The sequence below is a fragment of the Capricornis sumatraensis genome, chromosome 13 (genome assembly GCF_032405125.1).
Source record: "Capricornis sumatraensis isolate serow.1 chromosome 13, serow.2, whole genome shotgun sequence".
NCBI lineage: Eukaryota > Metazoa > Chordata > Mammalia > Artiodactyla > Bovidae > Capricornis > Capricornis sumatraensis.
In genome coordinates this window covers 37827619-37888566 of record NC_091081.1, presented here as the reverse complement: position 1 = coordinate 37888566, position 60948 = coordinate 37827619, and the positions used below count along the sequence as shown (strand labels likewise).

The 60948-nt window shown below is 41.9% G+C and overlaps 1 protein-coding gene across 1 annotated transcript; it reads left to right on the top strand.

Annotated features, from left to right (window-relative positions):
• Nucleotides 1-16119: 16119 nt before the first annotated feature.
• On the top strand, nt 16120-23526 carry PRDM13 (PR/SET domain 13). The gene is made up of 4 exons (XM_068984944.1): nt 16120-16263; nt 17770-17901; nt 18167-18287; nt 21800-23526. The coding sequence occupies exons 1-4, from the start codon at nt 16120-16122 to the stop codon at nt 23524-23526; spliced, it is 2124 nt and encodes a 707-aa protein (XP_068841045.1).
• Nucleotides 23527-60948: the final 37422 nt, after the last annotated feature.

Below are 60948 nucleotides of genomic sequence, written 5' to 3'. Positions count from 1 at the left end.
AGTATCTCTTTTGGACCATAAAATATTGAGACCAAAGAAGATTAGGTGTACCTAGAGTAGAGGGCCATCATGAGAAATGCTGGGCTGGAAGAAGCACAAGCTGGAATCAAGATTAGCAGGAGAAATATCAATAGCCTCAGATATGCAGATGACACCACTCTTAGTGCAGAAAGTGAAGAAGAATTAAAGAGCCTCTTGATGAAAATGAAAGAGGAGAGTGAAAAAGTTGGCTTAAAGATGTTGGCTCAACATTCAGAAAACGAAGATCATGGCATCTGGTCCCATCACTTCATGGCAAATAGATGGGGAAACAGTAGAAACAGTGGCTGACTATTTTTCTGGGCTCCAAAATCACTGCAGATGGTGACTGCAGCCATGAAATTAAAAGACGCTTGCCCCTTGGAAGGAAAGTTATGACCAACCTAGACAGCATATTAAAAAGTAGAGACATTACTTTGCCAACAAAGGTCCATCTAGTCAAGGCTATGGTTTTTCCAGTGGTCAGGTGTGGATGTGAGAGTTGGACTATAAAGAAAGCTGAGTGCTGAAGAACTGATGCTTTTGAACTGTGGTGTTGGAGAAGACTCTTTAGAGTCCCTTGGACTGCAGGGAGAGCCAACCAGTCCATCCTAAAGGAGATCAGTCCTGGGTGTTCATTGGAAGGACTGATGTTAAACCTGAAATTCCAATACTTTGGCCACCTGATGTGAAGAGCTGACTCATTTGAAAAGACCCTGATGCTGGGAAAGATTGAGGGCAGGAGGAGAAGGGGATGACAGAGGATGAGATGGTTGGATGGCATCACCAGCTCAGTGGACATGGGTTTGGGTGGACTCCAGCAGTTGGTGATGGACAGGGAGGCCTGGTGTGCTGCGGTTCATGGGGTCACAGAGTCGGACACAACTGAGTGACTGAACTGAGCTGAACTGAACTGAGAGTAGAGAAATGAAGAAGGGAACATAAGAACCTGTATCTCTCAGATGGCCACCTGTTGCAGTAAGTATAAATTCAAGATATTTTGTAGGATTTTATTTAATTCAGTAAGCTAGAACTTAGAAGAGACCTATTTGGTTCATTACACACACACACACGCATGTACAGATTTTACTTTATAAAGGTATATGAAGGTTGGGACCTGGAACCCCTAGATGTCCCTTTGGTTCTGAGATCCTTGACTTCATGAACCACAATACAAATGTTTTTTAGACTTGCCTAGTAAACAAGGAATGACAATGTTTTTGTAAAGCTGTGTTAAAGGTTGGGAATTCATTAAGATTTGGGAGAAAACAGCTTCCCTGGTGGCTCAGAGGGTAAAGTGCCTGCCTGCAACATGGGAGACCCAGGTTTGACCCCTGGGTCGGGAAGTTCCCCTGGAGAAGGAGATGGCAACCCACTCCAGTGTTCTTGCCTGGAGAATCCCATGGATGGAGGAGCTTGGTGGGCTACAGTCCATGGGGTCGCAAAGAGTCGGACACAACTGAGTGAGCTCACTTCACTTTTTCTACTTCAGAGGAAATGATGAATTTAAACTAGCCCATAAACTCTCTTGGTTTCAGACCCAGAATCAAAACTTTATATTGGGACTTCCCTGATGGTCCACTGGCTAAGATTCTGAGCTCCCCAGGCAGGGGGCCTGAGTTTGATCCCTGGTTAGGAAACTAGATCCCACATACCACAGCTAAGAGCTGTCCAACCACAAAGAAGATTGAAGATCCCGAGTGCTCTGACTATGACTCAGTGCAGCCAAATAAATAAATATTTTTAAAAACCCTCTATATGAATGCATCTAAAACCCCATTTAGATCCTGGTTACCCAAATTGTCTGGGCCCCCAAGGCTGCTTGCAGGAGAGCTGGTGGGCCAAGCAGGTCCTGCAGGCCTCCCTGCCTGCAGCAGAGGGACTACAGGTGACAGGGTCAACCCTTCTGACTTCCAAGAAGAGGCCTGAGAGGACCAAGATGAAAGGGGGACATTGCTTCTGTCACCTTCTCTCTTTAATCTACACTAGAAATGCAACCCACTCCAGTATTCTTGCCTGGAAAATCCCATGGACAGTGGAGCCTGATGAGCTATAGTCCATAGGGACACAAAGAATCAGACAAGACTGAGCAACTGAGCAGAAGCATAAAAGAAGACTGGTGAGGTGGAATAGCATTAGGGACAGAATTGTTGAGCCTATCTTCCAATATGCTACAAGTTTTCAGGGATATATTATCAACCATTCTGATTTAACTCAATTAACTCAGCAGTTGTCTCCTCCTTTTTCTTGCACCATTAATATTTCCTCATTTGTGCATTATTAGCATCATTGTACAAGCCTACTCTAGTATCTGCCAACCAAGAAAGTCTTTGATCCCATATTCTCTTCCAGTTACCACCATATTTCTCTGATTCCCTTTATAGCAAGAATCATTCTAAAAGTAGCTTATAGTTGCTGTCCCTGCTTCCTCTTCTCTCATCCTTTTTTGAACCCCATCCCATCAGACTTTCACCCTCATCAGTCCAATGGAAACTTTTTCTGCCAAAGTCAGCATTGACCACCATGTTGCCACATCTAGTGGTCAACTTCTAAATCCTTAGCTTACCTGATCTCTCCCCAGCATTTGACAGAGATCATAATTCTATTTTATGAAACTTGACTTCCGGGACACTCCTCTTTCAGTTCTCCTATTTCATGGGTTGCTCCTTCAGTCTTCTCTGCTGTTTCCTCCTCACCTCTTTGACTTCTGAAGTTGAAGTGCTCAGTCTTTGGATTTTCATCGGTATATACACTCATTCCTTTAAGAAGCTCATCCATTATCGTGACTATATATATAGTCATGACAGAGTATACATACATGTATACATACATATATTGATGACTTCCCAATTTACATCTCCAGCTTGACTGCTTCTCTAAATTGTAAATTTATATATTTAAACTTTCTTCTGCATTTCTCCATTTGGATGCTAATAGACATCTCACGTCTAATACAAACTTTTGTTTCCCCTAGTTGCTGCTTCTTTGGTCTTTTTCATCTTAGTAAATAACAAATCCATCCTAACCATTTGCTTATGCCCCAAACCTAGGAGATACCCTTGATTTCTTTTTCTTTCACATTTCAATCCAGTTTTGGTGGCTCTGTCTTGGAAACATCTCCCAAAGTTTGCTTTTTCTTATCACCACTACCATCCTGGTCCAAACCACCATCATCTCTCCCCAGATACTGTTAATCTCGTAACTGGTCTCTACTTTACCTTTTCCCCTTTACCTTGTTGTTCATATTGCAGCCAGTGTCATTCTTCTAAAGTGAAATTCCAATTGTGTCACACCCCTGTTCAAAATTCTATAATGATAACCCATATCATCAGAGGAAAAAAAAAAAGCACAGTCCTTAACATGATTCAAAAGGCCCTAGATGAATAGGCCCCATTACTTTCTCTCTAACCTCATCTCCTACCACTCTCCTCACACACTGTGTTCCAGTCAAACTGCCCTCCTCACTGTACCTGCAGGTTACTAGGCACACCTCTACCTCAGGGCCCTTGCACATCCCCCAGGTATCTCACATGGCCTTCCCTCTCACTTCCTTTGAGTCTCAAAGATCACCTTATCCGACAGATCTTTCCTAGCCGTTTCATATAAACTAGAATCTTCCTCCATCAATCTTTTTACCATTTGCTTTGCTTTATTTTCTTTCATAGCACTTATCATTTCAGATAGGATTTATTTATCTGAAGATAGAACTGCTGTGAAAGTGAAAGTGTTAGTTGTTCAGTTGTATCCAACTCTTTGTGACACCACAGACTGTAGCCTGCCAGGCTCTTCCGTCCATGACATTCTCCAGGCAAGAATACTGGAGTGGGTTACCATTCCCTTTTCCATGGAATCTTCTTGACCCAGGGGTTGAACCTGGGTCTTCTGCACTGCCGGCAGATTTTTTACCATCTGAGCCACTGTAAGATTGGTTAATTCAATGTCTCAGAATGGCTCAATGACAAGTGTCTAGTCTCATTAGCATATTGGTTTCTGTCCTCTGGTTTGTTCCTCGTGATTGATTGTTACTATTCTAGGAATCTCATCCTCACATATTCAAAGACAGAATTAATGGGGGGCTTCTCTAGTGGCTCAGATGGTGAAGAGTCTGCCTGCAGTGCAGACCTGGGTTCAGTCCCTGGGTCAGGAAGATCCCCTGGAGAAGGGAATGGCAACCCACTCCAGTATTCTTGCCTGGGAAATCCCATAGACAGAGGAGCCTGGCAGGCTACCGTCCATGGGGTGACAAAAGTCAGACACGACTGAGCAACTAACATTCTCACTCTTACTTTCCTTTTGTACACCCTTTCCAAGATCAATATAAACCTTTCCTGTATATCTCTAAAAAACTTACCCTCATGTAATTTTGGCCAGAATTGTTTCACATGCACATTTCTAAACCAATCTCAGTAAGAGAAAACAAACTGTCGTATTTGTTGTAAGCTCATCTTGACTCACATAAAGATTTGACATAAACAAATTCCAGTTCCTGGGATTTGGAGGGATTAGCATTCTCCAAAGAACTTGACCACTCACTCTCACAAGGCAATAGAAATAAAAGCAAAAAGAAACAAATTGGGCCTAATCAAACTGACAAGTGTTTGCATAGAAAGGAAACTAAACAAAAAGAAAGGACAACATAGGGACTGGGAGGAAATATTTGCAAACAATGTAACTGACAAGGGCTAAATCGCCAAAATCTTCAAACAGCTCGTACAACTCAGTAACCAAAAAACAAACAACCCAATGAAAAAGGTCAGAAGACCTAAATAGATATGTCTCCAGAGAAGACATACAGATGGTCAATAGGCACATGAAAAAATGCTCAACATCACTAATTATTAGAGAAATGCAGTTCAAAACTACATTGAGGTACCACCTCACACCAGTCAGAGTGGCCATGATTAAAAAGTCTACTAACAATAAATGCTGGAGAGGATGCAGATAAAAGGGAACCCTGCTCCACTGTTGGTGGGAATCAACATTAGTTCAGCCACTATGAAAAACAGTACAGACGTTTCTTAAAAAACTAAAAGTTGCCATTGTTGTCCAATTGCTAAGTTGTGTCCGACTCTTTGCATCCCTATGAACTTCAGCACACCAGGCTTCCCTGTCCTTCATTATCTCCCAGAGTTTACTCAAATTCATGTCCAGTGATGCTTTCTAACCATCTCATCCTCTGCCACCCCCTTCTCCTCTTGCCTTCAGTCTTTCCCAGCATCAGGGTCTTTTCCAGTGAGGCAGCTCTTGGCATCAGGTGGCCCAAGTATTGGAGCCTCAACTTCAGCATCAGTCCTTCCGATGAATATTCAGCATTGATTTCCTTTAGGATTGACTGGTTTGATCTTCTTGCTGTCCAAGAGATTCTTAAGAGTCTTCTCCAGCACCACGATTGGAAAGCATCAATTCTTTGGCAATCAGCCCTCTTATGGTCTAATTCACGTCCCTGCATGACTACTGCAAAACCATAGCTTTGACTAAATGAACTGTTGTCAGCAAAGTGATGTCTTTGCTTTTTAATATGGCTTCTATACCCAGGGTCACTTCATAGACCAAAAAGCCTGTTGTGCCAGCCATTGTGTCTGCACTCAGGAATGGAGAAAGGCAAAGGGAACTGAGTTGTCTTCTTAGTCTCAGACAGCACTCTGCTTATATCACATTAACCAGGTCTAGCTACAAAAAAGCTGGGACACATAGCCTTGCTGCCACAGCAATGTAACCAACTGAAATGGGATGTAATTAGAGTTCTGTTAGAAGATGGAGAAAATCGATACTTGGGAGGCAAATAGGAAACTTTACTACAATGAATAAGGTAATGTAGTGAAATTGCATATTATTATTATAATTTTTTGCTACCAGAATCTATTAAGACCTTTATAACTTTGATGAGAATATCTTACTTTGTGGCTCCATTTTTTTTTTTTTCAGGTCTTCACTCTTCGGCTTGTGTTAATAGACAGTTGTCTTTATGTTCATATGATGTTTTCCCTATATTCTTGTCTGTGACCAAATTTCATTTTCTTATAAGGACACTAGTTATATTGGGTTAGAGCCCACCCTAATGGCTTCATTTTAACTTGATTATTTCTGTGAATTCCCTATCTCCAGATAAGATACTAGGGGTTAGAACTTCAATGTATGAACTTTGTTGGGCACAATTCAACACATAACAATACATAAGAACCCTCCCTGATGAAGAGATGTCTTAAGTCAGGGGCATCAAGTCAGGGGCACAGTACCCCAAACTCAGCAGTAATACAGAAGACTCTGCTCCTCCCTGCTGCCTCCTCTTCTACTGGTCTCCAAAACAGAACTGCAGGATTTGAAATGTCAAGGATGGATGTAGACTAACTTTACTGATTTCTTTTAAAGGAAGGTATTTGTACAAATGCAATAAATGTAGGCCATTTATAACTGACTTAAGTGCAGAGCATGTTTGGTGGTTTCTGTTTACAACTGAGAAAAGGAGAACAAGTTTTATTTAATGCCACCGGATTAGAATTTCTGATTGTGAGAGCTCTGGACACTGTGCCTGTGGGCTCCTTAGGCCTGGTGGGGTACCACTGTAGCTGTGAAGATTCCAGATGGCCATTTAGATCACAGACTCTGAAACTCAACACATTCCTCTGACATGTCCCTTTGCAATCCCATGGACTGTAGCTAGCCCACCAGGCTCCTCTGTCCATGGGAATTCTCCAGGCAAGAATACTGGAGTGTGTTGTTATGCCCTCCTCCATGGGATCTTGCCAACCCAGGGACTGAACCCAGGTCTCCCAGATTGCAGGTGGATTCTTTACTGTCTGAGCCACCAGGGAAGCCCCATCCTTTGTTATATCCCACTGAAATCTATGAAAAAAAAAATAGGGTTCTTTGTTCTGTGACCTTTTAAGAAGAAGCATCTCTCGTATAGCTTCTTGAAAGAACACAGAACAAAGAATCTATTTTTTTTTCATGCATCTCAGTGGGATATAAGCAACATATACATACTTATTGCTTGCTTCAGATCTCCTCTGCCCTACTATTTTTAAAAAGTTAAATCTTATTTTATTACTCATTTATTTGCTTATTTTTTGGCTGAGCCAGGCGACATGTGGGATCTTAGTTCTCTGACCAGGGATCAAACCTGCAGTGGAAGTGTGGAGTCTTCACCACTGGACCACCAGGGAAGTCCTAGTCTTATTTTAAAATAACATTTTATTTGGTAAATTTTCAGCACATAGAAAAGTAGAGAGAATAGCGTAATCAACTCAATGCTTCTATCACTCAACTTCAACAATTATCAATTTATGGCCAATTTTGTTTCACCATACTCAGTGGTTCTCCACTGGAGGTAATTTTTACCCTTAGACATTGTCAGACATTTTGGCAATGTCTGGTGTCATAATTAGGGGAGGGGGTTCTATTGGTCATCTAGTGGGTAGAGGTCAGGGATGATGCTAAATATCCTCCAATGCACAGGACGGCTTCCACAGCAAAGAATTACCATGTAGAAGGTCAATAGCTCTGAGGCTGAAAAACCCTGATCTATACCTGTACCCACTGCCTCCCACCTTAGAATTACTTGAAGCAAACCCTAGATATCATATTCAACCTTTAAATATTTCAGCGTGTATTTCTGAAAAATAAGGATTAAAAATTATACTACAGTTGCAATTATACTATTAATAATTACAATTATTCCACTTGTAGTTAACATTATTTAATTATCATTAAATATCTAATCAGTTCTAGAATTATCAGGGTGGACTCTTCAATGCCTTTTATGGCCTAGTCTCAAAAATCACACATTTGCAACTTTGTGACAAACCAATCACTAAGTCTGACTCACACTCAAGGCTCCACCTTTAGAGGGGAGGATTGTCAAAGAATCTGTGGACATATTTTAAAACCATGACATCCTTTAAGCCTCTTTAAATCTTTTGCTTCCCCCTTTCTTTCCTACTCCCCCCTGCAACCTACTTGTGACACAGGTCGTTTGTCCAGTAGAGGATTCCACAGTCTGTTTCTCTGACTGTATCCTCATGGGTTTGTTTATCATTGGTCCTCTCTGTTTCCTATTATCAGAGGAATCAGATTCAGGTTCAGTTTTGCTTGCTTGCTTGTTTTGACAAGCCTATTTCATAGGCAGTGTTGTATACTTCCATTTGGAGGCTTGCTCTTTGTGATGCTAGTCATCCCTGAACATCATTGACTTTATCTATTATTCTATGAAGGGTTGCCATAATATTGGAATTCTTGAACTCTTCCTTCATTTGTTAGCTAGCATGTGTCTATAAAATGAGGCTTCCCCTCATGAATTATTTGTTGCCCTGAGACACACATGACTATATATCTTATGTGACTGCCTTAGCAAGTGGTCCTTGGTGTCAGAAATCTGGCTTGATTTAACTTATCATGTACAATTTCCAGCCTAGTAGTACAATACCTTATCATAGGACTCAGTGAATGGTAAGCATAGGTATCATAAAAGTTTTAATAACTCACATTCTTGAGTATATCCTCTGTCCTGAGTTCTAATGCTAAGCACTTTTCATCAACATCTCATAATCCTCTCAACAATCCTATGAAGAAGGTCTGCTTATTATGCATATTTTACAGATGAAGAAACCGAAGAATAGAAAGGTTACCTTTGCTAAAGGTCACATGCGTAGTAACTATCAGAGGTAGGATTTGAATCCAGGCAGTCTGCCTCTAGAGCCCACTCTCTCAACCAGTAGGACATCCCATGATAACCTAATGATCCTCACAGAAAGCAGCATGTGAAGATATGTGAAGTCAATTAAAAGTTCTGAATATAATGTGGTCAGGTGAAAATAGCCTGGGCTTGGTTCTCAGAAGGTGTGAGAGGAATTCTATTATTTGCTGTGTGACTGTAAGCAAGCTTATTAACCCCTCTGAACTTTTCTCATTGGCAAAAGATAAATAATAAAATCTACCTCATAGTGGTGTTATGATGGTTAAACTTAATAGCCTGTTTTTTTGTTGAGTATTTTTAAAGTTATAAAAATGTATCTGTGCTCAATAATAAAAAGACAAGACAGTTAACAATGTGGAAAAGATTTGAATAGACATTTCTCCAAAGAAGGTAAACAAATTGCAAGAAGGGCATGAAAAGATGCTTGGGCATTAGCCATTTAGTCATTAGGTAAATGTAGACAAGATTACAGTGAGATTCTACTTCACCCCTGCTAAGATGGGTATAGTAAAAAAAAAGAGGAAAAAAAGGCAGATAATAAGAAATCTTGGAGGATATGAAGAAACTTAACACTTGTAAACTGCTGGTAGGATGTAAAATGGTGCAGCACTTTGGAAAGCAGTTTGACTGTTGTTCAAACAGTTTAATACAGACCCAGCAATTTAACTCATGGGTATGCATCCAAAACAAGTGAAAAAATATATGCACACAGAAAGTTGCGTGCAAATGTTCACAGTGGCATTATACATAATAGCAAGGTAGAAACAAACTAAAGGTCTATTAGTTGATAAATGGATAAACAAAATATGATATATCTATGCAATAAAAGGTCAACCACAATAATAAATGAGATACTGACATATGCTACAGCATGGATGAACCTTGATAAATTATGCTAAGTGAAAGAATTCAGTTGCAAAAGACCATGTATTGCATGGTTCAATCTATATAAAATGTGCAGTGTAAGCAAACTTTTAGAGACAGAAAATGCACTGATGCTTGCCTATAACTAGGGAGTTTGCGAACATATGGGGAGTGATAGCAAATGGGTATAGGCTTTCTTTTGGGGAAAGGAGATAAAAATATTCTAAAATCAGACTGCTGGTGATGGCTGCAAAATCCTGTGAATATACTAAAAATAAGTAAATAAATAAAACCCACCAACATTGAATTGTACAGTTTAAATGGGTGAATTGTATGGTGAGTAAATTATACCTCAATAAAACTGTTTAACGAAGAAAATGTTTTTGTATATATGTATAAAAATGTACTTTTGTAACTGCACCTAATTTTTTATGTCGTGATCATATATCTGTTTGAAAAGCTTTTCTGAATGTGAAGTCCCTACTATAAAATTCAAACATGCTTTCAGGAAGCTAAAACATATCATCATTTGGTCATGGACATAATAGCACAAGCATGAATAACATGAGTGATGAAATTGACTTTTCAACTGGACAAACACATACCTAGTGGTGAGTTAGGAGAGTACACAGGATGCTACTCCTACTAGTGAATCTACTAATTGTTATTCAGAGATGCTGGTTATGAATCTGAACTTGATTCTTAGTTGTGACATTCAGCTTGGTGTTTTTTTTTAAATTGTTTTATTTCTATTGCTATCATAATGACTATTTAATGAACTTCCATTGCTCACAGGTTGTCCTAGGAATTACACAGTGCCTGCTAGGCAGCTTCCTGCCCCCCTATCCCCCTGCCCCATATGTACCACTGGATCATGGGTTAAAGGAAAATTCTGTGCTTCCTGAATATAAATTTACATGTTTTTTTCTTCATGAGGTGGGCTTGATTGGGAAGAAAGGAAGGCTTTAGGTCCGTGGAGGAACTGAAGAGAGAAAAAAATGTTTGACTCATGGCTCACCAATGGGGATTGTCCATCTTTCACATGGTCATCTTCTCTGACCTGAAATCCTCCTTGTAATTGGAGAGCTCACCTTCCCATCAGGCAAGGAGGGGGACGTGTCTCTAGATATACTGAGTCTGGTAACCAATTTTGAGTAGAAATTTACTACAAAAACCACTGGTTATATTATTCCTTCTCCAGGTGCACACATCAACTGCCTTTTCTCTTCCTCTTTTTTCTCTTGCCGCATGTAGATTTTCAAACAGAATTAAATCTCAAAATAACTTTAATTGGAAATACATTCCAATCAAAGGGAGGAGGAAATACATTCTTATGGTACCAAAATGACACCAAAACTGTGATGTCTCCATCTGGCCCCAAGCTGAGAAACAAACAAGGAAATCCAGATAATCTGTGTTCCCCTTAGTATTCTTTAGTTTTCATGTCATTTCTGGCTTCCCTGCTCCTCAGGGGCTAAAAGAGGCTGTCACTGCTCTTTGCTTAAACAACTGTCCCAGCCTCAAAGCAGACTGATTTCCAGCTTTTTAAAACGCCTTGTCTCCTTCAGCTCAGAAACCCAGCGGCCTCTTTGGAGATTTACAAGAAAACATACGTCTGACTCTATGTTCATACACATATGACTGTATAGAGACACATCATTATGCTTGTGATTTAACTATTGTGTGTGTATTTTACACACAAACATCAGAAAATACTTTTATTGACTTATTTGGATGTGAAGTTCTCTTTAACATACACAAGAAGATACTTTTGTTTCTTTTGACTTTTTCTCCCCAATTCAAATACCAAATTGTTCTTATTATTGCCCCAAGACAGGGTATGTTCTTTGGCGGTGGGGATGGGAGGCAGAGATTAAGAGAAAGAAAGCCGAGCTCTTCAAGGGGAGGCGGGGAAAGGGGGAGAAAAACCGTCTGGGAATCTCAAGAACATCTTTATTTCGCCTTTTAACTCTCCGCCTTTCTGATTAAAGAGTTCAGACCCGCTCCCCCGCCCGCCTTCAATTATCCCCAACATCTTTTCTCATTAGCTGTCACCACCACTTGCTGAACCACAGCCCCATCCTGAGCCATTAGCCCGTCTCTTTTCCGTTTCGCTTTTCTTTCCTCAGTTTCTCCCTGCAAGCTTTATAAATCTCCCTTGGAGGAGGAGTGTCCAAGCGGGTGGAAGTCTGAACACAATGCAACCTGAGAATTTCTGTCACTCTCTGCATATGCTCCTAAGTGCTTTAATCCCAATTAGGGGCGGCTGACACACGGTCCTATTCATTTCCATCAGCTCTTGAATACATTTGCCTAGAAATGAACTTCACAAATAGAGGCGCTCCTAAATGTGCCCAACAGCAAGGAAAATCGAATTGAGTGCGGGCTCATTCGGCAGCGGCCGGCAGAGGAGCGTTGAATGTGGAGGTGCCCCGAGACATTGCAATTCAGCAACACGCTCGCTGACTTTTCTTTGCACCATGTCAACCGAAAGAACCAAGAAATAAGTTGGGGGAACTCCGGTTAAAAGGCAACTTGAGAGGGACTCTGAATACTTTTATTGAGCCGCTTCCAATGAAGGACTTAAAACACAACAAAAAAGGCACCACAAAACCCACCAGCGGCGTCCGGGCTGCGTCCTCGGCGCGCGTTTGGAGTCCCGGCCGCTGCGCATCCACCGGCCTCGCAATTAGGGGAAAATGGCCCCGTCGCTGGCGTGTCATCTGGTGGCGTTCCCAGAGCCCGTCTCCGCCGCCCTATTCAGACCCGGCCTTAATGTCCCACCCGCGCCTCGGGGGCAGCGCAGCTGGTCCGCACTGACCCGCCCTCCCGGCCGGCGCGGACACCCTCGGGGGCGCGCCCCCGTCACCTCTGCCCCAGCTCGGCGGAGTCCCCGGGCCTCTGCCTCCCCCGCCGTCTCGCCAGCAGTCCTGGACCCCGCGCCCCTCCCTCCTTCCCGGGGTTTCGGGACTCTGCGCGTCGGCTGGGGAGGGTGGTGGCGTTGGTGACTCCCTAACACCCGGGGCCTCAAGGTCAAGGGCCGCGGGGGAGCGGGGAGTAGCCAACTGGGCCCCACTAGAATCTGAGGCACCAGGGCTTTGAGCCGCGGAGACTCCAGCTCAGCGCGAAGTCTTGCTGGGGCTCTTTCCCTCCAAGCGCAGCGCAGCCTGCTTACACGTGCGCGGCGCGGGCAGCGTATCCAGCTCGGCGCTCCGACGCCACCAGGCGCGGGCGGGGCCTCCCCCTAGCGCTGCCCGGCAGAGCCCCGCGGCGCGGTGGGGCTCGGCTAGGGGTGGGCTGGTCCCGTGGCGGGAGGGCCGCCGCTCTCCCGCGCCCACGCCTCATTAGAGGCAACCTGTTACCGGGACGCCGGTGTTGGCCGCGCAGTTCCGCGATGGGCAGCGAGCGGGGCCGCCCACAAACGTGCCTGGTCCCGCACCTCGGCGTAGAAGGGATTTCGCTTTAACGGGGCCTCTGGACGCCCATTTTCAGTCCATAAAAAAGCCGAGTGGAATGTTTTGATTGAGTCTCAACATTGTCTTTGAATAAGGCTGAGACCATGTAATTAATGTGTCTTTTTAATAAGGGACAATACGGCCGTTCAAGCTATTTAATTTCATTTAATTTTCCATCCCATTTGCTGCACAGCCCGCTTTTACTTTTAACACCCAGCCTTTCATGGCCCATCTTGCTCCACTGGGCACATTAGATTGGTTTCACCCTTGCTTTTTAGGGGAGGAAAAATAAAAGAAAATGTGTTCCTTTCCTCCTTTGTGGACAATTTATTTCACTTGGGGAACTTCAACTCTGAGCCACAGGACAGAATAAAACTGGGCGAGCTGGTGTGAATGCCTCTGGCGCAGTCCCTTTCTTCTCGCAGGGCTGGGAACCAGCCACAATTGGCTATATTAATAAATAACTTTCCTCACAGTCGGCCTTTACATGGTTCTATTGATAAAATTGTTCGCGTGTCGTTCACGCTTTTTCACTCATTAAGGAGGGCCGGGGAGGAGCCCCGAACCCAGGCCCCGCGCTCGCCCCTTCCCGCTCACAGTGCTGGTAATTTAAACTGGGTGTCATCCCGGAGTCGCCAGGCCAGAGGTTAGAGGGACATGTTCATGGCTTAAATTTATTGCCCTCCACTCTTCGGAGCCGCTTCCTCTCCTCCTCGCCTCCCCTGACTTTTGCCATTCATGGGCCGCTGGATCAAAGGCTCCCTGCTCTCTGTCGCGGCCAGCCCTCGCGGCCCGAAGAGGGGGCAATTGGAGGGTTAAGAATTAAAAATCAGCGGCAGTTCCCTCGGAAAGGAGCCCTGGACACCGTGTGGATGCAGGGATAGAGGAACCGCAGCGTATGGTCGCTCGGATTCGCCAACTGGCTCTTTTCCGTCCCAGCTGCAGCGTCTACACTGGCCTTGGGGTTGCCACCTAGCGGCCATCCGTGTGTCACCACCTCTCCCTTGACTTGGCTTGGATTCCCCTGTTAGGCAAGCCGCGAATTTTGGAACGCCCTAAATTCATTCACTCTACAGATCACTGCTGTTGACCTTCACATAAACCCTAGTGAATTGCAGAATGGAAACTAAGAGGCTGCATCATTATTCCCATTTTACGGATTACGAGACTGAGGCTCTGAAGCAACTTCCCGAAGTTTCCTCGAACCTTGAGTGACGGAGCACAGACTGCAGGAGCCCGAGTCTCTTGACCTTGTCCAGTACTGCGGACGCATATCTCCATCGACGGGTCCCGCAGGCAGGGCCTGGTGGGACGAACTGCTAAGTTACAGGTGTCGCCACCTTGCGTCCTGCCGCTGCTGTTAATCAGAATTATCCCCACCAGTGGCCTAAGAAACACAGGTTCGGCCGGCAGAGCCGGGTGGAGATTTCCACGTGGCCACAGCAGGGAGTCCTCCTGCATCTGCGCAGTGGTTGGGCCTCCAACAGCAGGCTGGAGCACAGAGTCACTCAGGTTTCTCCCGGAATACCGACTCCTGGGCATTGCGTTTGGGAAGCAGCGCTCAGGATGATTAGCACCCTGCAGGTGCCAGCAGAACTGTCACAAATATCTAATGAGCTCGATCACTCGTCTATCATTCGACAATAATACAGCAACTGTCCCCACACAAATCGGAGGCTTCTCTAAAAGAAAAGGAGGAGCATTCTGGTTGAAATACGAAGTAATGCAGGAGAGGCGGGTTCGATCCCTGGGTGAGGAAGATCCCCTGGATAAGTGAATGGCTATCCACTCCAGTATTCTTGCCTGGAGAATTCCATGGACAGAGGAGCCTGGGGTGGGGGTGGGGCTGGGGGCTACGGTCCATGGGGTTGCAAAGAGTCAGACACCACCGAGCGACTGAGCCCTCATGGACTGTTATCAACGCCCACCTCGCGCCTCTTTCCTGTGACCTTTGCTAGAGTGCTTTTAAAAGAAATGTCTGGCTTGTTGGTTCTGGGGAAGTTCGCCCCAAGAAATTCGTCCTCGTTTTAAACTTAAAAGCATTCAGGGTTTGGTCTTCGTTTGGCCTGCAGGGGAGAAATGATTAAAAACCCAGCCAGCAGAACCCCTCTTCAATCCTCTGGTGTAGTCAGGGCACGCGATCCCCACGTCTAGTCCCACGGCCTCTTCCCATTCTCCAGAGAAAGTGCAAGCCTGGGGGGCACCGGGGAGCAAAGGTGCAACTGACGTCGTCTCCCAAAACTAGTCCGGACTCTTCAAACTGGACAGAGGGGACGATAAAGTGGTTCTAAATAGTCGACTGGCCTGAACCCAATCCCCTGAAATGGTAATATGGCCGTTATTTAAAAAGTGTAGGTATTTTCTGGTGTTTTCCCATCAAGTACCTGCCTAATTTCTGTATGGCACACGCCAGAAATCAATAGAAGTTAACAAGTCCTCCAAACAGTCCCCATCTCTTTGTTTAATCTCCTTTACAATAAAGCCAAAGGGGAGAGAATTAAAAATCTTTGAAGTAGACCAAGGCTCAAAGGAATCAGCCAAGTAGACTTAAAGTAGTCACTTATTTCCCAAAACTGGTTTGTCGGCGAACAATAAAAGGAAGTAAAATTTATGGAGAAATTATACAGTGGATTTGTCACTTAAAATATCGTAACTGTCTCGAGGACAATACCCCATGCTGAGGATTAATGGTCCCGCCGGACCTTTGATTCACCAGCGCCTTTTCTTCGCCCTTGACAAATTGGATTTTTAGGAATGGGAAGGTCGCCTGGACCATTGTGCGCCAGCCATTCAGAGGCCTCGATTATGCAGGGGGCTGAGGGAACCACTCCATGTGACCCTCTCGGGTGGGACTCTGCAGCTGCTCCGCAGCGCAACTCTCTCACCAAACTCCGCGCCCTTCCGCTCGCGGTGCCAAAAGGCGCCCGCCCAGATTGAAAAGGCGCAGTGCATGCCCGGCCCCGTCACTCTGCGGGTGCAGGGCGCACGTCGAGGCGCGGCTCGCCGGCTCGCGCGCGGCTCCTGCTCTGTCACTCGCGCCCTGCCGAGGACCCCGCGCACCCGAGCGCCTGCCTGGCGGCGGCGGCAGCAATGCACGGAGCCGCTCGCGCTCCGGCCACCAGTGTGAGTGCCGACTGCTGCATCCCAGCCGGCCTGCGCCTCGGGCCGGTGCCTGGAACCTTCAAGCTGGGCAAGTACCTGTCAGACCGCAGGGAACCCGGGCCCAAGAAAAAGGTATTAGCCAGTCCGACCTCCGCTCTCTGCCGCTCGTTCGTCACCCCTTCTTCCCAGCCTAGGAAAGGGGTGGACAGGGTTAGGGGAGGAAACGGGTGACTGAGCCGTTACCTGCCAATTCTGCCAGGTGGAAGGGGACTGCGATCATTTCCCACAAGTCGCGTTAACCAAGAGCTGGACGTGGGCCAGGCTAGGGGAGAAGATATGGCTGAGGGGGGACAGCCCCTGGGTGGAGTGCACTAGGCTCTTTACGTGCTGGGACCACTAGGAACTCCCGATTTCCCCGGAGCGCTGGGGTCTCTGTCGCAGAGGCGCAACCCTCCAACCCTCCTCCCCGCCCTATCCAGCCTCTCTTGGCAAATGTGCCTTTTCTCTTTTATACAACACACAGGCGTTGAGGACTTTTTCTTTTTAATCTTCTGCCTTTCAATAAGCTAATTTGAGGCTTAAATTTACCTTCAGATAATTTAATCTCATCGTCTCCAAAAAACTTATCCTTGGAGACTCTTAGTTCCTAGAACCTCCCCAGGTGTTTCCTTCTGCGGATGTCTGCTTGTGGATTTGGGGCGAGTGGAGAGAGGATGCGCCAGGCGGTGGCTCTGATGCGGGTTCCGAGGACCAGGAACGTCCACCCGCGTGGGTCACCTGGGCCCGGCGATTGTAGCAGGGCTCGGAGGGGCTAGCATCGCAGATGGGAGGCTTCAGGGTCAACCTGCCAGCTCCGACTTCCCAAACAGCGTCGCGACCCCTGACCTGAGAGGGTTTCTAACAGGCTCCGGCCCGCCCGCCCTGAGGCGGCGCCCCAGCGGGTGAAGGTCGGCCAACTGCTACCGGGAATGAAGGCAGGAGTCCGGTGACTTGGGGAGGGGGAACTGGGAAGAGGACCCTGGACTACAGCTTTCTTGTAAGGCGCTGCTCGGGGGCTCGCCGGCCGGACCAGTACCTGGTTCTTCTCGAAATCATCCTCTTCCCGGCGGAGTAAAGCCTAGCTCGTCGCGAACCACGCCTTCTGCTTTAAACGCGCTTTAATTGCTTTTAAATGACCAGTCAGCCCGCGGCCGCTTTGTTCAGACACTTTCGCCGCGGGGCTTGCAGGCATCTCCGCACTTTGGTGCAGTGCCGCGGGAATGAGGAGGCACGAGAGGAGGCCCGGGATGCCCTGTGTCCCGGGACTGATTGTGAAACGTCTCTTGCCTGGCATCACGACTGCTCTCAGTACCGCGAAAAGGAGAGCTAGGGTCGGGGTGAGAAACATCTTTGGCGGGATGCTTTCACTCGCGCTGCCAAGGTGGAACAAAACGGGGAACTGTTATACTAGCCAGCCTCCCCTCTTCCTCCCTCCCCCAAGCAAGGGTCCTAAGGACTTACCCTCCTCCCAGCAGCGCACAGCGGTCTGGCCAAAGCGAACGCAACCATTCCTACGTCGGGTGGTGGGGGGATACCCTTTCCCTCCAGCTGCGGGTCCGGCCGTGGCACCGGGGAGAACGACCACTGCTTGTGTTACAGGTGCGCATGGTGAGAGGGGAGCTGGTGGACGAGTCGGGGGGCTCCCCCCTGGAGTGGATAGGGTTAATCCGGGCAGCCAGGAACCCCCAGGAACAGACTCTGGAAGCTATTGCAGACTTACCCGGAGGACAGGTACTGTGGGCTTCCCCCGCCACCGCCAATTCTATCTACCAAACTGTCACTGATGTTAAGAGCAAAGCACTTTAGCTAGAGATCTCATTTAAACATCCCAACAACCCTATAAGGTAGATACTATTATTTTCCCCATTTGAAGAGGGGTCTAATAGCTTTTCCCAGCGTCACACAGCGTCGGGGCTGGGAATCGAATTTTTCTCAGTTGTTTTTTGACCAGTTACCCAGGAAATGACTGCAAGCTGTCCTGTTCCTTGCGTCCCAGATCTTCTATCGAGCATTGCGAGACGTCCAGCCAGGGGAGGAGCTGACCGTGTGGTATTCCAACTCCTTGGCGCAGTGGTTCGACATACCCATCATTGCAACTCCAACGCACGACGAGAAAGGTACCGCCGCTAAGTGAGCCTCCAGGGCAAGCGCGGGTGGGTGAGACTCCGGTCCTCCTCCTCTGGTCTTTGGGGGGCATCCCTAGACCTGAAAGGCCTTTTTCTTGCTCTGTGTAAAACTGAATTCATACTCCCAGTCGGAGTGGGCAGAGGCGACGTCACCACTACTGCCTTTAAATCAACACTAAATGCTAACAGATCATAGTAATCTCGCTCTTGATGTCAGGGGAAAAATACTCCATGAATTTCATGCGGGTCGTCCTTTCCGATAGCATACCCAAAGAGACAATTATTTACTTACTTAAGAATCCATAAAGATGCTTTAACATATTATACGGATAACTACATCATGAGCTCCAAAAAATGTAACTCAAACCTGGAATGCTTTTATAAGGTGAGGGGGAATCTCTTCATCGGTTTGGAGGAGAGTAATGTATTTCTACAGCGTTTTAGAAGCATTACGGTACTTACAGCTTGTCAGTTGCCAGGTATTGAGACCCTTCCTTTTAAATGGTATTTATTCATTTCCCTCTCCCTACTTAAATCGAAACTCGGCCCAGTTTCTTCTCAGATTTATTTGATCCTTTCCAAAGCCCAGAGCAGATTCATGCAAATTAAGGTGCAGCAAGTAACTAAAGAAAGAAACATTTTCAAACCTCCTCTAGGACACTGAGAAACACTTCCTGTGGAAAAAAACTGGAAGGTGCTAAAATAGTTAAGATCTCCAGAGTCCCTTTTATTGCACAATACTTCTGTGACTTTCTTTTCTCTTCACCAGTTGTTTTAGTTTGTAATTTCTCCTAAAGACATAGTTATATTTAAAGTCAACATCACAGATGCTGTGAAATATTTTGACACATTCTCCTGAATCGCCTGCTTAATCTCATTCCTTTAGAAATAAAGAACTTAATATAAGTGTAGGATTTAAGAAACACTTCATGGATAAGACAGAATGAAATTAATTCAAAATGATGAATCACTTCACTTCAGAGTATCCTTGTCCTCTGTAAATTAATTCTATTGATTTTGTGGGTAGACCTGTATGTACAGTATTCATAAAAGTTTTCCTAGATTTTTCCTTCTATCACATTATATTACATTCTCTTGTCAACTTCTTCCAGTAAAAGACAAACATGACAAAAGCCCCATAGTGGAGAACTCTCAAATCTGTCACTATAGAACAATTCCAAGGACTACTGGCCTTTGGGGGCCAGGAATTTTTGCAAAGAACACCCTTTCTTAGACACTCTCAAATAGTACAAAAGCAATTTGTTTGAGTGGTGGCCCTCATGTTTTCATTTCAGTCAATAGAGCCAATAAACATCATATGGTCACAGATGTCAGAACAGACAGCATTTCCCTTTTGGGGAATGTGTAGGTTATTTTGAACCCTGATTTCTCCAGCTTTCAGATGCTTGAAATCTGGATAACCTTGGAGATGCATCTGAGAGAGGAGGCAAAATCACTTACAAGGTGTGTTGATATGTTTGGCACAGGTTGGATTTCAGAATCAAGAGAACATGTCAACTCATTAGCATAAACTAAAAAACATAATGAAACAGAAAACATACATTGGCTTAAACCTTGAAAAGAGGAAGAAATAAGTAGAGATGGCTGCAATTCTTCCAATATTGACTAACTCTAGTGGGTTTCAATTCCATAGTAAGATTAAGGAAAATACTGACTTTGTTTTAGAAACAGAGCTGAGTCACTTTGGGGTAGCCTTGGAAAATGCCCTCTTTAAAAATGTGTGATGAGAGGGAGGTTCTGAACTTAGCAGAAAGGAAGTTACTTAAGATATTAAATCAACACAACCACCAAGAGAACTCAGAAAATCTTCCCTCTTATGAAGATTTATTTTACATGGCTGTTCAGTACAACAGACATGATTTTTATCATTGAAATCACTAGAATCACTTTTATCTGTCTTCCATAAACAATGAGGATAGGTCACATAGGCAAATCATCTTCCTTTCTCCGTTTTCTTTCTGCTCTACCATAACTTCAGCTAGAATAATCTGCTCCTTACTTGAACTTCCACCTTAGTTATCTGGGAGGAAGGACTACTTGCTTTATCCAGATTCAAGAGTGAAATACATGAAGAGAGGAATATTTGAAAATTTCTCCCATTGTTGTTTCTGTAGTAATGTTTTAGAAGTTTAAGCTGCTGGTATGCAAGGAGGAAAAATTTAACTTTCCCATTACGTTTAATGAAACTGATGTTTACTTTGTATACTTTCTGGTGGCTCAACTAACTTCTTTCTTATGGACATCCTTACCTTCAATCAACCAATTATCAATAATAATTGGTTATTAAAAAACAAATAATAAACCAAGTATTATCAATCAACCACAATATTTAAGAAGAAACCCCACTGCAAAGCTTGCTTTCTCTGAAGCGATATAACATGGGCTTTTAAAGTGAAAATTAACTTCTACCATGTGATCAAAATCTGTCTCATACACATGTCTTTTGACTGTGTTCCCAGACTCTAGCAAAATTAAACAACTTATGTTAATAATATTAAACACACAAGGATGTTTGATACCAAAAGCATGTGTGTAGTTCCTGACAGAGAACTGTGTACTTATTGAAAGCTGAGTATCTATATTATTCTCTCTCTCTCACACACACACATGCACATACATTGATATTTTCCAAGAACTTTACTAAGCTTGGATTTGTGCAGCTGTCTAGGAGTTAATTAATAACCAGGTGGAATAACTGACAAGACAATGCATATAATCCTTCTGTTTTTAGAATATGAGGACCTAAGACTTTTTCTTTTCTCCCATCAAATTAAATGGGGTTAAAGAGGAAATACAGATGCAAATAATTTTGAAGAATAGCAAATCATAGTCCCGATGTGGTCCTTCAGTTGGTCACGCTCCAGGAAAATCTCAAGCAAAATGTTTAAGACTGGGAGGGGTTGGGGAGGGTGGGTAGTGGACATAAAAGACATTGTTCTGTGAAAAGGAATGATTACATATGGCCCATACATACAGGATATTGTCTCGCCTGGTAATGAGGCGCTCACGACCATTAGATTGGCCTTTGTTCAGTTTATCCAAACTCCTTGACATACGCCACCTATTCTGCAAACACCAACAGATGGGCCCAGGCACAGCACAGCCCCGACACTTGATTTAAAGCAACAGCTGCTCTCGGCTCTTCCCTGGCTCTTTCAAGCCAGCCTCCCTGAGCACTGCCCTTCCAATGAAGATATGCTCGGATGGCCCGGAAAAAGTCTTCGTTGGAAAAGCCCAGGTCACACCTCTCGGTCTCTGAGTAATCCCAGAGAATGGAGATGGTGACAAAGTTGGCTATTTGGGGCTTCTCGGAGTCCTTGCTACAATGGGGCTACAGAACTCACTTATTCGTCGGTACCCAAGAATACTTATAGTTCACCCCATACCGCTGGTCAAAACCTGGGCTCTGCCTTGGGTGCCCTGGCGGTTTCTCTCGCTTGTTTGCTTCTCACCGGGTCTCCTTTTAACTGTTTCTCGCCCAGGGGAGGAGCGCTACATTTGCTGGTACTGCTGGAGGACGTTTAGATATCCCAACAGCCTTAAAGCACATCTACGTTTCCACTGCGTGCTCAGCAGCGGCGGGGGCCGCGCCTACCTGCACCACGAGCAAGCGGCTCGCCAAGGCGCTGCCCCGGCCGCGGATGGCCTTCGCCTTTCCCCGAAACCCCCGGCGTCAGATTTCGCTGCGGCCGCCCCGGCGACCACTCTTCGACCGCACCCGCAGGTCCCAGCGGCCCCTCAGGCTTGCGGAGCGCGGGAGAGCATCAAGCGCGAGGCCTCCTCCGCGCCCTCCGCCACGTCACCTACCCCGGCCAAGTGGGGGCCGTCCAAGAAGGGAAAAGAGCAGCCGGACCGCGCTCTGGACATGAGTGGTCCCGCCCGAGGACATGGCCACTTCCTTGGCATCGTGGGCGGTTCCCCAGCGGGGGGCGGCCTCGCTTTCTACCCAGGCGTGCGCTCGGCTTTCAAGCCTGCTGGCTTGGCCAGGGCAGCCGCCGCCGCGCACGGCGACCCCTACCGGGACGAGGGCGGCGGCAAACCCGGGACCGGCCTGGCTTTAAGCAGGCTGCTGGGCGGGGGACGGGCAGGCGGACACCCGAGAAGCGGGGAAAACCCGGCGGCTGGCGGCGCTGGCCACCACCATCACCACCATGCGCACCACCATCACCATCCCAAGTGCCTACTCGCGGGGGACCCGCCGCCGCCTCCTGGCCTGCCCTGCTCCGCGGCTCTGCGCGGCTTCCCTCTGCTCCCCGGGCCCCCGGAAGAGGCGTCCGCCTTCAAGCACGTGGAGCGCGCCCCGCCCGCCGCCGCCGAGCTACCAGGAGCGCGTTACGCGCAGCTGCCTCCCGCAGCCGGGCTGCCCCTCGAACGCTGCTCGCTGCCACCCCTCGACGCGGGCGGCCTCAAAGGCTACCCGGGTGGCGAGTGCAGCCACCTGCCGGCCGTCATGCCGGCCTTTACCGTCTACAACGGGGAGCTCCTGTACGGCTCACCAGCCGCCGCCGCTTATTACCCACTCAAACTGCACTTCGGCGGGCTGCTCAAGTATCCGGAGTCCATCTCTTACTTCAGCGGGCCCGCAGCGGCGGCCGCTCTGAGCCCGGCCGAGCTGGGCTCCCTGGCTAGCATTGACCGAGAGATCGCCATGCACACGCAGCAGTTGTCGGAGATGGCAGCGGGGAAAGGCCGCGGCCGCCTGGACGCGGGGACGCTGCCCCCGGCCGTCGTGGCGGCGGGCGGCGCCGGCGGAGGCGGCAGCGGGGGCGGCAGCGGCGCGGGCAAGCCCAAGACGGGTCACCTGTGCCTCTACTGCGGCAAGCTGTACTCGCGCAAGTACGGGCTCAAGATCCACATGCGGACGCACACGGGCTACAAGCCGCTCAAGTGCAAGGTGTGCCTGCGGCCTTTCGGCGACCCCAGCAATCTCAACAAGCACATCCGGCTGCACGCCGAGGGCAACACGCCCTACCGCTGCGAGTTCTGCGGCAAGGTGCTGGTACGCCGCCGGGACCTGGAGCGCCACGTCAAGTCTCGCCACCCCGGCCAGAACCTGCTCCCCAAGGCGGCCGACGGCCCGGGCGCCGAGCCTCACTACCCCCCGGAGCCGGGAGAGCCCAAGAGCGACAACGACAGTGACGTGGACGTCTGCTTCACCGACGACCAGAGCGACCCCGAGGCCGGGGGCGGTGGCGAACGCGACGAGTAAAGAGTCTTTCAGGGAAGGCGGGGAGTGTGGGGGCGTGGACAGAGAGAAGAGGGGGTTCTGCTGTGGGAGAAGAGGAGCTGCTGGTGGTGAGAAAGACCCGGCGGACAAAACCGGTTTGGTTTTGGTCGCGCGCCAGATTTGGAACAGTGAGCGGTCCCAGGTCGGAAGCTGAAAGTCTGAGCAAAGGTTTAGAGGCGTCTTACAGAAATCTTGCCTTCCGAGCACCCCCAGGGCGGCGAGTCCCAGCGCACTCTAGGCCCCTGAGCACCGCGAATAGGCTTCCCTTTCGCCAACCCAGGCGGTTGGCTCTCCAGGTTTAAGATCACATGAATGGGAAGCCACAGCGCCCTCGAGGGCGTCGATTTTAACTGCCGCGTATTTTTAAATTGTTCTTTTTTGTGAAGAAAATTGTGCCTTTTGAAACGACGTTTTGTGTGTGTATTTTACATTAGCATTTCGCTGCATAGGCAAAATAGTAGCCGCAATTCGGTAGATGTGACATCCATACACTTGTTTCCATTTCATCTGTTTTCGTGTCAAAGACTACGCCTTGACGCAATGAATATATAGTGGTAGCAGGTGTACAAATTGGTCAAGTTGCAATTATTTATAAGAGAATGATGACAAATGTAAAATATATAAAGCATGAGTCTTGAGAGCACGCAATATATAATTTTAAAGAAAATGCCCTATTTGGTAGAGAACACATGTGATGTATGTTGTTTTATAATGAATGATGTAAAGTGGATTCAGTATTTTGGTCTTGGTTCCAGTTTGTGCAATCTTTAATAAAAATAAAGATTAAAAACAAGAGTTTGCTCACTTGGCAGGTTCAGCAGATCTTTTAATGAAATAATTTAATTTGAAAGTGGTTTTTGAGGAGACTCTATAATACAATAAATCAGGGGACATGAATACTTTGATTATTCATGAAATAAATTTTAAGTACGGTTATAATAGGGAAACATCATTTTCATTACGTGCATTGCACAGGCTCCCAGATAGCAGGCAAAACAATTGTTTGCTGAAACCATTGTTAATCACGCTGTGTTTTCATCTTGATGGAAAGAAGCTAATGACCTTCAAGAAAAAACACACCCACACACAATATTCCTCATCAAAAAGAACTGTGCAACCCTAGAATCACTATTTTTTATGTACCATTTTGACAGAACCTCCCTTGGAAAGCAAAAAAAGGAAACTTGAATAGTGCTTTTATGATTCGTACATTTTCATATTCATTCAACAAATATTAAAGAAGGATCTATTTTATTGGAAGGGATGATCTATTCGTTTTACGTAGGTTCCCCCTACCCGAAGTACATCTTTCAACAATCTCCTGCTGTCTGAATGGGTCCCCTTTTACAGAAGAGGAAATAATACTCTTCAAGGTCACTACTGGGAGGCCTATAATTAGGCAAACTTAGGAGCAGTGACTTTATTTATGGGTATACAAAATTAATGCTAACTAATGGAAGGATATCATAAAGAATATAATTTTGTGGGCTAAAACTGGAAAACACCTTCTCCCCTACCTCCCATTCCTTTCTCCACATGCTCTCTGGGGTTTCACTGCAGTTATGGAGGAAGAGGAGGATTAGTCACACCCCTTGGCTAAGGGTAGGTCCTCTAAAAGCCCTGGTCTGCAGCGCTTCTCCCTGAGATTGGCAGGAAAATTCTAGTGGGTCACCAAAGGGTCTTGGATATGACCTTGATGATTTAACTCAGTTAAAAATGTGCTTTGTTTTCTGCATCCTAGTACTTTGGCATTCTTCAACCTGCAGTCTTCCATTTGGGAACACAGCCTCAATCACTGGGTAGCTGGCAGGGACTTTTTCTAACCCATCCCAGCAGGAGGCATGGCTGGGCGATGAAGGGCATATAAATTCTGTGGGTTGTGATCAGCAAAAAAAATTTCTTCTATGGGAAAATTTATGCTTGGATTATAGGCTTTTTTTTAGTGTCAGCTGGGCTTCCCTGATAGCTCAGTTGGTAAAGAATCTGCCTGCAATGCAGGAGACCCTGGTTTGATCCTTGGGTCAAAAAGATCTGCTGAAGAAGGGATAGGCTACCCACTCCAATATTCTTGGACTTCCCTTATGGCTCAGATGGTATATAATCTGCCACAATGTGGGAGACCTGGGTTCAATCCCTGGGTTGGGAAGATCTCCTGAAGAAGGGAAAGGCTACCCACTCCACTATTCTGGCCTAGAGAATGCCATGGTCTGTATAGTCCATGGGGTCACAAAGAGTCAGACACACTGAACTTTCACTTAAGTGTCAGCATAAGTGACTTTCACTTAAGTGATTTTCACTTAAGTTTCACACTGACTTTCACTTAAGTGTCAGCTGACCTGAAAATGTTTTGCTTTGTAAAAGAAAGCCCAAAGAGGAACAAAAAATATGCGTGGATTAACATTTACATATGGTGGTAATGATACTACTGTTTATTGAGGATTCTTATGCTATTTGCAAATTTGTTCTTCTCTGCAGAACTACCAGGTTTAGTGATGGCCCTGCCACACAGAACTGGAAGTGAACCCAAGCATCTGCTAGTTCATCTGCTTATCACTGCCTACTTAGTGGTCCTGCCCTGTGAAGCAAAGCTTAAAACCAAATCCACACTTATAGAGAAATACTGGAAAATTTTCTGAAATCAGGTTGTGTAAGTCCTCAAAAAAGTTGAGAAAGGTTGCCCAGATTTGAGACATAGGAAGTTTTATCTGCTATAAAAGCCATGTTTCCTTCACCAATTACCTAGCTCATTACTAAGTTCTACAAATTGTTCTGTGTGAAATAGCCTCAAAAAAAATAATACAGTTTGGAGAGGAAACACATTTTAGAATTGATAAATATTTAATAAAACAATTTCCAGACTTCCACTTTTCTCTTTATTAATTGATATGTTATTAAACTCCAATATAAAAATGAAAATTGAACATAGATTAAAAAAACTCTTAATCATAGATCATTCATAATTCTCCATAGGTTACCTCAGATAACCTATATATCTGTCCATATGTGTGCACCCTATCATACATAACTAATGCAGTTATTTTTTTCAATGATGAAATCAAATTGGTGACATCCAATCAGTAAAGACACTACTTATTTTAAGCGACTTAGTCGTCTTAGTGTTTCTCAGGTTACTTCTTTCAGTCTTGTATCTCTCTCCACTCTCACCACTCCAACCCTCAATCCTCATCCTGATGACCGCAGCTAACTGTGAAAATTACACTAAGGACACCCGAAGTTTCTGAGATTTTAACTGAATATTTTGTACCAAAAGATTTTTTAAAGTAGGAGAATTTATACCTCTTAGAAGTGAGAGACTCTGGGTTGTTTAGGCCTAGTTAATTTGGACATTAAAATGTTTTGCTAACTGAATAAATCATCCATACATAGGTTGTAGGCTTGCCGGTGCTTCTCACTTGCTTGACATCTTGGGCCAATCTTTTCCAATGTCCTCATCTGTAAAACAGGTTGAAATAAGCAATAAAGTCGCTGTGAAGACTGAATGAGAGTTAATTCAGGTAAACTGCTTTTAGAATCAAGCCTGACACGCAGTGAGCTCTCAAACAGTATTTACAAACTTCTAGCAACTCTTTGTGGTTTCATTTCGAAGACATCAACGAACGAGATAAGGGGAGACGCCCTTTCATCAGCATTTTTCTGCAGGGCACTCGCTCTCTTGGGTTCACGTCTAGCCCCAGACAAACTCTTGCCAACTTCAGTAAATAAAGGCCTTTCACACATTTGCTGAAGAGAAATTTCTTCAAGCTCCTTATTAATTCATCTTTCTATTTTGAATTCAGACACCGGTTTAAATGGTTCATAGCGGTTACGTGAACGGGAAGAACAATGCTCGTTAGTTTTCACTAATTTTTTGAAAGCTTGGCTGTGCTTGAGGTGAGCCATGAATTTTAGCAGAAGAATGCACAAGAGATGAGGTCCTGCCTATACGGAGCATACAGCAAGAGCTGCAACTTCTTCAGGCTCTACTCTGCTGCCGCTGCTAAGTCACTTCAGTCGTGTCCGACTCTCTGTGACCCCATAGACGGCAGCCCAGCAGGCTTCCCCGTCCCTGGGATTCTCCAGGAAGAACTGGAATGAGTTGCCATTTCCTTCTCCACTCTAGGGAAAGTTTATTTGCTGACTAGACTCTGAGGGAAGAAGGTGGGCGGCGGTGGACTTCCAGTTTAGAACTGCAGCTCTGGGGAGCTGGAGGAACAGTAGAAGAACTGGCTGCGGGGGTTCCAGAGCCGAGAGGGCGGTGATTGGCTACTCCCGTTGAGTTCGAACGCTCCCATTGGCTCATTCTTTGGAGCCGGGGTCGCTATTGGTGGCGGGCTGGTACCGCACGAAGCTTGGGGTAGGGGCTGCCTCGCGAGAACCCCCGGCCCAGTGCCCGTATCCCTTGGGTGAGTGTCGCGGTGTCACTCTGCGTGTGTGTTGCTTGCAGCTTAGTTTTCCCTGGAAACGAGGGTTTCGGTGGCTGGGTTTCGGGCAGAAATGTGGGAGTCTCGCCTCGTTTAGGTGTACATTCCGAGAGCCCGGAAGCCAGAGAGATGAGGGAAAACCCCCGCGGCATCCAGCAGGCGACCGAGAGAGTCCCAGGCCCCGGACTAGTCCTTGTTTCGGTGGTCCTGGCCCGCAGTGGCTGAGAGCTGCGGCACCAGCGCTGCGCGCCCTTGCCATCTGCTGCTTCCTCAAAGGGAAGAGTGCAGAGGCGTTGGCGCCATTGGGAGGTCAGACGTGACCCTTGGCCACCCAGGTGTGGGTTGTGAAGGGAGGACTCAACAGACGGCGGGGCCAACGTGTTTAGTTCCAGAAGGAGCGTGGCGCTCGTTCTGGGCTGGGCGACCTTCCTACAAAAGATGAAAGGAGCGCTTCTGTCATCTGCGACTGTAGTTTAATTCAAATTAGGTGTAACCGTTGTACGCAACAGACAACTTGTCAATGCCTTTGGCTTGCAAACGATACGAGGGCCCTTCAACAAGGGATCAAGAGGGGGTAGATTCTGTGTATGCGTGTAAACCATTTAAAGACACCGATTTGATTTTAATATGTTTTAATGATTTCCGTTTTAAGCCTTTCATGTAAATAAAAATTAAAGCACAGATTGGCTAAAGAATATGTGATAGCATAAAAAAGGGTCTTTTTTTGATGATTCGAATCAAATAGATTGAAAGGAACGTTTTCACGTAGAGGAAACTTTATTAAAAATGAAATATAGTCAATATCTAAATATCATGAACATTATCTCTCTTTTTGGTATCCACATACACATTTGCATAATTCAGTATTGTAGGAGATGGTTTCCTATATGTATTTCCTATTTTTGATGTTGGCAGTACAGTAATGTTCCTGGAGGTTAGTTTAAGTAGAGAAGGATATAAGATCCAATGTTCCATGGCAAGTTGTATTTGAATGGGAGACACTCAATTCCAGTGATTTGAGTAGAAAGCCTTAGGTGGAAATGTCTTATGTGACAGGAGATACAGTGAAGAGAGATGCAATAGGAAATGGCTTTACATAAAAACATGGTGAAGGTCAAAGATAGTTTTTAATCTTTTTTTTTAATATCCCTGACAACAGGCAGAAAGATAAGATTCTGTACTTGACACTGAGCAGTTGATTCCTGAATTATCACCTTAAGGTAAAATGAGACATGACCAGGTCAGGTTTAAGCTTACTTGAGTGTGTTGAACCATAGCAGAACACATCTGTGAGCAACAAAATGCTTTCAGGTATGCTAAAAGTCAGTCCGATGAGAAATGAGTCAATACAGGATGTTGTATTTTATAAGTTTATTTGTGATTTTCAGAAACCTGGAGAAAGAAAGGCCTTAACAACCAAGAAGACACAGAGAAAAGAAAATCCATGAGGGGATTTATAGGGTAGGCTTTCTCAATTATTTAAAGCTAACATGCTGAAATGTGAATTCAGCATGAATTCAGGGTACTAACTTTGCATCTATAGGTGCTTGTATATATATTGCACCTTAGGTTTGTTTCCAAAATCAATGTATGTATTACTGATGTTGATGTAACTTGATAGTTTGGAACATCCTGTTACACATACTGGCCAATATTCTTATAAAGTGAGAAAAAAATTAGCTTTGCCTTGAGTGTATTTTTGGGACGTAACTCAGTTTATTAAATCTTCACTATCTCATCTAATCTTTCTAAGAACCTACTTTACAGATAAGGGAAATGAAGTTTATGTTGCTCAGCCAACTAGCCAGCTAGAAATAGTTCCAGAATTCATTCCTGGGCTTGTCAAATCCAAGCCTGACTCTTAACATACTATATATCCTTTTTAAAACACTCACCTGACATAGGAGGTATCCAGAAATTCAGTTTGAATACTTTATAACTGGATCAAGTGAATGTTTTACAGGACAATGATGAGGTGGACTGAAAGAACAATGGTTCCTAGACTTTTTCAGCTGGAACCAGAGTTAAGTTAGTGAACATCTTTGCCTCATTATATACTTGAAATTATTTGAATTTTGGTAAATATAAATCTGGGCTCAGTTTAGTCTAGCCTGACTTTGTCTTATTTAACACAAAGATGTGTGTCTAAGGATGAGTGTAGAGTGGCCCACCTGTTATCCTGAGGACACTAAAAAGGAAAATATGATCGTTTTATTCTGTTGAGTATTTCAGGACAAACTGTGTACTGCCAGAGAAGCACCCAATTCCTGAGTAAGTACATAAAATTTTTCTCCAGTATCATAGCATCCCTTGGGACTGATCACCTGCGGTGTAGTTCAGTCAATTTTCAAACTCTTTTCATGAGTAGCAGGCTGGATTCCTGGGAGTCTGGGCCATGCAGGGTGCAGGGGTGGAACTGGGCTGCCTTGAAGCTGCTCTACTGATGGTAGAACCAAGGGTGATCAGAAAGAGAGAAACAAGGGCACAAGCAAAATAGAATGCCAGGTACATTACCATCTGGAAAGGGCCAGGCTGAGGCAGAATCTCAATAGATGCAAGGCAGCACAATGAAACCAAACCAGAACGAGAAGATTGGGAAATAATGAGGAAGGTGAAGAAGGAGTGAGACTTTGAATGACTGAAGCCTGGATATAGGTATTTTTAAAAATGTTAATTTTGCTTTTTAAATGGATAATATGTTCACATGTTCAAAGATAAATAGGTATAAATAGGTGTATATTTAGACCTCTTAGTCCTCCCTCATTTCTGTACACTCCAGTTCTAGAAGTCATTTCAAGGATAGATTTATTATGAATCTCCCTGGAGCAAGCTTGCTCTAAGACTTGTATCTAATTTTGTCTTTTCTTAAAGCGGTCCCCTGACCAAAAAAAAGCCTGTGAGTTTCAGAAGGTACAAAATCTGGATCTTTACTACATAAACATTTAGTTTCTTGTATACTTCCAGTATTTATTTTATAAATATAAACGCCCTAAAATGGATATATTTTTATTTTCCTCCCTTTCCTAAGCTGGAGTTTTTTCCCCTGTACTTTTAGGACTTTTTTTTTTTCCTTCAAGAATATGCTCTGGATATAGTTCCATAACAGTCCAAAGAGAGCTTCCTCATTTTTTTTCCTTTTCTACTGTATAGTATTCTAGAGTATAATACATAGATTATTTAACCGTTGTTCTGTTGAGGAACAAGTGGGTTGTTTTCTATAAAGAATGCTTCAATGGATAACTTGTGCTAAGTGATTCTGTAGGTGGGACCAGATTATTTTTCAGAAGATGTCACTATGATTATAGTGGGAATACTGTTAGTGAAGACTGAGCTGGCCAGGGTAGTATCTGAACCAGACTAATGACTAGGATATGGATGACTGGCTGACTGTTCAGCTTGTTCCCTTTCTCTGTGGTTAGAAAACTCGGAGCACTTTTACCTCTTGACCATATTGTGCAAAGGGAGATAAAAATGGGGCCTCCATCCCATTCTTGTGTTCTCTTGGGAACTTGGCAAAGAATCCTAAGGGAGACTCAGGTATAGGACTGTACTTCTTTAGGCCAGGCAACAGGGAAATCGTAATGCTAGTCTAACATGGAAGCATATGTTTGTGGGTGCATGTATTTGAATCTTTAAAGTTCTTTTCTATCTACACTACATCAAGTTTTGATTTCCCTATGATATGTATTACTTAGAAATACCTTATGCAGAACCAGCTTTGGGATTATGACTCAGATTTGTAACTGGGTGATTGGAGTTTGGGCCTATGGTAAGTAGCAGGTATAGAGCACAACCCGTACCAGCTGTGGAACAGTGGCAGGCACTCCAGCAAGGAAACAAACGAATGCAAATGAGATGCACTTGGCCATGGAACAAAGATAAAAATGACATTCACTTGTAAATGAGTTTTCTGTGTTTGATGTAAACAGAATGACATGTATTTTGTAGGAAGACCTCTATGACCTTAGGATAGTCATTGAATTCATTACCTGGGGTTGCACATGTTTCTGACATTTTGTCATTATTATGCATCTCATGATCTAACAGCCTCTAGGTTTTTAATTTATATAGAAACATTTCCATGATTTTCTGTCCTAGGATATAATCTGAGAGTTCTGAGATGCTCATCATTGGAAGGCTAAGAGCTTGGGAATAAAACTTAAATCTGGCATCTTGCACTTAGATAAGGGAATAGCTGAACTTACAAAGATGAATTTACAAGATCAAGAGGAAGAAGTGCATCTTCTCAGCTTTGACTCTCATCGCTTGCCATGGTCCTCAGCCTAGACATTTCCTCAAACATTTGACTTAGATGATTGCTCTGTGCCTTTGCTTTCTGAGCGTCATTCATCTTTCAGCCCTCACTTAAAATCTCTCCTGTTCTCTGTAGTTTTCTCTGACTGTCCCAGCCCAAGAAAGTCTTTTCCTCCTTGAATTTCCATTGCAGATAGTCTGTGGGACTTTTTGGTCACTTAGTTATTTTGTCAACTGCACATATTGCACATGAAATATGTTTTTTTGCTTTTTATAATATCCCTGGTACAATACTTAGATATTCAGCAAGAATTCAAGAACTAATTGATTAAATGCTCTTTGAGTTTCTCAGTCTTCTGGACACCGTGTTGAAGCACTGAGGGGCTGCTACATGCTGGGCATTGTACTGGCTGGGGTCGCAGGATGGTTCAGATGGTCTCCAGCTGCTTGTGGTCTAGTGGAGGAAGCAAACATGGGAACAGATATTGACAACACAATGTGCTAGGCATAATGATGGAGATAAGCACAGAAGAAGGATACCTCTTTGGTCAGATAAAGAAGAGGGGAAGGGTGGGGAAGAAGTTAAAATAGGGAAAAGCTTGTCAGAGGAGGTGACACCTGAACTGAGTCTTAAAAGATGGGCAGGAGTCATACAGGGCAAGTGTCAAGAGAGAAGGAAGGACGTTTCCAACAGACAGAATACCTTGAGGGAAGAGACTGAGTGGAGAAGCAGCACAGACGTATGAGAGAAATTCGAGACAGTTCTGTGCTGCTGGTGGGCAGAGTGGCAAGCACACAGTCTGCTGAAAGGTGAGGATCTATCTCTGAGGAAGTGTGGTACAGTGGTTAAGACGATATTTCTGGGCTTGGGAGTTAGGCAGAGCTATGTTTATAATCCTGGCTCTGCATCTTCCCAGTTGTGCAAACTTGGCCAAATGATGTAACTTCTATATGCCTCAGCATATGAGTCAGCTAAGAGCCGACTCTTTAGAAAAGACCCTGATTATGGGAAAGATTGAAGGCAGGAGGAGAAGGGGACGACAGAGGGCAAGATGGTTGGATGGCACCACCGACTCAATGGACATGAGTTTGAGTGAATTCTGGGAGTTGGTGATGGACAGGGAATCCTTGTGTGCTGCTGTCCATGGGGTTGCAAAGAGTCGGACACGACTGAGCGACTGACCTCCACCATCAACAACATTTATAATACTGGCTCTGCATCTTCCCAGTTGTGGGAACCTAGTCAAATGATGTTACTTCTATATGCCTTGGCATACTTGTCTGTAAAATGGGTACAAAGGTATTGTATTTAAGGCATTCTTGTGAATGTTAATTGAAGTACTGTTTGCAAAGTGCTTCAGTTCAGTTCAGTCGCTCAGTCGTGTCCGACTGTTTGGTAAATATTCGAAGAATGTTGGCTAATTGTTTTTGAGTGATCCAGCAGTTGTGCAGGGGCCATAAAGGGAGAGTCTCTGGAAGATGTAAGCCATGTGGACAGATAGCTTGCATTGCAAGACATTTGTGTTGGAGGCAGGGAGACCAGTTAGGAGGCAGTTGTATTCAACATTTCAGGTGGCATATGATGTGGTACTTTGGTAACGGGTGGAGAGGAGAGGATCGAGTTGAATAGCTAGGAGGTACCATTGGGAGGATTTTGTGAGCAAGAGTGAGAGTCAAGTGTGCTCCTGGCAGGTCAGTTACAAAATGTTCGGTAGTATCACACTGTCAGTGGGCTTTTGGCAAATGCAGTTTAGGTCAAGATGGTCTTAGAGATACTCTGTTTTGTTGAGAAATAAAACCTGATGCATTTGAATATCAAAATTAAATAAAGAACACAGCTGTCATCCAAGGAAGATATTAGTTTTCCCAATAACAGAGGGTAATAGCAATATATAAATAGCTCATTGAAATTTATGAGAAAGCTTCATGTTTCCAATAACTAAATGGCAAATATTAACCAAGTTTCTAGTAAACAGAGATGTACAAACATATTCTTTTTCATAGAAATTAAAGACATGCACATGAAAAGATCCTTAAATTTAAGAAAACAATAGTAATCTTCTGAAATTGTGCATTTTGCCAAATGCACTAAAGTCATCTGTCCAGCAACATGGATAATTTGCCAGGGATATATATATAGGCTCAGAACTCACATTTCTGAGGATTTATTCTAGGGAAACATTTTAACAAAAGCATAAAGCTATATGCACATGGTTTTTCACTGCAGCAATAAATCCTATAGAAAAAAGCAGTGAAGTATTCAAAATTAAGATATGGCTATTTAGATGAGACCTGGCAGGTTCAGGCTGATATGGCCGTAAACAAGGTATAGTTTTATTTAGGGGAATATCAGTATTATGGCACATTATGAAGTAATGTTAAAAATAATTATTAAGATAACACAGTGGAAAACTCTCTATGAACATATTAACTGGAAAAAGCTGAATACAATTATGATTGCAGTTATTCCAGAATATACATTTTTTTTAGATTAAAGACTGGAAGTAATATGTAAAATGTGAAAGTAGTTGCGGTAGGCTTACACATATTCTCACATGCACCATGCTGCCTTTCCTAATTTTATTTTAAGTCTAGTTCTATGATGTTATTAATATTTAGTAATTGTTAACATGTTGGTATTTTTCATTGCTGAAGTATTTTAAAGTCCATTAGAGTTATCATGACATATTACCCCTTCATAGTTTAGTGGGCACCAAGACTATTTTCCTCCATAGTTGTACTATCATATCAAGCAAAGTTAACTATTCCTTAATATCTAGTACTTAGACACATTCATTTTCCAAATTTACATTTTCTCTTTTGGAAATAAATAACTTGATAAGTCTGCTTCATCCCGTAGAATTGTTCACTGTGGGCGGAGAGTGGCTGGGTCCCAGGCCCCTGGTACCATGGCAGTGAGTGTCTGCAGGCTGGCGGCCTTGGGGCGAGGAGCGTCAGTCCCTAGGGCCTCTCTGTGTGGAGCTCTAGGAGGAGGCCAGCTGGCTTAGAGATGGTCGACTCCATCTGCAAGTAGAGCTGCCTCTTTTTTTCCTGCCCTCTGCTCCTGGGAGCCGGGGGCACAGGCTCTGAGACCCTTGCAGCCAGCTGGCAATGAGGAGTGGGAAACTGGCCAGCAGGTCTGTGCTCAGGGTGGGGAACTTGCGAACGTCGTCTTTGTCAAGCCAGTTGTGGAAGATCCCAAAGTTTCACACAACCCTCCCTATTCTGCTTGCTGCTGCTGGCTTCTAAACACCTGGCTGGGCTGCCAATTTACCTTCTTTATGGTTTGTGCAAAGAACTCTCTCTTCCTTTGATTATCTGGATCTTCTGAATTAAATCAGGCCTTAAAAAAATGAGGAGGAGGGATACGACTACCTATTATGACTACTGTACATGAATGTTCAATAACTTAACAAACACCAAACAACCAAAAACCATTTTACTATGGAAGTTTTCTAAATATTCCCAAAGTTGAGAGAATAGAAAGTTGAGCACCCCCCACCAATGTTTTACCAACCTTGTTTCCTTTGCTTTTGCTTTTAATATTTTAAATTCCAGCATTGTATCATCTCATCTGTTAATACTCTGTCGTCCTTGTTTAGTCGCTCAGTCATGTCCGACACTTTTTTGACCTCATGGGCTATAGCCTGCTAGGCTCCTCTCTCTATGGGATTTTCCAGGCAAGAATACTGGAGTGGGTTGCCATTTCCTTCTCCAAGGGATCTTCCCAACCTAGGAATTGAATGTGTGTCTCCTGGGTCTCCTGGATTGGCAGGTGGATTCTTTACCACTTAGCACCATCTAGAAAGCCCATTAATACTCAGCACCCACCAGAATTTACAGTTTTCCCATAATATCATCTAATACCCAGTCCGTGTTCAACTTTATCAAGTTTTCTGAAAGATGTCTTTTTAAGGTTGAATATATTTGAGTATGTTTGAATTGGGCTTCCCAGTGGTAAAGAATCCACCTGCCAATGCAGAAGATGTGGGTTTGATTCCTGGGACAGGAGTATCCCCTAGTCCAAGGGTCACAAAAGAGTCGGACACTACTTGGTGACTAAATAATCAACAATGAAAACCAGTATTTGAACTAGGATCTGAACAGGTCTACTCATTGCCCTGATATATGTTTTTAAAGTCCTATTATATTTATAACAGCTCTCCCTCTCTCTTTCTCACTCCCACCCTACCACTTTCATTTGCTGAAGAAATCAGGTCATTTGTCCTTTGCCCACATTCTCAATTTGCCTTCTTCAGATTGTTTCCCCATGATGTTATTTAACATTCCTTTGCCCTTCATATTTTCTGGAGGTTACAGCTACAGGAATGATTAGATAAGGGCTCAGGGCTTTTATTTGGGGAAGGGAGCAAGAATAATTCATAGGTGATGTTACATCTTATTTTATTAAGGGAATGTGGAGTATGTGTGTCCCATTTCTAGTGATGTGAAAATTGATGATTGGATTTAGGTGTGGTCATCTCAGCTAATGGTTTTAGCAGCCATTGATGAAACTTGCTTAGGTCTGTTCCTTCATTGGGGGTGCAGAATTGTGGTTTTCTAGTTCTATCGTTACTTCTGCATTTGGTATTTCTTCTGTTACCTTTTCAATCTCTGGTCTCTGTAGCATTAGCCAATTCACTCACACTTCTCCTAGGAGCTAGGGCTAAATTCTTGGCACAGCTGTAAGCTGGCTGTTGTAATCCTGATTCTGCTTTGAGAAATAGCCTGGATCCAGAGGGAGATTTCCCCCCTTCTTCCTTTCTCCTGGAAAGCTGCAAACTTTAGAGGTAATGACAAGTATAAACAGTGTCAGCTTTATGCCTTGGCATAGTTTTTATGTTTGTGTGTTGTGATTTGAGAAGAGCTGAAAGGTCGACTCAATGAAAATATTCTACCCTTCTCTGGCCTTAGTGTCTGATACCACCAACAAAGGTATTCTCACACAAGGTTAAGGTATGGTGTTACCTGAGAGCAAGGATGGGACCAGCATGGGATGAACCTATTAGCAGAAATGTGTTTATCTTGTTGTTAGTTGCTTACCACCTGTTGTCTCTGTAGTTGGATCTGGAACTGGGAGCTCTTAACTTGGATGAGGGAAGGAGGTTTTCATTGGCACAGATCCTGTGCATACCTGGGACTTGATTCAGGTTTTTCTATGGCGGTCTCCAAGAATGAAGACTGTTGAGTGAGTAGAAGGCAGGGGAGGAAAAATGTGGAAAGATGTGAGAAAACAGGACACTGCTTTGTACTTTTGTTGAGGATGACTCTGCTTAAGCCCTCAAAGTAGCCTAGAAAAATAAAAGCAAGGAGCTGTGTCCTATTTTCTTTTTAAAATTCTATTTATTTTTTGACTGTGCTGGATCTTTGTTGCTCTACGGGCTTTTGTCTAGTTGCAGCAAGTAGGGGCTGTTCTCTAGTTGCCGTGCGTGGGCTTCTGGTTTCTGTGGCTTTTCTTGTTGTGGAGCACAGGCTCTAGGGTGCAGGGGCTTCAGTGGGTGTGGCACATGCATTCAGTTGTGGTTCCTGGGCTCTAGAGCACAGACTTGGTAGTTGTGGCACATGGGCTCACTTGCTCTGTGGTGTGTGGCATCTTCCTGGACCAGGGATCAAACCCGTGTCTGCCGCATTGATAGGTGGATTCTTTACCACTGAGCCACTAGGGAAGCCCTGTTTCCTATTTTCTTGACTACCATGTAGTCCAGAAAGCATGAAACAGAGGGATGCTAAGGCCTAGGGAAGTTTTTCTAACAGATCAGCAGTAAAAGAGAATAGGAAGCTTGTGGGTGGAATTAGGCAAGATGGAGAGCTTGGGAGAATATGTGAGAAATAGGAGGGATCGCTTTTTTAAAGGTGAAAAATGGCAGATTGATCCCTTTTGGCATAGAAGAAAGTTCAGTTTTCTGTTTTAGAGAACTGGACCATTTTCTCCTTTCCACCTACTCAACAACCAGTTCTCATAAGGAAGTTTCAGTATTTTTATCTTTATGATAATTTCAGGATCAGTAGCCCATTTATTCCTAATAATGTTACTGAAAAATACCAGTAATTATATAATGACTGCAGAAATCACATTTTTAAGTAAATGAAGAGGGAAATGATTTTTTCTTGTTATATGTCCCCAATTCATATGTAATTACCAGCTATAAAAGAAGCTTCCTGGTATGCCTAATAACCACCTTTTGTCCTTGCATGAAAAGTCGAGGTTTTTTTATTCCTGGGTTTGTTGTGCTCAGCTTACTCCTGGCTGGTTGGGGAGACTAGAGGCAGCTGTTCTGTGACATGTCGTTGCCCAGGCCTGCCTCAGACGGGGAGCACAGTGCTCTGGAAACCAGGTGCTTGTGTTCTCTGCCCTTCAGACCTAGAGCAGGAAAACAGAATTTGGGCAAACCAGTGGAAATCTGTACATGGGGGATGTGGCTCTTGATCAAAAAACATGGTGTCTTTAGACAAATAAAAACTGGAAAAAAAAAAAAAAACCCTGTGCAAAAACATACCAAACCAACCAACAAAAAATAAATGGTATCTTTAAGCCAACAACTAATTACCTGCAACTTCTCTGACTGGCAGGTAATAATACATCCTGTATGAACATGTACATTTTTTCTCATTAACTTTGGCTTTGTCCTATGAAAGCAAGGTAGAAGACACAAAATAAAGCAGTTTTTTTTTTCTGTTTAATGATGGGATCAGGTGGTTTTATGTCTGCTGTCTATACATCGCAAGAGCAATAATAGAATAATCATTTTCCTTCTAATTAAAAGTAAACTTACAGCTTTTCTCCTCTCATAGATTTATTATCTACAGCTAGATAGCTAACATAATTTATTTTTATTGAGTATGTTCAGATATCATATAATATTTATTGAAAATGCTTTTTAGTATTTTCTAGCTTTTCATGTAAAATAATATTGATATGTGGGGTATTATATAGATTAAAAATCTTTGCATATATATTATTTATAAAAACAAAAACATGTGTACCTGTATTATAAAGTCCAACATTCATTCATTCGTGGATTCTTTTGTTCACTCTTCGATTCACTTGTTCCTGAAATATTTACTGAATGCCTGGTTAATGCCAGATGCTTTGTAATCACAAAGGCTACAAACACATGGATGGTCAAAAGACCACTTTGGCTGATAAATGGAGAAAGTATTGTGGAGTGAGGCAAGAGTGGAGTCAGAAAGGCTATGTGGGAGGCTGTTAAGGGGTACACAGTTTGGGAAAGGATTCAGGCAGGTAAGCAAGGAATTCAGAAATACGAAATACCATGGGAATCCAAGAGACTGCGTGATTAACCAGTTTTTAACTCGATGTTGATGATGATTTACTTTCAGAGTGAGAAGAGGGAAGCTTTAACTTGTTCCACGTGTATCAGATCGCAGGATGGATCCCAGAGGTCCAGCAGGCTTGTGGCGACAGTGCTTGGGAGTTAGAGCAGCACATACCTACCTTGGGAGTTAGAAACCAGCACAACACTGCAAAGCAACTATACCTTAATGACTTTTTTTTAAGAAAACAGTATGTAATGGTGGAGCAAATGAAGAGATATTAGGGAGTCCAGGGTGGATTCAAATGTCTGGATTGTTGTTGTTAGTTACTAAGTCATGTCCAACTGTTTTGTGACCAAGTGGACTGCAGCCCCCCCAGGCTCCTCTGTCCATGGGATTTCTCAGGGAAGAATACTGCAGTGGGTTGCAATTTTCTTCTTCAGGTGATCTTCCCATCTCAGGGATCGAACCTGGGGTCTTCTGCATTGGCAGGTGGATTCTTTTTTTTGTAAATTAATTTATTTATTTTAATTGGAGGCTAATTACACATGTATGGTTTTTGCCATATATTCACTTGAATCAGCCATGGGTGTCCATGTGTCCCCCATCCTGAACCCCCCTCCCACCTCCCTTGCCATCCCATCCCTCAGGGTCATCCCAGTGCACTGGCCCTGAGTGCCCAGTCTCATGCATCAAACCTGGACTGGCGATCTATTTCAATATGATAATATACATGTTTCAATGCTGTTCTCTCAAATCATCCCACCCTTGCCTTCTCTCACAGAATCCAAAAGTCTGTTCTTTACATCTGTGTCTCTTTTGCTGCCTTGCATATAGGGTCATTGTTACCATCTTTATAAATTCCATATATATGCATTAATATACTGTATTGGTGTTTTTCTTTCTGACTTGCTTCACTCTGTATAATAGGCTCCAGTTTCATCTACCTCATTAGAACTGATTCAAATGTATTCTTTTTAATAGCTGAGTAATACTCCATTGTGTATATGTACCACAGCTTTCTTACCCATTCGTCTGCTGATGGACATCTAGGTTGCTTCCATGTTCTAGCTATTGTAAACAGTGCTGTGATGAACATTGGGATATGCGTCAATTCTGGTTTCCTTGGTGTGTATGCCCAGCAGTTGGATTGCTGGGTCATATGGCAGTTCTATTTCCAGTTTTTTAAGGAATCTCCACACTGTTCTCCATAGTGGCTGTATTAGTTTGCATTCCCACCAATAGTGTAAGAGGGTTCCCTTTTCTCTGCACCCTCTCCAGCATTTATTATTTGTAAACTTTTTGATAGCAGCCATTCTGACCGGCGTGAGATGTTACCTCATTGTGGTTTTGATTCGTGTTTCTCTGATAATGAGTGATGTTGAGCATATTTTCATGTGTTTTTTAGCCATCTGTATGTTTTCATTGGAGAAATGTCTGTTTAGTTCTTTGGCCCACTTTTTGATTGGGTCATTTATTTTTCTGGAATTGAGCTACATGAGCTACTTGTATATTTTTGAGACTAATTCTTTGTCAGTTGCTTCATTTGATATTATTTTCTCCCATTCTGTAGGCTGTCTTTTCACCTTGTTTATAGTTTCCTTCATTGTGAAAAGCTTTTAAGTTTAATTATGTCCCATTTGTTTATTTTTACTTTTATTTCCATTACTCTGGGAGGTGGGTCATAGAGGATCCTGCTGATTTACATCAGAGAGTGTTTTGCCTATGTTTTCCTCTAGGAGTTTTATAGTTTCTGGTCTTACGTTTAGATCTTTAGTTCATTTTGAGTTTATTTTTGTGTATGGTGTTAGAAAGTGTTCTAGTTTCATTCTTTTACAAGTGGTTTACCAGTTTTCCCAGCACCACTTGTTAAAGAGATTGTCTTTTCTCCATTGTATATTCTTGCCTCTTTTGTCAAAGATAAGGTGTCCATAGGTGCATGGATTTATCTCTGGGCTTTCTATTTTGTTCTATTGATCTATATTTCTGTCTTTGTGCCAGTACCATACTGTTTTGATAACTGTAGCTTTGTAGTATAGTCTGAAGTCAGGCAGGTTGATTCCTCCAGTTCCATTCTTCTTTCTCAAGATTGCTTTGGCTATTTGAGGTTTTTTTTTTGTATTTCCATACAAATTGTGAAATTATTTGTTCTAGTTCTCTTAAAAATAGGCAGGTGGATTCTTTACCACTGAGCCACCAAGGAAGCCCTCAGATGTCTGGCATAGCAAGTTATATATATATATAAAAATTAGTTATAAAACAATGTCAGTTGCTTATGACATCAGAAAAAAGGAAAATACATGAGATATGGATATTTTCATATCCTTAAAAACTTTATAATACAGTTTCTTATGATTATCAAATATCTTTAAAGCTACTTATTAAATATTATGCATATCTTCTAAAATATTCCTTGATTTATTTTACTGATTCAGTTAATGATGTAGAAAACTTTTTTCCTACTATTTACTGCTTGTATTCCATATAAAACAATCTAAAACATCTTTAAAAATATTTTTGAAAAATTCATTCTTTTAAGTCAGAAATGAAGTACATATTCATTGCAGAAAAACCAGAAAGTTCAAACAAGCAAAAAGAAAAAAATTAAAAATGCCCATAGTGTCACTTTACCTGGTGAAAAACAATGTTAATGCTTTGGTCTATTACTTTCCTTACTCTTCTCTGTTCATGTATATGGGCAAATGTGGTTTTTTCCATAAAAATAGACATCATGTAATTTTGTAATCTACTTTGTAAAAACTTGACAATAGAGTTGAGCCTTCTGTTTCTGAGAGTTTCACATCTGTGGATTTAAACAACCTAAGATGAAAAGTATTTGAAAAAAAATTCTAGAAAGTTTCAAAAAGCAAAACCTGAATTTTCTGCACGCTGTCAGTTATTTACATTGTATTAGGTATTATAAGTAATCTAGAGGTTAACGTATATGGGGGGAATGGTCACAATTTATGTACAAATATTTTATCATTTTCTATAAGGGATCTGGAACCAATCCCTCATAGACACCAAGGGGCAATTGTATATTGTTGATTGAGTCCTGGCAGTTCTTTAGCAGAAACTATGAACTTTCTTTGCTAAGTAAAGGTAGAGGGGTATTGAAATTGTGATACTCCGGCATCTTAAATTGACCTGTGACCAGAACCCTTTCCCTGAGGACTTGTCTTTAGTGGTGCTTAATCTTAACCAATTTCAAATGCTTCTGGCAAGAATGAATAAAGTCTTAGTGGTCCTATAGGATTCTCTGTGTTTCATTTCTTTTTTTTTTTCTTTCCAAGAGGTACTGTTTATTCTGAAACTCTCCTTTATTTTAATTGCCTTCCCCTGGGCAGTCTTTTTTTTTTTTTTTTTTTTTTACTTTACAATACTGTATTGGTTTTTCCATACATTGACATGAATCAGCCACGGCTGTACATGAGTTCCCAATCCGGAACCCCCCTCCCACCTCCTATCCCATATCATCTCTCTGGATCATCCCCGTGCACCAGCCCCAAGCATCCTGATTTTCTCCCCTCAAAGGTGCTCCTTCTCTTGCGTTTTTCCTTAGTAAATGACATTTCTTTCAGTTACTCAAGTCTATATTTGGGGGTCATCCTTAACACCTTTCTTTCTCTCAAGCCCAGGTCCACTCTGTAAAGAAATTATGCCAGCTTTCTCATTACTTTTCTATGCTATTAAAAGTAGTTTATTAATTTGGGCTTCGCTGTGAAAATTTCTAGGAAGTTGTAGTAGTTTTATTGCTCCACGCAATGGAGCGGTAGATCTGCTCCACCATATATTTCATCTCATCAGATCACACTTCACAATTTTGTTGGGAAGAGGATGATGGGAAAGACCAAAAGGGGCAGATTGAAAGATAAAACCACCAAATAGCTTTACAGAGATGTCAGCTGAGCGCACACATAGGAGCATCAGGCAATGGAAGTGACATTCCAAATGACATGTCTTTTTCCCCCTCTATACACTGAAAATGCTTGTATTAATTGACAGCAGATAAAAGGTGAAAGAATACAATTCATAGTAACTCATGTTAAAGCTTACAGGTAAAAGACTGAATTCTTGTGTGAAATAAATGGCTTCCCACTTAATAAACTGGAGTTGTTCCAAGGACGTCTTTTCATTTATGGAGCAGGTGCAGATGAAGTTTTGAGAAACTTGTGCAGTTTTTTTTAATAAAACATTTAATTAACAAGCTTGAAAACAGTGGAGCACTTGAAGTGGGAATAAAACAATCGTTGTATATCAAACAGTGCAAATCCAATTTGTGAATACAACTGTGTTGAAAAGCTTTAAAATATTAATAAATTGATGTAGGCTTTAAAAATGAAGTTTTAATTTTCTTTCAAGGTTTTCCCTTGAGGCAAGTTCTAAACCAGAAAAGATGTTCAAATGAATGCAAAAAAAGTATATTCTCTTTGAAGGTCCAAAAGCTAATTTAAAGGAAACAAGATGAAAAGGAGTTAGAATATAATCAAATGCAAACGTATCTCTAAATGTGCATTTATTTTGTTAAGGTTGTTTGGAATTACATTTGCTGTCATGAGTCTTTAATAACTTGTTCTTTGGGTTGAAAAAATAATACAATATTAAAGATACATGTTATTTCCCAGGGGACTAAACCATAAGGAGATCTGTGACAGTTATTTAATAAAGAGAACCTTCAGAAATATACCATTTTGAGATAAGAAAATTTCAGTTAAAGACTTAAAGGTCCTTTACAGTAAATTTCCTATAAAGTAATTATTTCTGATTCCTGCCTTTTATGTCAAGAGCATGAGTTGTTGTTCACACTAGATTTTGCTCTGGGTCATGGTGTTTGCTGGACTCTCAGGTGTGTCTTTTTGTGACTCTTGTTAGCTTTCTTGCCCTGCAGAGCAAGCCGGATAAACTCCCGTGATGAACTCATGGCAGGATAAACTCCCACCAGGCCTTCTTGTGGAGTGTCCAGAATTGATAGGCTACCAGTGCACCTTTCCTTTAAAGCATCTCCTGTTGGAAAAACACAGCAAGTAAAAATCACTAAACAGCTTCTGGGAAAGTCTGCCTGCACTGTCGGGACCTAATGAGATTAAAGGGAAATTTGATTCCTTTCTCCCTCCTGACAAAGGCTCATTCCCCAGAAGTGATCCTGAAGTTATCAGAAGAAAATTAAAGATATGTAGTATAATGTTTCCCAAGGCACTCAATAGAAAAAGGCAGAATCCTAGTTATTCAGTAGTCCACAAACATTTTGAATAACTCTTCCCACTCTTCATATTACCAAATAGGTTAAAAATAGCCATTGAATAAAAGATGATGCTCTAATGTGCCTTTTATGAAAACTAAGGATCTTGATTCCAAATGCTTAACTTTCATGTCTTAAAATTTTATTGCTGAACTCTGAATATATTGATTTGTTTTTGTTTAGAAAAAGAAGGGCTTCCCTGGTGGCTCAAACGGTAAAGAATCTGCCTGCAGTGCAGGAAATCTGCGTTCAATCTTTGGTTTGGGAAGATCCCCTAAAGAAGGAAATGACAACCTATTCCAGTATTCCTGCCTAGAGAATTCCATGGACAGAGAATTCCCTGGACAGAGGAACCTGGCGGGTTACAGTCCATAGGGTCATGGAGAGTTGTATATGACTCAAGCAACTTGGCATACACGCGACACATCTTAATTCTTCTCACTAACCTTTTATTGAGTGGAACCTTTAGCTGAAGCCACAGAGGTTAAGAATAGTTTCTACTTAACTGAAAAAAAAATTGGTATATCATCACCAGGTAATGCAATATGAATACTATTACGTTCACAAATTTCATGGGTCATTGTTAAGTCTTTGCTAGGATATTATTCTCAGTGTGGAAGAAGCACAGATAATTTTAGAAAATTTTGCAACTCTTAGCCAGAAATTAAGAGAGAGGCTTTATAAGGCAGTCTCTTTATGGACCCTCCATCAATAGGATTTAATTTACTAATGTTTAAGGATGTGTTGGAGGTCTACATGAGACATCTGGCAGAAATTTCATTCCTGGGGTTGATTTGGCTAAACCTCCCTAGGCCATAAAGGATGACAGTAGTCGAAGATAGAGGGTAACAGCGCTTTGGTCAATCACATATATATGTAAATACTGGAAAATAATTTTAGTAGAGATAATAGAATATTGTAGTAAACATATATAACCTTGACAAGTGACTTAACCTAAGTCCCAGTTTTGTTACCCACAAAATGAGAAAGTTGATAATACCTATCTCATAAGGTTTTTGTGGGGAATGAAATGAGTTATTAAATATTTGTGATGAAATAGATAAATGAAGCTTATTGTTAAATATTAAAATATTTACAAGATTAATCATCATGTCTTCTTAAACACAGTAGGCAGAAAGAGTCGCCCCCACCTTTTGTGACTGAGTTAAATAACTGTGATACCCTTAGGAACCTCTGAAATAGGTTGAAATATACACTCAGGCTTTAAATGGCCGCAGGTAACTGTGCTTTGTTGGTTTCTTGGTCTCCCTCTAGCTGTAGATGTCATTTTTGGCTGCCGTCAGTACTCTCTCACTGCTTCTGCTGTGCTGCTGTATGTTGTATATCATTCATTCACTCTATAGACTAGTCCTATCCAGTAGCCGAATATGTAATTTAAAATTTTCTAATAGTCATGTTAAAGAAAGTAAAAAGAAACAGGTGAAATTATCTCTAGTGATTTATTTAACCCAATATAAAAAATATGATCATTTCAACCTGTAATCAATATACAAATATTATGATGTTTTTTATATTAGTTTTTTAATACCAGATCTTTGAAATCTGGTGTATATTTTACTCTTATCAGTTCAGTTCAGTTGCTCAGTCATGTCGGACTCTTTGTGACCCCATGGACTGCAGGACGCCAGGCTTCCTTGTCCATCACCAACTCCTGGAGCTTGCTCAAACTCATGTCCATTGAGTTGGTGATGCCATCTAACCATCATAGTACATCTCAATTCCAATGCTACATTTTTATTAGATACTTGTTCTTTACTTAGATTTCATAAAATTTATAGTAATTCAAACAAACACATTTAAAAGTTTCCCAATGGGCAAATTAATTTTCAGTTTTTAAATCAAAATTGATTTAAAAAAGTAAAAATTCAGTTCTTCAGTCTCACCAGCCACATTTCAGGGACTCAGTAACCGCATGTGGTTGTGCTGTCAGATTGGTCAGCATGGCTTAATATGCTTGCGGAGACCCTATGGCATTTAAAAGGCTAGAGACAGGCTATACGACATGGTGCTCTTGCCTGCCTCAAGAGTGGGGGAGTTGAGAGGAGTACAAATTACAGTAATGGTCTGAGAGTACCTTCTTTGTCTCTTCCTATACAGTAGTGTGACTTTATGGCTGAAAGTACTTTTTGGATTCTTTTTGACTTAGTATCCATGACCAAGATGACTGAGGTTCCTGACAGTCTGGCTTCTTAAGAGTGAGGTATTCTTTTATATTTGTACATGTCACATATACAGGACCGTGCATGATTATTATAATTAATACTTTTCATGTTCAAATAAAGCACTATTTAAACTGTGGATTTAACCTAATAGTCCATTATTTCCTAATGTGCAATCAGATTTTCTAATGTCAAAATGTATACATTTGTCCATTATTCAAGCTCCCTATCCATATTGTTGTTAACTTCAGATTTCTGTGTCATTTCATCCCTTCAAATAACTAGCTTTTTCTCGTTATTTTCTGCTATTGAACCCACTGTTGCACAGAAAAGTTGATTTGTTAATTAGTTTAATCGCCTCTTCTTATAATGGCAGGGTAAGATTGGCGGAGGAAGCTTGTTATCAGCCCATGCTACTGGTAAGCAGTAATTATAGATAATCATGCTTTTGTCTTGTTGAATTCTGAAGCTTGTCTTGGACTCCTCCTCACTGAATTAGCAAATGGACGGTCATGTTGAATTTTCCTCGGGTTTCTTCCTGTAACTCATCCCTGACTCTCCCCCCAGTGAAATAAAATTGCAGCTTGTTAGGTAGTAGCTCATTTGAAGTCTCAATTTTCTTGAGTATTCAGCTCTCATAGGGAAGTGCCAGGTGCTCACTCGTGGCCATCGCACTTGCCTTTGGCTCAAGGTTCTGACTCAACTGGCATTCTACAAGTCTTTGATTTTGCTTTTGCTTGAAGAGGCAGCGGTTGTCTTGACAGCGGAGCTGAAGCTCTGTCCTTGTACTTCGATGCACATTGTGGCACAATCTAATAATCAAAGTCATTTGTCAAGAAACAGAGTGTTCACACTCTTCTATGAAGGGGTTGAAATAAACAGCAGATTTTATGTGGATGGTGGATGTGGGCCAGAAATGGCAGCCACCATCACTTTTGAAATGTGTCTGGAATGTGGAGCCCAGAATAGGTTTTAACCAAGACCATATCTTTATCTTAGTGCTTCTCAACCAGGGACAGTTTTGACTCCCAGAGGATATTTGGCAAAGCTTGGTGATACCCGTGATTTTCATGACTGGAGAGGAAAGGTGCTGCAAGCATTTAGTAGGCAGAGGTAAGGGGTGTTGCAGGATGTTTATCCTGCAATGTGTGGGGCAGTCCTTCACAATGAAGAATTATTTGGCCCCAAATGTCGATAGTGCCATAGCTGAGAAACTGTACTCTGTATGATTATGAAGGGACTACTGTGGCATATTTAATCCTTTCCTTCCTTAATAGTCAACTATGGTTTGGAAAATAGTTGATTCAGTGGGAAAATTGGAATTGCAAAGAGAATGGATTTTTTTCCTGCCCTAATATGGGAATTCTTCATAGATAAGAAATAAGGAATAAAAATGGAAAAAAAAAACCATATTCTGTAGACTAGGAACTCGTTTACTAGTTACTCCTGTTGTAGAAGTGTAATGGAAGCAACATGCTAACCTCTGACATGCTTCAGAATCACCAAAAAGTTCCTTAATAGGTCTCCATTCTTCCATCAGCAGGGAGAAATCACATGGTCCATGAGTGTTGTAACTAAATATGTTTTGACCAAAGACCGCTTGCATCTTTTACTTCTTGAGATTAGAGTCTGTTTGGGGAAAATGCTAATATTTTGTGTGATACCAAACTCAGTCTAATTCTAAGCAAGGAGGTTCAGATATCAATTTATTTCATGATAATAATGATGAGTTTGAATAGACCCAATTTCTAGAGGTCTTTTGAACGGAGGTGGAGCTGGAGGTAAGTGCTAGGATCGCTTTGGAACTGACAGTCACTATCCAATATATTCTGCTGACCAGTGCCATAAACATCAATCAATTCTTGGCACTTTCCAGGCCTGAGAAAATGGACAATGGATGACATATTTAAAAATATTTATATATCTTCATAGGTCAACTTAAGAGAACAATGGTAACTCCATAAAGAAGACATTTCTAACAGTTTGAACTCTCTCTTTTTTAATTGGAGGATAACTGCTTTACAAGCTCTTTCCCTTCAGAGATGGAGAATTTGGTTTCTCTCACGAGAAATTTCCTGGCAGTGGCTATATGATCACATATGAATTTTATTGCTGCACTGAGTTGAAAATTGTGTTCCGTGGGGAAGGAGAGGGCAGGATGAATTGAGAGAGTAGCACTGAAACGTATACATTATCATAGGTAAAATAGATAGCTAGTGGGAAATTGCTGTATAACACAGGGCGCTCAATCTGGTGCTCTATAACAACCTAGGGGGGTGGAATGGAGTAGAGGGTGGGAGTGAGGTTCAGGAGGGAAGGGACATACGTATACTTATGGTTAATTCACATTGTTGTATGGCAGAAATCAGCACAACATTGTAAAGCAATTATCCTCCAATTAAAAATAAAAAAATTTTTTTAAGAAAAACAAAAAAAGAAAATTGTATTAGATGATTTCCAAGTCCTTTATAACCCTCAAGTTCCCTAATTCAATGGTTCTGTGAGTTTATCCTTAAGAACTTATAATTGTGCTGCCTCTTACTTCCCAACATCCCATTCTCCTATTTATGTTTCTTCCTAATTTGGTCTTATCTATTATAATTTCTGGACTTCCCTGATAGCTCAGCTGGTAAAGAATCTGCCTGCAATGTAGGAGACCCTGGTTCGACTCTTGGGCTGGGAAGTTCCCCTAGAGAAGGGATAGGCTACTCACTCTAGTATTCTTGGGCTTCCCTGGTAGCTCAGATGGTAGAGAATCCACCTGGGAGACCTGGGTTCAATCTCTGGGTTGGGAAGGTCCCCTGGAGGAGGGCATGGCAACCCACTCCAGGATTCCTGCTTGGAGAATCCCCAGGGACAGAAGAGCCTGGAGGGCTACGGTCCATGGTGTTGCCGAGTCGGACGCCACTGAGCGACTAAGCACAGTACACACTGTTGTCTTCATAATCCCTCAGATGAAACCTCTGCATTATCTTCTCTCTCCCTTGCACCTGCCACACAAGAATGTCTTCTGCTCTAAGCTCAAATAATACCTTTTTGAAGCTCTTTCCTATTGTTCTAGCTTAGACTTATTGTCTGCTTTTTGAATTTCTTCCACATTTGCAGCCTGGATTATAGAATGTGGAGAAACATATCAATGTTTTCGTAAAACTAGGTGTACCAGCAGAAGATAAATGGGTTTTCACTGTAACTTGTATGGTTTCTATTAATATGTTTACTTCGTAGGAAGGAGTTCCTCACCTCTTCACAGTTAATGATAATGAGACATTTGAGGACTTGATTGTATGTTATCTTTCATAAATTCTTGACTCTAACTAGTCTCTACATTTCCAAAGCCTACATTTGCCTTGGTTCTCATTTTTTGCCTTTTACAGTGCTGGGGTCATGGTAAGCAGCCAATAAATGACTTATAAATTAAATGAAAGAGCGTGGTGACCTGGTAAGCATCAGAGGCCAGTGATTCTACAGAACAGGTTTTCTGCTAGAATGACACATGCCAGACTGCCTTTGGGATGTTTTATTCCCTTGTATGGATATTTGGGAGAAGGTTATGTTTTAGGTCACATTTTCATCATCTTTTGAGAGCAGAATGGGAACAACAGAGATGGCAGAATAGAAATGGTTTAGAAAGAAAAGAAGAAAAGAACGGGGTTGTCAATCTTTTCTGAATCATAGCAACTTTCCCCCCTTTTCTTTCTAAGAAATGAGTGACATCTCAAAGATATCAGCCTCTACTTCATTTTTCTTGCCCCTGCCTTTTGGTGTTCTCAGAGCTAGGACCACTGATGCCTCTCAGTTTTATGCTGCATCTTACTCACTTGAGCTTGTTCTCCCAGAGACAAGGAATGTCAGTCAACAACGTGGCCATGACCTTCTGTGCAGATTACAACTGAGCCACCTTCCTGGAGAGACTACTTTGCTGATCGTCTTTATGACTTGGTATCCTAGGCATAAGTTTTGAGTGCCAATTTTGCCTTTTTAGATGAAGTTCTCTTTTACCCAGTGTTGATCATGATTTCTAATGAGTACCATGGTTCCCTTGTAGAATTGTAATTCAGCCCTAAAGCTTAGCCTGGTGACAGGGGCCCTGTTGTCCTTTTGGTATCAGTGGTCTTTCAAGCTTGGAAATTCCTTTGTATCTGACCTAATTATTGTCCAAGTTACAAGGAGAGTCACTTGAGGTCAGCTCTGCATTTTTCTCTTCACAAATGTTACCTGAAGTCTAGATTCCCTTCTGCCCCTCTCAATTTGATGTGGTGTTTCACTGCCTTATTCAGGAGCTAAGTCAATTTCCCTGAATGCCTGGACCTGGTGAATAAGTTTTGAGTTAGGTTTATATAAATTTTTTCCCCCTAACTCTGGTGACTCAATTATTTGCACATAGCTTCTTACTTGAATTGTGCTTTAGAGACTTAAAACACAATTTGGGTCATTTAACCTTTGTCACTTACTAAAAGAAGGGAGAATTAGGGTTTAGTCTGTATATCCAAGATTTCATGGGATGTTAATAGGTGTTATTTGAAAAAAAATGGTTTACATGGTTAAATATTTTTGGGAAACACTGAATTAAACTTAGTTAAATACAATTCTTACCTGAAATACGACTTTTTAAGAGGAAGGAGTATCATCATTTTCCAATTGTTTTTTTGATCATGGAGCCATTTCTTTCAGGAACATCTTTTAACAGCTCAGGGAATACTAATGATCTTTATAATAGCCATTTCAGTTTGCACTATTTTTTGAAGAATAATCATAAATTTGGCAATAGCATTATATCATATTAGGTCATGTTAGGTTTTTACAGGCAGAGAGTAAAGCTAATTCTGTGTAAATATAATAGCAATCAAGAGCAAATTACAATTTCCTATCAAATTACTCGTATTTTTTATTGGATTAGTACAAATAATTCTAAAATTTATGTGGAACCATAAAAGACCCAGAGTTGCCAAAGCAATCCTGAGGAAAAAGAACAAAGCAGAAGGTATAACCCTCCCAGACTTCAGGCAATACTACAAAGTTACAGTAATCAAAACAGCATGGCATTGACACAAAAACAGACATATGGATCAATGGAACAGAACAGAGAGCCCAGAAATAAACCCATTCATCTATGGTCAATTAATCTTCAACAAAGGAGGCAAGAATATACAATGGGAAAAAGATAGTCTCTTTAGCAAGTGGTGCGGGGAAAGTTGGACAGCCACATGTAAATCAATGAAGTTAGAACACAGGCTCATACCCTTAAAGACTTAAACATAAGATATGATACCATAAAACTCCTGGAAGAGAACATAGACAAAACATTCTTGGATGTAAATTGTACCAATGTTTTCTTAGGTCTCCCAAGGCGGTAAAATAAAAGCAAAAATAAACAAATGGGACCTGATCAGACTTGAAAGCTTTGTACTGCAAAGAAAACCATAAACAGAACAAAAAAACAATCTGGAATGAGAGAAAATATTTGCAAATGATGTAACAGACAAGGGCTTAATCTCTAAAATGTGCGCACAGCTCATACAACTCAACAACAGCAACAAAACCAAACAACCCAATCAAAAAGTGGGCAGAAGAATAGACATTTCTCCAAAGAAGATATGCAGATATCTGGTCAACAGGCAGGCACATGAAAAGATGCTCAACTTCACTAATAGAGAAATGCAAATCAAAACTACAATGAGGTACCACCTCACACCGGCCAGAATGGCCATCTTTAAAAAGTCTACGAATAACAAATGATGGAGAGGGTGCAGAGAAAAGGGAACAGTTCTGCACTGTTGGTGGAAATGTAAGTTGGTGCATCCACTATGAAAAACAATATGGAGGTCCCTCAAAAAGCTAAAAAATAGAACTGCCATATGATCCAACAATCCCAATCCTGGGCATGTATCCAGATTAAACTATAATTAAAAAAGATATATGCATCCCTATCTTCATAGCAGCATTATTCATGGTAGCCAAGACATGGAAACAACCTAAATGTCCATTGATAGATGAATGGATGAAGAAGATATGGTACATATATACAATGGACTACTACTTAGTCGTGAAAAAGAATGAAATAATGCCATTTGCAGCACTAGAGATTATCATTCTAAGTGAACTAAGTCAGACAGACAAAGACACATACCATATAGTATCACTTATATGTGGAATCTAAAATATAACTTATATAAACATATCTATGAAACAAAAACAAACTCATGAATATAGAGAACAGACTTGTGGTTGCCAAGGGGTAGGGGTGGGAAGGGAAGGATTGGGGCTTTGGGATTAGCAGAAGTAAACTATTATACTAGGTCCCACTGTATAGCACAGGGAACTAAATGCAATATCCTATGATAAACCATAATGGAAAAGAAAATAAAAAAGAATGTTTATATTTGTATAACTGAATCATTTTATTGTATAGCAGAATTAACAGAACATGGTACATCAACTGTACTTCAATAAAAATTAATTAGAAAAGAAGAAATCAAATTAAGCTTCATCTATGAAAATAATCTCTGGGTTAAACAATATACATGTTTGTACTTTAATAATCTATACTTAAGCTAAGTATCAGTTTGGGCCTCCCAGGTGGTGCTAGTGATAAAGAATCTGTGAATCTGCCTGCCAGTGCAGGAGCTGCCGGAGAAGGCAATGGCGACCCACTCCAGTACTCTTGCCTGGAAAATCCCATGGGTGGAGGAGCCTGATAGGCTGCAGTCCATGGGGTTGCTAAGAGTCGGACACGACTGAGCGTCTTCACTTTCATGCATTGGAGAAGGACATGGCAACCCACTCCAGTGTTCTTGCCTGGAGAATCCCAGGGATGGAGGAGCCTGGTGGGCTGCCGTCTATGGGGTTGCACAGAGTCAGACACGACTGAAGCGACTTAGCAGTAGCAGGAGCCACAGGAGACTTGGGTTAAATTCCTGGGTCAGGAAGATCCCCTGAAGAAGGAAATGGCCCTCCACTGCAAAATATAATTGCCTGGAAAATTCCATGGGCAGTAGAACCTGGTGGGCTATAGTCCATGGGGTCACAAAGAGTCAGACACAGCTGGGCACACACAAAGCTTAGTATAAGAACTGATTTCATAGCAAAAATAAAGAAAAAAAATCTGAGTCAGCTTAATATCTTAAAAATGTTAAGACCAGAAACTCTCTGGTTTTGATCCCTTTGATCCTTTGACATACAAATGAAGCCACAAATACTATTTCTTTCTTAAAAGGGCCTAAAACTAATCACTGGTGCTTCCTGATGGAAATGATTTTAATAATTTTTTTTTTTTTTTTGGCTGCACCACATGGCATAGATCCCAGACCAGACCAAGTATCCTGTCTGTGCCCCCTGCAGTGGAAGTGCAGAATCCTAGCCACTGGACCACCCAGGAATTCCCATATATCTTTAATCTTTTAATGTAACAGTCATTTAGCACTGTTTTTTATTTCTTTTTGGAGTGATCTGCTCTATAATAGCCTCTCTTGCGTCTGTTAGAGCTCTGATACGTTTGCTGTCAAACTAGATTTTTTTTTTGTCTCTTTCCCCTTGAGAAAGGGGCCATATATATATATTCTTTTCTCTTATGAATCTTTACTATATAGGTGAAAATTATAAAATATAACTAATATTTGCTGATAGTTCAGGACAGTGGTTTTCTGTGGATAATGACTATCATAGACAAGCATATGTCAGAAAAGAATGTTAGGAGAATTACACTTAGCTAAGTGAAGTATTTATCATCTGTTTCTTTCAAAAGCTGTGCTTGCTGGGTGGGGCACAGAGATGACAGTGACAAGGAGAAGTAATTCTTTCTCATCTATTGAAGAAATCTATAGCCAAGAAAAACCCCCTTTCAGAATTAAAATGGGGAGATTTCAAGCACAAAGGCTGAAAACCAATACAAATTACATCAATTGGTTGTAATTTAAGAATTGTCTTTTGTATATTTATGTGACCCATATGGCAAAAACAATGCACATAGGAAGAGGAGATTGATGACAAATCTGAGTACATTAAGGGTTATATTTCAAAGGTGGAAATCCATCTCTATGTATAATATATTCTGTATGTTTATCTGAGGGCAGACTTGTTCACAAATATACAAAGGAGTGTGCTTGGGTAAGGTGAATAAAATTAAAAAGATGATAGCACATTAAACTCTTCACATTTATGGTCAAGTTAGAGGTCTGAGGAAATTGTCAGCACAAGAGAGCCCAGCATTAAGCTTTCTAAATCATGTGTCTCCCACCTCCAGCAGGATGTGAGATCATGAAGAGCTGGCACCACACTTCTGAAGTTTCCCAAAGCTCAGGAAGGTGCTCAGTTGGTGAGGGGCTTGGACTCCACCTCTCAGGACCATCATTGCAGCCAACTATTTACCTTCTACTCTGTGAGAGAAGCACATACTTTCTCCTTGTTTTCACACAATGGTTTGACACAGGTTTTTTTTTTTTTTTTTTTGATGAACAATTCTAATGCCATGCAATTTCCCCCCTTTTCTGCAGAGCCCTTCTTATTAAGTTTTTTAGTCTTCTGTATGAAGGGGCTTTGGAAGCGGAGGACGTGCATTCCATTCCCACCTTCTCTGCTCTCTGGTTGGGCAAACTGCTTAACTTCTTTGAGCTTTAGTTTTCTCATCTGTAGAATTGAGATAACAATACTTTTCTTTCTCGGGCTTTCCCTGGTGATCTGGTGGTTAAAACTCTGCACTTCCAATGCAAGGGGCCCTGGGGGCAATCTCTGGTCAGGGAACTAGATCCCACATGCTGCAACTAAGACATGGAGCAGTCAAATGAAGGAAAAAACTCCAATATTATTTTCCCTTCTATTTCATAGAATTGTTTTAAGGATTGGTGATACAGCATGCAAAAAAAAAGTGCTTTGTGAAGACATCTGAATTACAATTATGATGTTGGAACTGGAGAAATTATATAGAATTTCACCATCATATGTTTCCTAAAGATCTCTTTTCTCTGTCCAGCCCCTACTTTAGTCAAGCTCTCATCATTTCTGTCCTGGACTGACCTAAGCTAATCTCTCAATTGCTTATTTTGTTTGCAATCTGGTTTCACTTAAATCGATCTTTTAAACTACTACCAGAGTGATCTGTCTAAAATGCAGATCTCATCATCTATCTGTCTCTAGGGCTCCCAGTGACTCTTCTGTGCTTGAGGCATAAAGCTGAAACTGCTTAGCCTGGTGGACCAAGGTCTTTGTCATTTTACCAACTTTATTTCTAGTCACTGCTCCCCAGTGTTTTTCTTTGCTCCAGACATACATAACTTCTTGCAGCTATGTATAGCTGTGGGTACCTTTCTGTCTTTGCATGTGCTATCCCTCTGACCAGATGTCTTTCACCCATCCTACATCTGCCTTTCTGACTTATCCTTCAGTTCTCAGCTCAAGGTATATCTTCTGGAGTTTTCCCACGTCCTCCCCCTCCTCCAGAAAAAGGTGAGTGATGTCACGGTTACCTTTCAACTCACATAATAATAACATTATATTAATGGCAATAAGGATAGTATCTACTTTGTAAGGTGATTGTGCATTAATATTTGTGATCCTGTCTGTAAATATTTGCCATTACTATTAAGAATTATGGCTATCATTTTGGGGAGAGAGGCATGATACAGATATACCAGAATCCCATTCAGAAACCTCTCTCCCAGGTTCATTGGCAACTGGAAAAGCCTTCTGGAATTTGGTTTTTATCAGATGTCTATTGCCAATGTAGAGCGTGAGCTACTCCATCTTGTAAAAGAATCCCATTTTTGCAAAGGTACTGGGCAAACAGACTTAGACTTTGGATAGTGCCTAAACTTGCCCCGCTATGCACGAGCCAATCAGCCCTTAGGATAAACTTCTGACTTTAAGTTCAAGGATTTGTGATTTACCTTGGAAGTAATGATTTACATTTATGACATTTGTGATTTACCTTGGAAGTGATGATTTACATTTGTGATTTACCTTGGAAGTGATGATTTACCTTTGTGAAATAATGATTCACCATGTAAGTGATAAAAAAACCAATCAGAGATCCACACACAACCCTATAGAAGAGGGTAACCAATCAGTAGTCCTTCAGCCTGAACACCCCTTTTGTTACCCTTTCACCTGAATATTCCGTATATAAGCAGTGTAACCCAAAACTCGGGGCTCCCTCCCTATTGCCGCTGCGTTGGTGCCGGTGGGAGCCCCAGCTCGAGCTTGGTAATAAAAGCTCTCTTGCTTTTGCATGGGATACCGGCTCCCTGGTGGTCATTGGGAGATTTCGCGACTTGGGCACAACACCAGTATAGTGAAACACACATTATATACACCAATGGAAGTTAATGCTCAGCTCAAATAATAACACATTTAGTTGTATCTATTATTGTATTTCGTGTCATAATAACAGAAATACTTCTCCTTATGTTACTTTCTTTTTCTCTCTTTTTTTCCCTTTCTTTTTTAGATGTCAGTATGCCACTGCTTTAATTCTCCTGAGTCTGCTGGGAGGCTTATTTGTTTCACGGTCCACACCACTGCGATTATCAGAAGAGAGAAACAGAAAAAAGAGCGAGGCAGCAGATTTCATAGGTAATTACTACTTCTGTGATGCTGTGTGGCTAAGTGGTACATCTACTGCTGTTTCCCCTGATTCCCCCACTTGGATCCAGGGGAGTTATTGTTGTTTGCAGGGAGCTACTAGACTGACCACTTCTTAGTTCTTTCTTCTTTAGAAAACATAACACGATGATGAGAATAAGACTCAGGTGTGGATACTTTCAATATAGTGAGAAAAAGGGAAGTTGATAATGGTGAAAACAGATGTGAATATTTTTTAGTCTTGTTTTATAAGAAAATATAGGTAATGCGTCAAGAAGTCAAATAGATTATATATTTTAAATCATTACTAATAGATAACAAATGTTATTATTTATTAAATTATATTAATTCTTAGAATTTAAATGTTGATCATATAACCCCTTGCATATGAACTTAAAAATATTAAGTTTTACAGTAGTACATTGGGAGCTTGCCAGGGGAACTATATTTCAATCTTCTCCCAACTTTGCATTTTTGATGAGGGAGTCCTAATTATCAATGTCTGTTTACATCTGTTTCACTGTCAAATGCATTTAGGGAGCAAGGACTGTCTTTCTGATTTTTGAATACTTGGTTCTGAGCACCCTGATGGACAAAATGTGTTTATTGTATTGATGATTGCAAATGGCACCATTTTTTATTTTTCATAATGTTTTTGGTAAGATTTACAATGACAATTTTTATTTTTACCTCCCCTTCTTAACAGAGCAGAGGATATCTCTTCTGTATGGTTTAAGTTGATGTGTTGAAAACTGTTATAGGCTGTTCTTGAAAAGATTCTATTTATTTCATTACTTTCATTAACCTAAGCAAAACCAATCCAGCCATTTCTCTAAACTGTTTTGTATTTCACTCCAAATATCACTTTCAGGCTTGACTGGAAATCTTTTCTGTCTCATATAAAGCCATGTTATTTTAGTTCTTGCCCACAGACATTACTATATATTGGTAACATTAAATCATGAAAGTTTTTTTCAACTGAATGATTTAGCTGGAACATGCTTGAAAAAATAATTAAAAGCTTTAAAATAAATCTTTAGTGTTTGAATATTATTGCTGAATAACCTTCAAAATTAGCTTGTCATGACATATATTTAAGGTATACAACTTATTTATATATATGTATAAACATACATGTATGTATGCATGTATATGTACATACATACATACATGCATGTATGTATAAGTATGTATTTATGTACATAAACATACATATATATAAACAAGTTGTATACCTTAAATATATGCAAGGTAAAATTGTCAATTATACCCCAGTAAAGCTGGGGGAAAAAATCTAGTGTAAAAAAGGATCACACATGTGACACTCAGAGTATGTAACAAGACTATAGACGTAGGCTGTTAAAGAGAAAAAAAAGAAGTTTTCTCTTTGAACTGAAACTTTTATGCTGACATCAAATAAAAATTATGCTTCAATGTGTTTTGTGTCTATCAGCCTATACTAGTGGACACTAGAAAGCAGATCACTTTTTTAGAGACATGGGCAGAGCTTCTCAGTGGATAGGGATATAGTGATTTTTAGCTTCTTTTCGTATCACAGGTTTTATGACTCAAGTTCACATTCCTTAGAAATGTGATTAAGTTCACATTTAGTGAATTCAAGTTCACATTCCTCAGAAAAACTTAAAAAAATTTTAGTAGACTTCCTCAATCTTTTTCAAACCTTTCTAAAGGGATGATATAGTTACATTATTCCCTTGTAGGTTCTGCTGGCAACTTATTATATGGGAATAATTATGTTTGGGAGTAGATTCTTATTTTAATCAGTCTATGTTCTTAACCTTGGATTAAAGATAAACTTTAAAATGAGCCTTATCCTATCTGATAAAGCAGTGCTATATTTTGCTTGAAAAATTGAAAAATTTTACAAGTAATTAAAAAATTGTCATCATAGGAAATGTCAAACATACACAAAAAAGTGGGTAAAATAGTATGATGAAGCCTCGTTCATCGTCTCCTAGTTTCAACAATGACAAATTCATGGCCAATCTGACTTCAGCTATTTAAGTCATTTTGAGAAAAAGATCTCTTTCCTGCTATCCATTCTTTCTTCACTTGTTCAGCAGACACGATTTAATAATGATTTTAAAAGATGTCCTTGGTGAGGCAGCAATAGGGACTATTTTAGGAACTCTCTCTGTCCTTCTTGTTCTCATTTATTCCAGGTGACAGTGCAGTTTTATGCCTTGTAAAGATGTGGTTCAACTGGACGGGTGTGGCCGAAACCTTTCTTACAACTCTCCTGGTTGTCCTTTGCCTTGATGATATCCAGCGGCTGATTTAGGTCTGTAAGGTGATATTGAGCTAAGATACAGCCTTACAAAAATGTCTTGGCTGTCCTTTCCTTAGTGCCTGTCTTTGTGCAGAGAGTGAAGACTCGAACCTGTGTGGTAAGTTTGACCCCCAGAAACAAATGTATTGCTTTTCCAGGAGGAAGCATAGGAGCATTTTGCATCAATCCTCTTTCTCACTCTTTGATGAAAATAATGAAGAGTAGAGGGCTTTGCTCTTAAGGAGACATTTCCTTCCTAAGGACTGTCTCTTTGTGTCTTTGCTGTGTCTGTTGTGTGTGTACAATGGAGAGAATAGCTCAGGAGACCCTTTGCCCAGCCTATTATGCTGTTATTCCATCTGTCTGTGGAAAACCAGAAAAAAAAACAACAAACCAAAAACCCAACCCAACACAACTGTGTTAGGTCTTGCCTTATGGCAAATTCTGATTCACAGTTGCTGTTTTCCCACACTTACTTAAGCTTCTTTGCACATCTACTGGCACAAAGGCCTGGGGGCTTCCTTCTGAATGTGAGATACTTTCATATATCCAGGCCCTCTGGCCTTGCTTCTGGCAGATGCAAACAAACAAACAAAAGGCTGCTTGGAGCTGACTTCCAGCAGTAGAAATTGGTTGCTGACCAGCACAGGAGAAACCATGTTACAACTGCAAGTGTGTGTGGCTACTCGTTTGGATATTGGCAGCATTTTGTCAATTTGGGGATAATATATCTATTTTTATGTAATCTTTTGAAATGAATTACTAATAGAGAAAGAACCTCCTTGGGGAAAATGGCTAATTTTTAAAAATGAAAACCTATTTAAAAATGTAATGTGATTTGAAAATAGATGCACAGTTCTCATAAATTTGGAGGAGGTACATGAAAGATGAATATCGGGCTGCATGTTATCATGGTACTTACAGAATGCAAAAAAAAAATAGGGTTAATGAATTACAAACAATGCTTTAAGTTACACTGAGCCTAATTTTATTTTCCACTGATGTAGTGTTGTAATCATCTTACCACATATATCAGTGACTAGCTTGGGCCTAGAGAATAACTTCATGGACAATGAAGTTTTAGAAAAAATTAAGCATACATATGGCTCTGGGTTATCCATGACTTCTATTTCTCTTGGCTCTCCATCTTTCACCCAAACACAGGATGGGCAG

Coding starts and splice junctions, on each gene's coding strand:
- PRDM13 (XM_068984944.1), top strand. CDS start 16,120: ATGCACGGAGCCGCTCGCGCTCCGGCCACCAGTGTGAGTGCCGACTGC. Junction 17,902..18,166: donor CAGACTTACCCGGAGGACAG/GTACTGTGGGCT, acceptor CTTGCGTCCCAG/ATCTTCTATCGAGCATTGCG. Junction 18,288..21,799: donor TCCAACGCACGACGAGAAAG/GTACCGCCGCTA, acceptor TTTCTCGCCCAG/GGGAGGAGCGCTACATTTGC.